This window comes from Strix aluco, chromosome 9 (assembly GCF_031877795.1).
Source record: "Strix aluco isolate bStrAlu1 chromosome 9, bStrAlu1.hap1, whole genome shotgun sequence".
NCBI classification, from domain to species: Eukaryota; Metazoa; Chordata; class Aves; order Strigiformes; family Strigidae; genus Strix; species Strix aluco.
The window spans coordinates 16344474-16416562 of NC_133939.1; positions in this window are offsets into that span (position 1 = coordinate 16344474).

Sequence of the window (72089 nt, forward strand, 5' to 3'; positions counted from 1 at the left end):
TAACACTGGACAGCAGAAAAAGAAACTGAGTTTATTGTTCAGCTTATTGAACAGAGTGAACTATATGGCAGTTGTCAAAGATCCTCTTGCAAAGTGGAGGGGTATACCTCTGACCATACAGGTCTTTGGATTATCTTTAAAACATGAAATAGGGAGACCCCAAAAACCCACATGCTTCCCAAGTCAAAAGTATTTCAGTGAAAAACTGAGGGACAGTACAAGTAGCCTTTAACTGGTAGGAAGAACTGCAGAAACCAAATACAGAAAATATGAAACCTCCTAAAGAGGGGTAAGATGAAACTGTAGTCTCTAAATCAGATCCTTTATTTATTAGCACAGTTGTATTTAAATGGATTAAGAGCTCCAATACAGGCATTCCCAAGTTGCAATCCACATACCACAAGTGGTACGCAAGTGTCTGTGACATGTGAGCCTGTGTAGAGCTGCAGGCTGAGGCTGCTGATGGCAGTACTTGGCAAGAAAAATTTGGAAAATCATAGTACTAAGAGATGAACAGTTTTCCCTTTCATGCAACGTATTCATTTTTAGGCAAGTAGAGTGTCTCATCTAAAGTACACACATTATTCCTCTGGTTTGAACAAAACCAAATGTTTTGATGTTTTCATACGATAAATGCAATCTAAATACCAATTTACCAGCAGTGCCAAGATTTAGAATTGATTACTTCTGCCTAAACAAAGATAGTGCTATTTCTCTTGATGTATTTCTCCAGCTAGCTATTAAATTAGTAGCAGATTGTAAATCAGGGTTCTGTAGAAGAAAAATCCAACAAATATTTGAAGCCAATATTGCGCACATTTTTAATGTGCACTTTTTCAAATATGCACATCTGAGCTGCTGTGTATTGAAAGAATTTATTTGTCTAAAAGCAGGGAAAAAGCATAAGCAGATAAAATTTTACACAGACTGTGATTCTACATTTTGGAAGTTTCCACAAAGTTTTATGGCATCTATTTCAAATTAATATTTCATTAAAGTACTTTCATGTGCAATCTTTAGGATGATTAGTTTGATACTTTTGTTCAGGTTTTACCATTTATCTACACAGCCCACATTAAGGCTTTAAAATTGTGCTACTGATGATTTTTCAACCTCCAGGTACATAAGAGGGTAGGATGGAAACAAAGAGCTTTCGATTTTCATCCAGTTCTAACAGATGTATTTGATATATAGTAGAAGCTGGTTTCATATTCTTAAAAATGTTGTAAACAATTTGCAGCTGCTTGATTTTTTGATGCCATCATAAATATTCATGATAATTTTCCAAGATCTACAAATATAAGGTGACCTTAGACAAAAAATTCAGACTTGGGTGGTATAGAGCGTTAAGTCATTGCTTTTTCACCTTTCTAAGAATTATAGAGACAGCTGCAAAGCCTGTGCTCAACATCACATGCAGGGCTTCTGGCAAATGTTTTTCCATGTATTTTAAACAGAACCAATGAAAAGCCATTGCACTAAAGATGTGCTAGCGGAGAGTCTGATAACAGTTTGGCACGAATATAGTGGCCCTGCAAGAAGTCACTGGGTGTGTAATCAATAGCTCTGAACATGACTTTTAATCACCTTAGTACACATTTGTCAGTGTGCAGTAGCACAGTTTTCTGGCCATAAGACTATAAAGGAAAGGGAATGTCAGCAGGAAAATGGATGGAAGAACAAAAAAAAAAAAGGCAAAACTGGCAAACCTATTCTGTTTGCATACCTATTAATTGTTCAGCAAATAAAACTGACACTAAAGCATACAAAAGATATGTTGTGTGATATTTTATTACATGATAGAATCCTGTATTATCATAACTGTATGCAACAAACAGGTACATTTTGCTCACCCTTCAGAAAAGTTATCTCTTTTTATTTTTCCCCCTGAGATTTTCTTCTTCGGTATTTCCACACACTATCTATAACAGGAATGTTTGTGTTTCAGGTGAAACTTTTAAGACTAATAATAGAGTGTATATGGAGACAGTAATTGCATCAGTGCCACAAGCCAGTCAGAAAATCCAGGGATGGGAAGGTAGGGGGTCCTGACTAATATGAGAAGATGTAAGAAAAGACTTGAGAAGGTGAAGTAATTCCACTCAGGAAGATGCAGGACTTTGAGGGGGTTGATCTTCAGTGGCATAAATTGCTTACAGTGATGCTGAATTACACCAGCTTGCCTTAAACATTTGGGTCATCTAATATGTAATTTAAACATGGCCTGTGTGACCCAGATTTCTAATGCTACAGCTCAGCAAGTAATGACTGAAACGACACATTAGTGATAAAAACCAGGATTTGTCCCAAAATTCATAGAACACATTTTCTAGTAAAAGCACTAGATCCACAACACACCTTTTCCCTGGGGTATTCACAAGGTTTAAACAAATTACAGTAATATTTTCATAAGTACACAACTGATTTAGAAATCCATGCCCCGTTTTTTAAATTGAAGGAAAATGTTTAAAGTGATTTCAAAGGGACTGAGATGATGAAACATATAAAAAAAATCCTACTAGGCTCCTCTTACATTCAGTATCTGACCATAAATGCTTCGATGTCCCTTTGAAGGTCAGTGAGATCTAATATACTAACATCCAAGCTGCTTTCATAACTGTGAATCAGACCCCGAAGTAACATAAGTGCTTTTGAAAATGAGATCTAGCAAAATCCTGTAGACATGTTGGTTTTAGTAAGGGTATCTGAAAGACTTACCTGTAAGTTTTAACATCTTTAGGAGTCCTTGACAAAATCCATATTCTTCATATATCAACATCAGAATGTAAACCGAGTATGGTCCTAAAACAGAAAGAGCAATGTAAGTTGATCTGGTTTTTAATGTTTATTCCCATGCAGCCTGAAAGAAAAGGTAAGAGAAATCCAAATATTTTCAGAATAAATCCCACATACTCAGCAATATCAATGTCATCTGGACAGCTTGAAACCAAGCAGCACAGTGAAGACTGCATGACCAACCAATGCCACAGACCTCATCACTACTTCCTCTACTTTCAAGGTTTTAGAAAACGGGTACTGAGACTAATGCCTAGCACTTTCAAAACTTTCACTCCAAATAAACAGATGAAGAATAACCTACTAAGAAGAACTGAAACAAAGTTATATTTTGATGCATTTCTATATTATTTTCTGTTGTGAAGTCTTTTAAGAGAAGACAGTGACATATGCATTATACAACCGATTATTCATCTTTATAGGATACAATACTCCAATACGAAAAGTCTAAATTTCCTTTTTTCTCCCCATGGCTTTAATACAATTTGTCTTATGCCTATAAATCCTGGAAAACTACTGCAGTAAATTAAGGAAACAAATTTGACCACTAGGTACGTATTTTCCAAGTCAATTTTTATATTATGGTTATGGGAATTCTTCATGACAGTGAACGCTATCTAGACAACAGAATGATCTAAAGAAAGTATTTGTTGTTGAAAGTAAGGGAATACACCTCTGCCTGATTTTCCATGAAAATATTAGTGGGGTCAGCCTTATGTAGTGTTGAGGGTGCTCTAGATGGATGGATGTATTATTTGTAATGCTTTCTTTACCATATGTAGGCAACATGAAATGCTTGGGTAGATATGCAGTTAATATGAAACCATGCCTGAGTACCTTTATGATTTTTTTCCCTTAAAGCACCTAAACGAAACTTTTAGGAAAACTATTTTTGGAAATGGACAAACTGCACAGAGAGTGATTTTATTTTAAAATTTAAAAAAGCATTTTCAAGCCCGATTCTTACCAAGTCACATCCCTTTTACATTTCACAGACATGACATGTCATTAGGAAATGGTGCTACTCTTGGTTACGTTGGCATGTCATGTTACAGTACATTAGAAAACATGATGTGCTGACATAACCATGCATGACCATTATCCAAATGACACGTTAAATCCTGGCAGTTCAGAAAGAGGCATATTTGGTTCTCAGTACGCATATTCTGCATATATTGTAATTTACATGTGCAAAGTGCAAAAGATTAGAAAAAACACAAAGGAAACTGTTCAATCATGAAGTCAAATCATGCTTTATTCAGTGTTCATCCAAATTCACATCTCAGTCTCCCCTTATATTGCACATGCAGAGTATTCAGCACAGTCCCTGATTGATCATTTATGCAAAACAAACCTCAAACAAATACAAATAATTATCTTTGAATACTAGAAGAAAACAGAATCACTTTTTATTACCTCCATAGCTGTTACAGTTAATCTTTATATTTTATTCTTTCTCAACTTTTGGTGTGTGTTAACATCTGGGACTCATCATGCTGTCCGGCATTTCAACAAAGATGATGTCACTGGTGCCAAATATTTCGACAAACATGGCTACTGCATAAATCTAAAGAACTGAAACACCAGACAAATTATGTTTACGATTAGAGACAAAATGAATCGTCTGTACTGTGAGTTTAAGTACAAAGTTAAATACAAACTTTCTTTCCAGAGGGAAGACATTGACTGAAAACTCTAAAAGCAAGCAATTCTTTTTTTTTTTTTTTTTTCTTTGAGAGTTTGGAGGAGCTTTTGATCTTCCAGTGTCTGTTACAACCTTGGGGAAGGTTAAGTTAACCCTTTGAACAAACATTCCTACCAGCATCCAATTCACTCGAACAAAGTAACTTAATCACCAGCTAAATTGAATTCAAGCTGCTCTAGAGAACACGAACTGACATAACTTAGCTATGATGACAAGGAAATGAAAAAGAGTGAATTTGCTGCTGACATGCACTGAGGGGCCCAAACTCTTGATTCCAATTTTGGAGGCACCAGGCAGTGTGACTTCATTGCACAGAAGTAGTCTTGGTGCATGGTTGGCCAAGGAGCAAGTTGTGTGCCAGTGGTGCAGAGACCCACAACGCTGACCTCCTCGTGCAGTGCTGTTCAGAGGGCAGTGTGGGGCAGGACAGTGGCAGAGGACAACACTGTGCAAGTCTGTCCCTTCCCACCCTGCTGAGGAAGCAGAAGTGGCAACCATGGGAAGTGCTTCAAGTACCGTCTCTTCTCCAGCCACGCATTGGAGGAGGAATTTTTTTCTTACCCTTTTCTTCCTGTGCACCCATCCGAAACCTAGCAGGCCTTTTCAAGGATTCGTTTGTTAAAAGATATAATTCAAAAGGGAATTATTCAATTCAGTATTGACCACTCCCACTAAGAATTCATAAAAGCAGCATGACTTTACCAGTCTGACAGGGAAGGGATGCAGGAGACTTCAAGGACACAGGTTTATCAAGTGGAATAGCACTACAAGCTCTGCATTTCTCTGCTGCCAGTATGTACCTACTGTTACAGGAATTGTGATCAGTGATTTCTCCAATAAGAGTGGATGATTAAAGGGGGCACAGAAGCACCAGATCTCGCTATCAGGCCTAAACCTGGCACTGCAGCAATTCCAACGGGTGATAATTGCATGGGGAATATCTGTGACGTAGACACTAATTCACATTACAGCCAGCTTAATCATGTAACCACCAAACAATTATAAGTGATATGGAATGTACTTACCAAGATATGCATAATACCTAAAAAGACAGATAATAATCTTAGCTGAGACTCTTCAATCTCTATTTACAATGTAAAATATTCAACAGAAAGATGTATTTCAGCTAACATACAAAAGGAAAAGTGAAATTCTAGATTACATATAAAACGGCACATAAGCAAACAAATCACAACACAGCAAAAGTGTCAGATAAAGATTTGAGTCCTTTAATCACACTGCTAATACAGTTTGAATAAAATTAAATCATCCATCATTTATTATACCACACAGAGTACAAGTTCAAATATTAAGCTAAAATATGATTAACTCAGCTTTCAGCTGGCTCCAAAAACATTCATCTGCACTTGATATTAGTGAATACTTTCACACCAGCAACTATAACTTTCAGCCCTCGGGTATAACATCTTGCACCCAGAAGTAGCAAGAACACACTGATATTTTTTCCCACACAGAGGAATATTAGCCTTGATACAAATACAATATCTCTTTACGCTTAGCTGTGTCAATATTTTCCTTTTGCTTACTACCACATGCCCTAGTGTAAAATCTCTCTGATAAAACTAAAAGGACAGGGAGTTTTATAAAACAGAATAATCCTACTGAACACGCAATCAATTAACTGAAACACAGAGATGGATATTTTCTGAAAGCTCCTTACAGGCTCTAGACAAACACAGTGAGATAACAATGGCAAATTGTTTGGCTTACTAATTGCAACCAAATGTATGCCATTCTATCAAAACATTCTCAGGAGGATGTCAAAGACTCTTTTTTAAGTAAACATCTTGTGTCATCCTTTTACTGAAGTGGAATGAGGGTCTCCAGTAAAAATAGTACATATCAAGGACCCTCAAAGAGGTTTATATATATATATATTACAGATCTTTGAAAATGCAGCCTGAGAGGTACATTAATAATTTCACCCAGCTGGGCAATAAACATTCCTGCCAAAAGAATTATGTAAAATTACATAAACCCTTTTTAAAGAGAATATGCTTCAAGGAGACATAAAGTATAGACTGAGTTACTTCACTTTTTTTTTTTTTTTTTCTCACAGCTGTGTTCTACGGAAAGCATTTTAGTGTGTAAAATCTCTCTCCTTGTAAAATACTGCAAAGAGAAGCCAAAGTTCAAACCTGACTGTAATGCATAATAGCAAAGTGGCATATGGTGCAACCTACAGAAAAGTTTAGCAGTGAGAAACAAACAAACCTCAACCAAATAAAAAAGCTTTTCACATCTGAAGCAATTGATAAAATAGCAATGAACAGCTAAAGCCAAATACTTTTTCATCAAGGCATACTTTAACCTTTAAATACAATAGATATCCAAGGGGAACTACCAAATTTTTAAAGCGTTTGATCATTCTTAAAATGTGGATTGCAGTGCTGGACTTCTCTGCTGAAAAAGGAAAAACAGTTAAAAACTCTCATTTTAAAAAAGACTCCATACTTTATAGCAATGGCTCCAATCCTGGAATTTACAATAACAAAACATTAAAGCATGTTCCTATCCAAACTTTGTGGGAGAGCACTGTGCTTAAGCAAGTAAATGAAAATTAAGAAAATTAAGGATAAACACAAGATTTGTCCTCAATAATAAATAAATCAGTTCTTCAAGTTTACCCAAGATGCCTAAAGATAAGTTAATTTCATTCAAATAAATAGTAAATTTTGCATTCATTTCAGTCACACAGCAAAAATATGCAAATAGAAAAGCATATGCTGCCATAGGGCCTTAACAAGTGCCAAGCATAGAGCTACAGGGAATTTCAGCCTTGTAGAATGCTGCAATAAGTCTTGGCTGGGATTTCTGAGAATTCCCAGTATAAATACAACTTAAGAAAAGACTGCTCCATTATAACTTCTTTTTCAGAATCATAAAGGAGGTCCCTCAAACAGATATTTAACAGAGATTCTTGTAATGAACCTGCAAAATGTTTTCCTTCTAAGCTGCTTAAAGAAACTGTCTTTATGGGAAACACAAAAAAATTTCAAAATTCTGGAAAAAATTATGAGAGATTTCTAGTTACCAACTCATTTCCGATAGTTCTCTATCAGCTCTGACATCTGAGAGCCAAGGCTGCAGGAAATACTCCTAAAACTACTGGGAAAACTGATCTATAAGGGGCTGAGACTGTGACTGGCTGGATTACCAGCCTCAGGAAGGCAGGGATGCCATAATATTTGTTCTCCTCTTCTTCATTTTCTTTCCTCCTTCCAGGCAGCGAACAGACTGTAAACTGAGAAGTACAGAAGCATGAAAAGAAATAGGGAACTTTATTCTGGTCCTTTTATCCTTTAGAAATCTAACTTCTGCAGAAAACAGAAGAAAAATCAAAGCACAACATAAAAGTTTTAGCATAAGACTAACCAGGCTGGATGAGACCAAAGGTCTCTCAAGCAGAGACCTGCCTCCAGCAGTGTCCAGTAGCAGAAGCACGGGGAAGAGCAGAGAAACGAGGCTTGTACTTAAGAGATCCCTCTGCTTGGTTGTACCTCTCCAACCGCCCTGCTGGCAGCATGCCTGTGACTTCCTTCAGTGGAGTTGCTGTAAGCGAGAATGTTTGGTAGATCATGGCCCTCTCTTTATGCTCACTAGTCTGTCACTATTGCCAAAGGACAGCATGGGACAAACCAGAGATGATTATCAATGAGAATAAAGAGTAGGAAGAAATTCTCTAAAAGAGCAGTCATTGTGCTGTGCTGGCTCAAGGACCAAACCAGAGGAGAGAAGTTCTTAACTCTACATAAGGAATTGCAAAGCCCCATGCAATTGTTCAGTCACTGAAGGCTGATCTAAAGGTCACATAGGTTTAGTTGCATGGTGCCAAAGCATAACTAATTGTAATGCAGTTCAAATAGCGATTTTTTTAAAAAGAACTATTATTTTTTTAATATTACTTTGTATCCAGAAGATTGTTGATCTTGCAGAAACACAGGCAGATGCAATTTCTATAGAAAACTGAGCAGATTGTACAATGGGCAATTCACAACATGGCACTAAAACATAGTAATGAGGAATTAAACTATAGTTAAGGGCATGACATTCCTAGATGAAAGGTAACAAATAGCATTTTTTAAATAGATTTCTTTAAAATTTCATAAAAGAAAATCAACAACAAATGCAAGTCAGCCCTAGAGTTGCTTTAGTTTCATCTGAGCTCTGGTATTAGTGATATGACCGAAAGAATGAAATAATATGAAATGGGTAGCTGAAATATCAGGGAGAAGAGAAGCATTTTTTGAAATTTCTGCTAGCAGTATCCACTAATAAACTTAATAATTGACTACCTAAAATAGCCTTTTGGTTCCTCACAGATATTTTTTTAAGATCTGCTATTTGCTCTTACTTCTTACAGGCCTGGTGTTTCCTTTCAGACTATCCATCTAGATCAGAGCTATACAAGACTCATAGGTTCAGAGGGACTATGCAAACACTGATCTAAGTTCCATCTAAGTGATTTTACAACCTGAGATTTCACTATGCATTTCAGCTTTGTAACCAACAGCAAAACTCTAAGCAAAACTTCATCAGAACACATAAAATTATTGAAGTTTCTGAAACAAAACACAACACAGCACAACACCCCCCTCCCCCAATGTTGTGAAACAACAGGTTACTTCTGCTGTACTTAAAGACTGAATTGGGAGCAATTCACTTTTCCACTATTTTTAGTGGATTTTTATTGTTGACATGGTAAACCTGTTTATAAACATAAAATCCATATACAGTTTTGTAGAAAATCAAACCCTTTTACTATAATACACTGAACTACACAGATTTACCAGAATTGTCTACAGAAAACAAGTATTTACAGCCACACAGATGCATACATGGATACACTCTCACACATTTCTATTTCCTACTGGCTCTAAACTTTATTCTGTCACAGGAATTACTGTAACAATTTTGCTATCAGACAAGACTTGATTACCAAGCAAGGGCAGAATTTATTGCCTCCTGATTTTATATTCCTACAATCTGAGCACATATATCAACTTTAGCTTAAAAAATGTTACTGGTTACCATCACATTGTATCTGTTAGCTAAGCTTTGCAGGAGACAGGGGAGAAAGTATATTAGAAAAAAAAAAAAAGTATTTCAGCTAGAAAGGGGGTCATAATAATGAACACCACGTCGATTTGCATAAAAATATACCCATTCTATAGATTCAAAAGGAATCCAGAATATGTAAGCACACCATATGTATATACTCACATACCAGTGAAACACAGACATGCTACAATTAGGACTTGCAGCTACTGAGACCAATACCAAAATTTATAAACTTTTAAGAGAGAGTTAAGATCAGTTTCTACAAAAGCTGAAATAAATACTTCTTGTGAAGTTGTTCTGGGCTGCTCCATGACGAAGAACATTCATGGCCTCCATCTCATACTCTATGGGAGGCATATCAACCTTCCAGCATTTCACAGGGTCCCACCAAGGCTTTGTGTTTCCAAACTTTCCATAGCTGAAGTAAGGCATGATACAATGCAACAGCCAGAATATTATTAGAAGCAGAATATTATCTAACCTGACATGGGGAGATGTTTCAGTGTGATCTTTTACTATAACTTTCTACATAAAACCTTTCAAGTCACTGTTTGGAAATTCAAGCTTCTGGTGCTAGATTCAAGCTGCTCTTTGGATGAGAAAAAACTTGGGAACTGCCTTGTGATAAAATAAAAAGTTTTGACAAGGGGAACTGATTACTTAAGAAGAAACTGTGTTTTCATGATATACTAATAAAAATCTAACTGCCAACAAGAAAATCTACTTTTTCTTAGGTGGGATTCTTACATGCCTCCACATCACCATAATGACAGTGTTGGAATTGCTCAGGTAGATAGCAAGCAATCTGAAATTATTCATTAAGACAAATGACTGCAGCATTCTGCCTAAATTCATTACAATTTTGCTCCTTACTACAGAACTTATTTGACTGTCTTCGTTGCAATTAATCAGTCAGTTATCAGCCAGTATGAGTGAAAATATCATAGTCAGGCCCCATGCAGCCTACAGGAGGTAGATTTTTAACAGTTGCTCTAAGCATACTTTTGTCCTCTTTGCCAAAGTTTGGCAGCAATCTTTCAGTGTATTTCCTTGAGATATTTTATATGAATGAGATACAGAATTTTCTGGCTCACAGTCTGGAATCTCCCCCACTAAATCTTGGAAGGAATTAACACAATGATCAATCAATGTTTTCCAGTTTTAGTTTATGTCATTAAAATAGCCTGCTATAATGAACCAATCTGTGGGTTCATTTTTAATTTTATCTGGATGACAAACTATGTTCTGACTTCAGCATTCCAGGGTATGCTTGGAAAATTGTGGTGGGTTGACCCTGTCTGGACGCCAGGTGCCAACCAAAGCTGCTCTACCAATCCCCTCTTCCTCAGCTGGACAGAGGAGAGAAAATATAATGAAAAGCTCATGGGTCAAGATAAGAACAGGGAGAGATAAATTACTGTCATGGGTAAAACGGACGTGACTTGGGGAAATTAGTTTAATTTATTACCAATCAAATCAGAGTAGGATAATGAGAAATAAAGCTAAATTTTTAAACACTTTCTCCCCACCCATCCCTTCTTCCTGGCCCTAACTTTACTCCCAATTTCTCCACCTCCTCCCCCCAAGCAGTGCAGTGTGACAGGCAATGAGGATTGTGGCCAGTCCATCATACACTGTTTTTGCTGCTCCTCCTCCCTGAAGGAGAGGACTCCTCACACTCTTCCCCTGCTCCAGCATGGATTCACTCCCACGGGAGACCGCCACAAACTTCTCCAGAGTGAGTCCTTCCCACCAGCTGCAGTTCTTCACAAACTGCTCCAGCATGGGTCCCTCTTATGGGGTGCAGCCCTTCAGGAACAGACTCCTCCATCATGGGTCCCTCCCATGTGGTCACAAGTTCTGCCAGCAAACCTGCTCCAGCCTGGGCTTCTCTCTCCACGGGGCCACAGGTCCTGCCAGGAGTCTGCTCCAGCGTGGGCTTCCAACAGGGTCACAGCCTCCTTTGGGCACCCACCTGCTCCACTGTTTACCTCCATGGTCTGCAGGGACACAGCTGCCTCACCATGGTCTTCACCACAGGCTGCAGGGGAATCTCTGCTCTGGCACCTGGAGCACCTCCTCCCTCTACTTCTTCACTGCTCTTGGTGTCTGCAGAGTTGTTTCTCTCACATATTCTCACTCCTCTCTCTGGCTGCAGTTGCACAGGGGTTTTTTTCCCCTTCTTAGATATGTTATCACAGAGGTGCTACCACCATTGCTGATGGGCTCGGCCTTGGCCAGCATTGGCTCTGTCAGACATAGGGAAAGCTTCTAGCAGCTTCTCATGGAAGCCAGCCCTGTAGCTCCCTGCTACTAAAACCTTGCCATGCAAACCCAATAAAGCTTAAGATCCAGACATAATTTTCTGCCTCTCCTGTCTTCTCCTCCTCCACACCCACTATATTTTGTTGTCCTTCTCAAAAGAGATTTTCTCCTTTTATTTGTTATTTTCCCTTTATGTGCAGTCCTTCACTCAGCCTGAAGTTCAGAATATAGTCCTCTCTTCATGGTGAAATTAAAATGCAATTGAATAAATTAAGCAAGAATGGAAATGCTTTAACAATGTCTTCAGATGTTTTTTTCTTTATTAAGGAAAAAAAAATAATAATTCTAGCCAGGAACTGCACTCTGCTGCCATTGTGAAGAACTCCATCCTCTCCCTGATTTGCTAGGCTGTGTGAGTGACTGCTACAGCAGCCTTTTGCTTCCTGTTGTATTTTGGAACAGGTGAAATATTTCAGTTACTCTGTATGGCCAGATTGAAGTCACCTGCCAAGACATGAAGGAGTTGCATAGCTTGGGGGCAGGTTTCCTTAGGCATGTAATGGGGTACCCAGTGCAGTTCTAAGTGGTCAATCTCTCTTAATAAACCAGTTGCGTGTTACATATGGGATTATGGATCTATTTTGCAGAGACTTCAGAAATGGCAAAAAGAAATGGTTTCAGCAGGAGATAATGGGCTTTATGACTTTTCCCAAATTATTCCCCTTTTTAGTAGCCATCATCTTGTCGTGTGACATCTGGAATGATTAGAGGATGATATTTTAGACTGACAACTGGGCTGTCATTCACACTGTCAGTCAGCAAACATCCAGGTTGCCCAGGGTTACAAAGCTAGTTTATGCCTTTGTCCTGTAGTATTTAGTGCTGCTGATTCTTTACCTTGATTTCAGAGGAAGCGGTTCTGACAGCTAGCACCAGAGGCAGGCAGAGAGCTCACGTTGATGGTGGGAGTCCCGTGGTGCCTTTGTGTGCGACAGTTTTAGTGTTTCTGTGGCAGCCCATCAGGCAGGACGTAACCCCGGAATATTAGGGTGGGTCTAGTAAGTTCATCTGCTTTCAGAAAATAGAAGACCAAAGTTTATCTATGCCCCAGGAACATCTAATTATTTTAGACTTATGTACCAGAATGGGAGCTTTCTTACAGAACCCAGTTGTCTGCAGAATTATTATCCTAAAGCAGACCAGAAAACAAACCAGCCCAAAGCAGCCTTGGGCTCCAAGGATGAGCAGTCCCTGTGCTTTCCTCAGCATGCAAGAGCAACCCCACCAAATTATTAACAAGAATAAATGTGCTCCACAGGAACAACTTTACATTGCTCAACAGTCCCTTGATAGGCAGTCTAAATTCCTTCCCACTCACTCACTGCCTGTGTGCATCCCTGATCAAAACAAAGGCCTCTGCCTTTAAATGTTTCAGTTTGGGAACCCAGCTCTGGGCACCAAAAGCCTAATTTTCAAAGGGAAAAATAACCTGCAGTTTCCAGAAAACCCAAAGCAGTGTTGTGAGCATGTACCACTCTGATACTCAAGACCTAGAACACAATAATCAGGAACACAAGAACTGAAGTACCAAAGACAGTTTGCCTGCAGCTTCCCTTCATTTCTCTTTGCCTCAATGTATTCTTCTTCTAACACAAGAATAACATTTCTTTCAGACAAACTGAGCAAATGGTATACTCACAAAACCTAATAATTTTTAACTAATAGCTGATATATAAAGTTAAAGAATGACTAACAACCAGTTTGATATCAGTAAGCAGGTAACTCGCTATTATTTTGTTTCCAGACAAGCCATCCTAGTGCATTGTGTTTCACAGACCAGTTTAAAACTCACAACATGTGTCTGTGACATCTGCCTTCTGCAAACAGGCTTGCAGCCTTGTCCTCAGAAAATGTAAAATGAAAGAGTGTGCTCAAAGCAAATTTGCTTAAAAATTCAATAAAAATGCCTTAAAACACTGGCAGAAGTTGCATAGCCTGAAGGCAAGGAACTCCTTCAGTAATGTTTCTAGCTAATGTTTCTGAAACATGCAAAAAAGTAATAAAATTTCATAAACAAGCTGGAGAAAAAGGATGACTATTTTTGCCTGTTGTATGCATCTGAGACCATAATGCCTCTACGCAGGTTTTCTGCCTCCTGTTACCTCATTCCTGGGGCTTCACCAGAAGATGCTTACCAATTACAGCAGCAGAGAAGCTGAAACTAGAGAGGAAGAGGCATCTAGATATGTGTGGCCATGGTGTTAAAACAAAAGGAGAAAAAAAGCAGCTTGAAGCATACTTTGGTAGCATTGTTCTGGAGCTCAAACCAACACCCTTCTAAAGAGCAACAGGAAAGCAAATAAATCAGTATAATTTATTTATAGTAACTTTTTAAATAGGTCACTCTGATTCTTTTTGAGTAGCATCTCACAAACCTGGTTGTTAAGTATAAATTAAAACTATTCAGGAGGTAATATTTGTAAAGCACTTTTGCATCCACAGATGAACACTGCCGTATAATATGAACATTGACATATTTGACAAGGCAACAGAGTTAAGTGTGATACAGAGTCAGACTAAAGATTTTTTTCTTGTCTGAAAAGCCCTTGTTTTGTTACTAATATTAGAGCTACAGAGGCCTATTTGACAAAAAGCACCTCCTAATTTGAGAGCTGTAGCTCTTAAGCTCCATAGTAGCAGCTATTTACCTGGTTGGCTCACTCTTCACAAAATGTGCCCATTAAGCTCAGGGTATAAAGCCAAAAAAAAAAATCTGAGCCACTCTACTGAGCATGACTGCACAAGTGACTGTGCTGGTATGTGTTTGATAAGAGACAGCAGAGGAAAAGGAGATAAACCTTGGGGTGTAAGACAGGAGTTTATATATTCCATTTAGAACAATAGGGAAAGCTATTACTGACTTTACTGGGAATAACTCATAGTAGCACAAATTCTCTCTGGTTGCAGGTGTTTGGAGGATTTTCCCCAAGGGAAGCTTAATGATATATATACATACATACATATACAACACCAGTTTATGTCAAGGGAATTTATGCATGCATTCTCAACCAAGAGTAAATTTTAGCCCTTTTCTTGTTCACTGATGTTATACAAGCATTTTCCCAGCTTGGCAGGGCTAAATTAAATTGGGCAACGTTCTGTGTGTGTTTGATGTCTGCTAAATGAAGTGAGCTTCCAATTCGTCATATTTACTCAAGCTCACTCAACTCTAGTAAAAATTAAAATGTTCCAGTTAATTTAACGAGATAATTTAGCTCTCAAATCTTTCTTGCTCAACATTTGTTGCTGTTTAGAAGTCGGGGGTATGTGCTGCCATGTAATTCTTTGGACAGCTCTGAGGACTTAATAGTGAACAGCAGACATTTTAGACACTGGACTGACACTGTGTTTAATCTCAAGCAAGTCCCTGAGCTGCCACTGTAGAGGGGAAGTCTAGGATCAGGCCCTTTAGATTCATTATTTAAAGAGAAGGGATCACACACACAAAAAGCCATAGAATATTTAGGAAAGAATCAGGGTGACTAAGGTAGCAGTTGGAAACCGAAAAGTAAAAAATTGTCATGTTGAGTAACTTGGATACAAACAGAAAGCAGGCAAGGGCTCCAAGAACCAAAATAATCAAAGTATCCACACATAAAGCTCTTCATGTTTGATACTTGGAAATAACAGCTCTGTCTTGAGATGAATGTCTGCCTTAATCTTGCAACTCTATATATGTCAATACAGACAAGGAAGCCAAAACATCATGCAATATTAGTGGTACAAACATGATAAAGTCCACTGAAATTAATACTTAATGAAATGAACCAAGACTGAGAATTTAAAATTGGCCATACCTGTAACACTGAGATTTACTCACATGAACTTGTAATATTATCTCTCTGCAAACTGGCATCATTAAACTTTGTCTGTGGGCTCAAGCACTAAAAGACAAAAAGGCATAGTAACTACCAATATCAGAAGTCCCCTCGTTATCAAAGGGCAGGTCACTCAGCATCCTGAGTGATGGATGGCAGCACTGAAACATCTGCTGTATAATAGGTCTGCAAAGATCCAATGTACCAGATTGCAGACAATACCAAAAAATCTCCTTTCCCATTCATTTGGGGCTACTCCAAGAATCAGGGGCAGAATGAGGGTTACTTTCACTGGCTGGTTGTACTGAATCACAGTCAGATACTGGTGATACCACTCTACAAATGACAAGGAATTCTACAAACATCTCAAAGGCCTTTGCAAAGATTTATAGGGGATGAAGTGATAGAGCAGGGGATTATACATAGCCTTTCTTCTCCCCAGAGGAGACAGGCTGTTTATAACCTGGATCACATCTCCCTCTGCAGAAGCTGGAAGACCAGGGATGCCACAGACACAAGACATTGGTGCATTTGATACTGCTTAGTGCTCAGTGCACTTAAAATACTAGTCTTTCTCTTCATGGAGGATATAAGAAACCTAGACAGATCAGCCTCCTAACAGAGTTGGATGCCTAAAGCTAAGCAAAACTATTCCAAGTTTTGTGCACAGTTGCCTTCAAACACTCTGCTTTTAGTCTTTCTGCAATTTCCTGTGAGACTGCAGGAGACACAGTCACATTTTGATAAGAATTCATCTTAGGAGCCTGGCAATATTCAGTGTACCCTGGAGAACATGCAGACAGGTGAACTGCAAAAACCTAGTACACAAATGCAGAGCAATTTAAGCAAAATGGTGCTGGGGACTTGAGTAAAATTACAGCTATGTGCCAGTCTTGCTGTAGAATCAAAAGCAATGCAGAGTGCACCTGGTTTCATTATACAAACCTTGGCATAAGTTTGTCAAAAGGTTTGCAGACCTGTCAAAAAAACTGGGAAGAGCTTAGGATTTTAAAATAAAACCAGGAGCTGCTAAATATCTCCAACAGCCAAGGATGGCTATGGTTCACCCTTGGAGAGATGTAAGCTAGATGGGTGAAGAAGTGCAAATATATCTGTGTTTTTCAGTGTTTCAACTTTTTTTTTTTCCTTCTAATGAACCTTAAAATGTTTTCACTTAACATCCATTCAGGATGACACAACACAAACATCGATAATGGTAGTATTGAATTACAGTGAAAAAAACAGCAAATATGATGCAAGAATATGATGGCAAAAAACCCCCATCATTAAATGACTTTACCAATGATAAAACCATTTCAAAAATACAGCATTATTTCTGATCACTTTCTATCAAAAGGGATAATGGAGAGACAAATGGGGAGCTGATAAAAAAGATAATTAAGAATAGCCAAGAACCTAGAAAAACCCCCAAACCCTCACCTGAAGAGATGTTGAAAGCACAGGGTTATTTACATTAGAAAGGAGACACATAAGAAGGGCATTATCCAAGTATGAAAATGGAATAGCTGGGAGAGGTTAGGAGCTTCACTTAAGAACAAGAGATTTACTGAAATGGAAAGATGGCAAATACAACAATGATAAAATAAACTTACTGTTTTAATTTCATAATTAAACTATGGTAGAGAGCTGAATAAATTTTTTTCAGTTTTCCATTATATAGTACAATCCATAAAAATGGAAGCATTATAAATAAAGTATCTATAACAATATCTACAAATGTTATAAATCTGACAAATATTTTTGATAGAAAGCAAAATATTTCATTTAAACTTTAATGTGTTGATTCAAATTTTTTTCATTGTCTATTAGATAAAAGTTAAGAAATAATCAAATGCTATCAAAGTGTTTCAGTGATCATGAATTAATATTTTCCACCAAAAAACCCAGGAACTGGGAATTCTTGAGAATTTTTTATTTTAATTTTTCTATTTAATTTCTTGCAGAATGGAAATTCTCATTTCTAACTACTTTGGAGCTCACCAACAGTGGATTTCTTTGAGAGCAAGAATTTACCACAATTAAACTTTCTACAAAGTAAAAACTATCCACAGTGAATAGATAAAATGAGAATTAATATTTTGTAAAGAATGTTAAATCTCCATGACTTTCCCTAGTCAGACACTCTGACTTGGTTCCTGGGGTGGTACATTGTATTTAGCTTCTACCAGGTTTTTCTACCCTCTTCTGTAGCATCTGGTACAGATCCCTGTAGGAAGAAGGGCACGGGACTGGAAGGAGCTCCAGGTGGTGGGGTTTCTGCATTAAGAGTGCCAAGAGCTCAAGGCCCAGCTAGACCAGCTCCTCAGCCATGCACTGCTGACGGGAATTCATGAGATCAGGATTTGAACCTGCCTTTTCTGTCAGCCACAGGGAAACGGCTTCCTGGGATGCCACTGAAGCCTTCCAGCTCTCTTGTGAGTGGAGGAGAGTACTGATATCAGAGAAATTTGGCAAAATGCTATCCTTTTGTACCCAGGAACTCAAATCTGGTAACAAAAATGAGAGAATGAAACTGGAGCCAGAAGTAGAGATAGCAGAATCAAATACATTTTCAATTCCTTTCAGGCTGAAAAAACCTATTGTTCAGCCCCTATACTGAAGACAGAAAAAGCACACATGTGCACTGAGTTCACAGACTGAGCATTACTTGCAGCTCTTTCAGATGATGAAAAATGCAGATGAGGTTGATAAGACGACTCAGAGGTTTCTGCTGGGTGCTGCAGCATGAAGAGGTTGTCTTTCATACAGGACAGAAAGTCAAATTAGGTCCATGTAACTGTTCAAAATTCATTAGAATGACCTTAGTTAAGCTTTGCTTCCATGCACGCTATGGTATATGATAATATAGCCTGGAGCAAGAGCAGTAGTGGTGGTGGCACTTTCTGAAATATTTCCACTACTTGAAAGCTGTTGGATTTGTTAAAATTTCTAAAAGGATTATAACAGGATGAACTGGGTTTTTTCCTTTTACTTTCTCCAAGCCAGTATAATAATATTACACAGAGCTTTTCATCTTCAAAGATCTTTACAAATCTTAGCAATTCACAGTAACTGAACAGTTATAAAAATATAATAAAACTCATTTTTACTGTCTTGCTAATTTTTTCTTATTATTTGTAAGAATTAACTTTATATAGCAGTAACTTCTTTAACTGGGCTGGTTCTGTAAATGTAACATTAAACTCATTACTAAGGGAATTTGAACAGTCACATGTCCCATACAACCCTCAGTCATTATAATAATAAAAATGAAGTATCTTCTGACTCCCTGCTATTCCAATAGAAGATGGCAGCACTTTTCTCCTTCCAGTGTAGATAGTTAATTCATTGCTCTCTTATTATTTAAACCACAAGCAGGAATAACATCAAAACAAGTATTACCAAAGAAATCATCTTACCAAATATAACCATATCTAATATCTGTGGCAGATAAGAATATGAAGAAGTAATTTTATTATTCCCTTTTTTGTTTCTGAGCAGTTGCTCTGATAACATATCAAATATTCCCACAACTTTCAAGTCCCTGCTGTACAACCAGGTAATTTCGCTACTTAACACTAAAGGTCTATGCTTGCCAACTGGGCGCAAATGCCCTCTGCTCTTGTTCACTTCAATGGATGATGAAGGCACCCACCAACCGACAGGACTGACTCTTCTGGGCTTCACTTCACATCAAAAAAATACATTACACAACACGAGGTGCTTCACAGTGCAAGGAAGGGTATCTGCATCCAGGCCTTGATGAAGCAGTTCTGTGCACCTGAAGACTCACAGGCACCTTTGCCCACTTATTCCCAACAGCACGTGGGAAGCTCAAAGGCTGCTAGTTTGCTCCTGGAGACCTTACCAATGCAAAATGCCTATTGAAGCTGGAGCACTTTCTGCTCCCGGCACTATTACGAGTGTCCCAGTTTGAACAGTCTAATAATACTTAGCAATAACTTCTTTGAAGCCAGAGAAGGGGTCAGGCTTTTGATGGCCCTAAAACATTTCCTAACTGAGGCCTAATTCTGCAGCCCTTTCTCACACTGAGTAGCACTTAGCTGTCCCAGTGACGCCAAGGTGACAGCTTGCACAGATTTTTCACTGCAGAGGCAGAGAAAGAAAATGTAAAAATTAAATTTACACTTAAAAATAGCTCAGTAAGGACCAAATACCTGAGTTTTAAACATCATTCGCTCGTTCTTCTGTCTTAGCTTGTTCCACAGTAAGAAGGCATTTCAATCATCAAACTGTCCTTTGCATAGGGTCCAAAAAGGGCCCATGAACATTTCATAAACACTAGAAGTCCTGCTCTAGAAAGAAGGAAACTGAGGCAACTCCTTCTCCAAAGCAAGTCGGGTTAGAGCAAGGAGGAGAGAGGAAGGACCTCCTGGCTTCTGGACCAAGACTGGTCTTTTAGATCAGTGCCGACTGTGGAGAGTAGCTGAATGAATAGCAGACTATCTACCTAAAATAATAGAAAACAGGAGAGTGGCAGGTCATAAAAAAGTCTGCAAAGAAAAAAACACTCAATTTTTTCTTACAACATCCTTGCAGTATAGGCTTTTTTTGCCAACTGATTCCAGTACTGAATACTAAAGCCTGGGTTCTGGCCTCCTGGTAATAAGTAATTTGCAAGAGCCTGGTCACAGAGAGGTCAGAAAACCATGTAAATTGCTTGGATGGGAAAGCCTCTTTCACAGGAGAGAGCTGTAGGTGGTAGAGAGGCTCCCTGCCACAATTTTGTATTTGCCGGACATAGTGATATAGAAAGAGACAAGAGAGCAATGCTGATCTTCTCCCATCGGGCACGCCTCGGCTGCCCTCTGTGGCAGAGATGGATGCCAGGCCTCCAGTAAATAGTGAGGTTGGTTTCTATCCTTTATAGCAACAACCTTAACAGAACTTTTTAGCAATTAGGCAAGCAATTTTTTGAAACAGGGTCCTAAAGCTGAAAATGTTATAGTGAGTTTTACTATACACCCAGTTGCACGTGTTTAACTTTTACTGTCACATATCCAGAGAAGGGATAAGACAATACACCTTCCAGGACTTGACCGTTTCCTTCTGCGGGGTTTACCATGGTGTTTGCACTTAATTTCACTATGAATGCAGCCTTGTGATATGGAGAAAACAGAACCTAACAGAACATGCTCCATGAGCTCTTCTTCAGCCAGTTACTCTCATCCACATGCAGAACCAAGCTGATGGGTTGATCTGGGGCAGATCATTAGAGAGAAAGGTCTAATTCACTGAGAAGCAGCATTATCTCATGTTTTCCGCTTCTGGTCTACCCAAGAAGACAAGGACTCCCTTCCCATGGGTCATCTCCCGTCTCCCGTGACACACTGTATGCCTCCACCATTTACTCTGCAGATTCCCAGGGAAAATGACTGGGTCAACATAAGGAGAAATACTTCACTAAGGAGCTGATACTGCCGCAATGCATACAACCCACCACCGAGTAAGTTATGCGGCTTCCTTCCACACGTCAAACAAACGTTTCACATTGAGCATATTGCAAAATGAGCACTTAGCTTTGCCAACTCCATTGTTCAGTTGCATCTCAAATCCTGCTTGTTTGGTGTTGGAAACATAGCAATCTTACCAAATGAAATTAAAATATTTTTACCTATCAAAATACAGGTCCTGAATATTCTACTATAGATCTTACTAAATACACAACAAGCCACAAAAGATTTCAGTCAGCATTATGCATCACGTTACTATCCAAACACAAATGTTAGAATTAAAGGTAGTTGTAGTGCACTAAGCACCGTCACTCATATCTCTCTTCTAGTGACGTTTTTCAACCAACCTTTGTGCTAAAATCAACATGGTTGGTCTGTGTTATTTAATTAATATCTAGGCTCAAAGATCACCCTTTGCTTTGCTTTAATTTGAAAAAAGAAAAGCCTTTTTTCTGGATTAACACAAATATTAAACGGAAAGACTGTGGAACATAAAGGCCATGGGTTGCATTTTGCACAGGATAGGTTCTGGTTGAATGAGATCTGGGATGTGTGCCAAATTAATAGAAAAAATCCTGTTCTTCCTCTCCAATAGCCACAATGTTCATTATTAAGAAAAGCATATGAACCGCAGGATTTGATTTTAATAACACCAATGTCTTCATTAATCTGTACTTTCCATTTAGCCTCATTATTGAGTAAATGCTGAGTTAATGCAGCACCTATTATTGTTGGATTTTTCATGAAAAACCTCCTTTCCCTCTCCTTTTTTTATTCATTCAAGGACTATCAGGTGTGTGTGTCATGTTTTTAAACAGACCGTCCGCTGTCAATGGCTGTTTTCTTACCTCAGGTCTACGCAGCTACTCCAGTAACGTGTGGTCTACAATGCAGATAGTAACAAAAAAAACCCCAACAAACCAAGAGAACAAATCTCCAATAAAACCACTCCTAACTCAAATCCATATTTGTTTTGGTGTTGTTTTAAATGCTGTCATGTTAAGCAGCCTCTTACCATCACCTGCAACTGAGCTGATATTTCCTGGATGCTCCATGCGGCCTCCTTCTAAATCAAGATTGCTGATGGCCAACACCGCTTTGTATCTGCCGAACAAATAGTGGCCTTTTGTCCAGCACAAGTTCCTAAACAAACTTAATCTCTCTAACACTGTGACAGATGACATTTAGATGTCCTTGTTACCCTTAAAATGAGTTTTATTGACAATCAGAGAACAAAAAGAAGGCCCAGATAAAGCCCAATGTTTTATAGGCCTGCTAACAACATCTTAGTTCTTAGTGCAGAGGGTGTAGAGAAAGCCCGGAGTTGCCCCCATTTTCCCCTGCTTTGCTATATCACCATGACAACAGATATAGAAATCACTTAGTGACTCCTAGAAAGAAAACACAGTGACACAGTACCCCTTGTATGGCGAATCAAACTAAAGCCTTCATTCAAATGGCTATTCAGCTTGGGCATTCATGTAGAGGATGGGGTGGATTTTACACAGGTAACAACAACAGAAAGGCCAGCAAGCACTCCAGCCACAGCATATGGTAAAGTCTCTGTTTAATTAATGCATCCTCAATAGAATTTATCCATTTTAAATTTGTTTTCTTTTACTTGAAACATCATTAATGTAAAGGGCAACATTAATCAACATCTTGCAACTTAAAAGGGCATTAAAAAGTGATCTTCCCCCCCCCCCCCCCCAACGCCACAGAACCTTTTCAAGTACTTTTGCTCGCTGGGACTGATTCTAGGCAGTCAGACTCCTTAATCATAAGGCAAATCTAGAGAGGCCTCTACTGGCCAGCCTCTCCACCTGCAATTCTTCTATTTTTAAGTGACTTGGAAAAGCAAGCAGTGGAGTAACTACAAGGTTTTATCTTAAAGTTGCACACAGAACGGATTACTGATAAATATATGGTGCAAAACATAGGATAATTGTGCTTTTTTGAAGCTATCATGTACGGTATAACTTCGCTTTTTTAAAAAAAGTAAGAAGACTAGAAAGATTTATCCTGGCTGTGATGTATTTGCTCTATGACATTTTGAGACATTTTAAGATTATAGGTCTAAAAATTAACGGGTAATCATTTTTCTTTGTGCACAGGGCTCCCCTTAAAGTTGGGGCTTAAATCCGTTTAAATTTGAAATTCTCATATGCATGTGGCATTTTATATATGCATTTCTCAAACTCGAGTAAAACATACATCAAAGCTCAGAAAAATTAAATGAAGAGCACAAGAAAAGGAAGTTATTGAATGATAGAGGAACCCTGCTTCTCTGAGCTTTCCACAGTGACAACATAAAGACAAAGAACTTCAAAATCCCCCATTTAGGTAAAATTTAACATATTAGGCAATGGTCAGTGTGCTCTGTGTTAATATCAGCAGTTCTGGCTGGAAAAAAAAAAAAGAGTTTCTTCTGTATTCTTTAAACAAAAATATGAAGTGTGAGTTTGAAGATACTTAAAACTACATTGACTTACTTTCTTTAATTCCTGTTATTCTACCTATGAACCATAAACCATGGAAATAAGTAGTATCTACTGGCAGAAAAGACAACTCACTAGACCTTATTGCTGTGTAGATAGGAAACTTCTTAACACCAAAACTCAGGGAAAATGGGCAAATGACAGATCTGGTGAAACAAATTCCAAAGTTGAAGGCTGAAATAAGACACTGATACTAGAAATAAAGTGCAAAATGTTGATGGTGAATATAATTAACCAGGGAAGCAACTTACCTCAGGCTGTGGTAGGCTGCTCCAAAACCTAAGCCTAAATTTACTAAGATCTTTTTTCTGTGTAGAATACACATCATGGCAACTCCTAATCTTAAAATTAAAAATTAATCCTTTATTTCTTTTTTCTTTTTTTTTTTTTTTTAAGTCTGCAGTCTCTAGTAAGTCCATAGGAAGTCACACAGATTATTTGCATTATACTTATGGTTAGAAAACTTTCAATCCTTGGGTGATCTATATTTTTTAATAGAAAAGGATTTAGTAAATATCAAATATCTTAAGAGCATTACTCAGTAATATCTTTACATTTACACAATAAATCTCATGTCACATAAATTCATCTGTCCTTCACCTCAAATAGTATTTTAATGAAAAAAATTTATATCATGACAATTTCTCCCTGACTCACTATAATTCACAAGCACTGCAAGAATATGAAAAAAATCTATTTTAACAAGCCTGGATTAGCTTGTATTTCTTAAGGTACCCAGCACCCAATGTCTCTTAAAAATTTTTTATTTGCCCATACCTCCCTATAAGCCACCAGTTAATTTTACCTGTGATTACCTTTCCCCAGAAGGGAAGGGGGCAGGGAAGGAGAGGTAATACAGGTCAATTCCTACCTCATGGTCAATGTAGCCTTTAAAAAATAAACAGCAGATCTGGAGCTCACCCTGCTAGTCCCAACAGTGACACCTCCTGGGGCAAGCAGGCTCCAGACAGCTGCAAGATTTTCTCTTCTTTGAAGTACAGTGAGAGCTCCACTCTGCAAAGCTGCACCAGTTCCAGTCTGAGAGTTTCTTTGAAGAAACTTTTCAGGACTGAAGCACTGCAGGGAGGAAAATGAACAATCCTGTTTAATTACATCAGTTTAGTGAGGAAAGCACAGGAGCCAGCAGCCATGTTGATGGACAATATGACACACTAATATTATCTTCAGGTATTTCATTAAAAAAAGGGGATTCAGTTTTGGAAGTGGTGTTCCAGAAATAGTTTAGGGGTATGTCCAACAACTGTGTCCACAGCAATAGTCACGAGGGTTTTCTTGCTTTAACGCGTTTTTTTGTTTGTTTTCGTTTGGTGGAGTTTGTTTGTTTGTTTGGGGTTTTTTGTGTGTAGTACAGGCTCACCTATGCAGAAAAGCCGGAAACACTTGAAATGACAACTTCCACTGGACTTACACCATTTCATACCAGATTTTTTTAAAACTATGGGCCAAATAGCTCATAATCTACAGGTCCAGTCCTGAACACCGTAGGTAACAGGCATAAATCTTCAAACAGCAGGAACCCAGTAAGGACTGGTCATCAGAATTAGATATTGTAACAAGCTGCAGTGTCCTGAAAGGAAATTGATAAAAATGGATTGGAGGAAAAACATATTCTAAATATGCCTAGATTTAGAATAGCCTTTACTGGTCATTTGTCATGTGTTTGATTTAAAACAGGAAAAACAATGGTTGCAAATTAAAAACCAGACCTCCTCTTTGCAAGAGGAGCGATTTCTTCCTATATTCTTATAGAACTAATGGTGAATAAAAATATTACCAATCCATTCACAACAGCCAAGAAATCCACAGTGGTCTTTAATGTCAGCCTAATAAAAATAAATTTTAAGAATCATACATGTTTAGGAATATGGACTGTCAGCATTTCATAGAAGAATCTCTGGCATGTGGCAATTTCCTGACAGAGATAGAATTACACAGATTTGGTGACATCAAAGTGTAAAAGAGCTCACACAAATTGGTTGAGAGGGTTTTTGTTTTCTTATTTCTAGTGAGTTCATTATTTCTATTTAAAAATCCAAACAGTGTATGAATAGTCAATTAATAAACATTTTCAGTGTAAGAATTTCCAGGAAATGATTCCATGGACAAAAGTAATCTCAAAATGATACACAATTCCACTTGAATCTAACAAGTGATCTCACAGCTTTCTGGAAACTAGCACACTAGATAGCACATAGAGCACTCAGAGGAAAAAAAAAAAAACCTCTAGAGATCTGTTTTTGCAGGTGAAGCTACAACAGAATTTTCTGCATTTTTATTGTAATCATTTGACAAATATGCAATTTACTGATTATAATGAAAAATCCAGAATTAATAAACTGGAAGTTAGAAAGCCACAAAGGAGAAGTTAATCACTACTGAAGAAATGTATTTTTTTCAATTCAGCTGCAAATGAAGTAGAACACACCGGGCAAAAACGGGAAACAGTACAAAAACATGTATAATATTACTCCCCAATTTATTAAAAAGCCCAACAGTCCTACTTATAAATCTATTTTATAAATATAATTCTTCCAATTTTGTTCAAGAAAATAATACATATGTAAATGAAATATTGTAGATTGGCTACATAGCAACGTATGTATCTAATAGATGGTAATGCTTAAAAACATTTTAAGGTAGTTGTATCCACATGTTCAAGATAGAATATGCAGAATGACTTACAAATAGCTCATTTTATGTAGTGTGGGGTTTTTTTTTTAAATTTTAAAGCATGATTGAGTTACAGGTAAGATGGGGGAAAATATCTGCCATTTCTGCCTGAAGTACAGAACTTGTCTTTTTTACTCTTATAGTCATATTTGAGATACTGTATTTACTTTCTGATGGTGTGGTGCTTCTAATATATCATAAATAGGATACAATTAAAAAGAGAATTTGCAGAAGACCACAGAATACAGTAGCAAAGATAAAATACAATAAAAAAAAAAAAGAGGGGGGAACAAGATAGGACTAACACCTGGGCTTGTACTTAGCTGTGCATTTGTGACCAATATTACAGCTCAGGGAAGCCAAAAATTGCAAAATAGACAAAGTTTCCCCTAGTACCTGAAGTAGTAATTCACCTAATGTCTACAACAGCCAGGAAACAGATTCCCTCTCCTGCCTTAGAAGAGCCCGTTTATGCATTTCACAGGGGATTTGCACAGTGTAAAGCCCCAGAAAGCCCATGGGCTGAGAGAGGGAAATGGCATCCAGCAGCACAGGGCAGCCCAGGCAGCCCATCAAGAGCAAAGCCACAAAACAGAGCCAGAGGCAGCTCCGAGGCTGCCAGCACAACTGCCTGCAAAAGCTGCCAACGAGTCAGAAACTGCTTGTGGGAAAATATCACTTACCCTTAGCATCTGGGTCCCGTGATTACTGTCCAAAGAAACACAGACTGGTAAGATAATGGCAGGATAAACAGCACTTCATTTCTCCTATTACACCCCCTTTACTCCCACAGATTTTTGATACATCACCCCCCACCTTGTGTACAATTTTTAAAAAATCTGTGGTTTTAATCTTTGTGTTACTCATGGAGTAAAATGAGTCCTCCTGCTTCATCTCTAAAAATAGCTTTTGCACACTTTCCCTGGTTCTCGATGTATGAGACATAGTGGGGCTATTTGTTACCATTATTGACATGTTTGCAGTGAACTGCAAGAGTGTTTACAGTAGAAATGAAGTCCCTGCTCTCTTGGAGGTAATACTGGGGTGTCTAAAAGACTCACGGGAGTCCTTGACATGGATTCTCTAAAACGAATTTCTGTTCCCATATAAATAAATTATCTTGGGGCCAAATATTTATATTTTCCTTCTATTTCAGGCAGGTAGCAGATGCAGAAGTTCCTGATATTTCCAGCAATAATGCCCTGCTCAAGCTTTCTGCTATTGGGGATGAGGAAGAACAGGAGAAAAAAAGGAAGAGAAGGGCTTTGCGTTTACCACTCACAGTGTAATAGAATGAGAAACGGGGCTTTTGCGACAAGTAAATAGGGCAAGGTGAGAATTGGCTCCCTGAGGTGATGGGTGTCAAAAATGCTAGGGAACCTAAAGGCCAGAGATGCCTTATGGCTAGTGAATTTGCCCGAACTTCCCCAAATTATACCAAAGGTTGCCTAGAAAATTTTACAGTCATTAGCTTTTGGTTGGAATTGATAGATTTCCAGTATCTATTCACTGAGGGGGGAAAATGGTTTCTGTTAAAAATATACAGCATCATCATCTTACCAGCATAGGCTGTGTGTTTTTTTCCTGCAGAAATTCATTAAAAGAAATAAACTTTAACCAGAATTGCAGTTTGTACATTTGCACCATACTGAAACAGACCCAGACAGTTGCTCGTTAAAACTGTCCAGTTATGTGTAACATATATGGGATTTTGCAACATGCCAGGTGTTAAACAAAACATGAAGTGACATCATTCGGTAGACTGTGCTATAGAAAATACAATCTCCTGGTGGTTTACAGGAGAAAACCCACCCTGCTTTTTGGTGAACTGCCTACAAAATAACGGAAGAATACAAGTTGTTATTGTCTCTGTATTTTGAAATTGGGCAAATCTCTGTCTCTGCGTGCTCAAATTCATGTTAATAAGCAGAAGGCCTACACTAAATCTTTCATTAAAAATATTCCTTCTAGTAAGGAATGAGGAGCTTAGAGTAAAATAAACAAAATTTATAGGAATATCTGTGGGCTGCAGATATATTTAAGTGTATAACCAGCAAGAAAATATCCAAGGGAGACTAACCAATAACATAAGAGGAAACTGTAAACTGAAGTTTCTGTATAATAAACAGAGCAATATGGATTCAATGCCACAATCTGGTTTTTGTTTTTTTAAATTCTCATAGACAAAAAGGTGTTTGATTCCAGCAATGGACTCTTTTTGATTGATGGATTATTTGATCAAATGTTGCTGAGAGATTATTATTTCTATTCCTGTGTAAACTAATGAATTCCAAAACCCATTCAAATTTATAGTATTATTTATATCTTCATTAAACAAATGGCAAACATTATTGCAGAACAGTTCCGTCTCCTCCTTATTCATTGGATGAGGTCTATATTCAAAACCAAATGTATCTCCAGTGTGAGGCTCAGCTCTTAAAGTACTGTACATATAATTAGTATTAGCCAGCCTTGTAATTGGAAACTAGAGAAAAAGAGTATGTGAAAATGCATTGCTTTCAGTGAAGAAAAGTACAGAAAACTAACAAGGTACCTGTGATGTGCTATGTGATCCTCGCTTTCAATATTGTGGGAAGATGAGCATTCGATAGCTCTGAGTATGGTCAAAAGGAAACATACCTTGGACAACATCGCATTTATGCCAAGAGATGCTATGCTAACCCTGCTTTACATTAAGCAGAAAAGTTAATAGCTGTGTAAAGACATATTAAAAGGTTATAGCTGAAGTCAGACTTTATATGCAGGCTTTCCATGCATTACCTTGCAGTATCAGTGCTGTTTCTAAAGTAATTTTAAAAAAAGCAAAGGAGGTTATTTATTCCTTTTAATAGGACATCGGTATGCAGAACATTTTGCTTGCTTTTTCTGTCCATATTCAGTTTGGTTACTGCTTTTTTTTCCCAGTTATCTTAGTGTCTTGAATATTTAGTGGCATACAGATCTTGCTTACATTCAACATTTTCATATTTCATTGTATTTTAATTACTACAAAACCTTATGCACAAGCCACATCATAATATTATTTGCTTCCACTCCACTGAGAATCATGTACATTTTCTTGAACATGGGAATATTTTTAATTTTTAATATGGACTTGTTTGAGAAGGCACGCAGTTTGAGCAGTTAGGCCCCATGTTTCAAATAAAACATGTCACCTACATTTCAGGACAAAAAGAGGCATTGTAGTTTACTGATTTTAAAAGAACGCCAGTGCCACTTCATCCTTCACAATCTTATAGTTCCCACATGACCAACAGAAAAATGTTGAAACTGTCACTAGTAAAGACATTGTCACTAGTATTCATCTATTTAAAATACACACACACCCCCTCCCCGTTTTTCCTAAAATACATGGGTTTTTTATATGGAAAGACACATGCTTTTATACAGGCATACATTTCTTTTCTCTTAAGACATCAGCTGAAACTACAGAGAACTAGTTAGCTGCACACACGCATTCCATGTTCATCCTGTATTCTTTGGAATAACTGTCCAAATTTTATTAGGATTTTCTTATAATGATGTTATATGATGTCCTTGTTGTGATACCTGCATATGTAGAGATCTTAATATTGATTTACTGTGTCTTTTGCCCATCCTTGAGCAGTGTAGATAGCAATTACAGCTGTTGGTGGTATCTATTTTGTCTTTTCATAATTGTCATTTCTGGTTCTACTTAAGATTAAAATATGAAAATTGCACCACGTGCACATGAACAGGGCATCAGCTAAGTTATCAGCAATATCATGGCAGCGTCATCATTTTAACCACCATCCTCTCCATCTTGTTTATGAAAACTGCATACTGTAACATAAACTTTTAGAAGGAATGTATCATTGCAAGAGCTCCCCTGACAAGAAGCCCTCATTCAGACCATTAATATCTTCCCCCCAAAAAATCATCAGGGACAGAGAAACACCTGTACAGCTGCACCAGATGTTTCTGAATAGTTTTGCTTGGGTTGCTATCTGAGATTGATCAGTTCAATGCTGATTCCTTAGCTAGACCTAAATCACTTACAAGATCCTTATTGTCAGGGTTTTGCTCAGCTGAAGTTGCAAAGGTGGTGGCACATGTACTATCTTAATTGCACAATGGATTTTTATAAAGCAGTAAAAGTAAACACTAGGATGATAGTAAATGACTGTTCATGCTCCCCAGTAATCAAAACAAAACAGATTCCAACTGTATACTTGGAAGAGAGGTTGGCAATTTATGCAAAGAAACAGCAGAAAATATTTTCGAACTGCCCAAGTTGCTGTTTTTAGAGCAGTGATTTTCTTTAGCACTAGAAAAAGAAATCCTTGTGCAGGTTTGACTTGGTGTTGGTTTCTTTATAATCTGTTCATGTACAACATATAGCTGAGATAATGGAGAGCAAACATTACATGCAACATCCTCTCAAGCATCAATGTTATCTAGCAGTTCTCCCAAGCAGGGTATTCTATCAATTGTCAATGAACGGAATCTTCTATTAAAAATGAAGTTGAACAAAGAAAAACAGTATGAGAAGGTATTTGGTTTTGTGCCTTTTTTTTTTTTTTTTTTAAACACACTCTGGCTGGCATTTTAAGAGATCTTTTGCACACATTTGGATACAGATGAGAACAATTAAATACACTCTAATAATTAATGTATATGCAATCTATAGCACACATTCTCCTCTTATTAGAGGCTGTGGGTTTTTTGTTGCAATCTAGCTAATAAAGGCTTTCTTTTCCACAAGAGAATTTTGACAGGGTTGACTCCAGACGGCTTTCCAGCTGAGGTCTGGGGCCTTGCTGAACCTTCAAAATTTTCCCATTTGAGCTGCATCAAAGTGAAGGAAATTCAAGGATCACTAACGTCTCAGATGGTAGCACTTGCCCTAACAACCAAGGTTCAGGAATTCTTTGGAGCAGGCTGAGGTCATTTTTCTCCCCTTTTCTCCTAATGCTTTTCTCTATTAATCAGAGCTCACAGCTCAGATTGGTCTTCAACTTCCTCCCAATCCTTGCTAAGCCTGTCATTTCTAGCTATTATTTACTTTAATGGACTTTGGCTGATCCCTTATGAAGCTTTGGATCTGAGAATAATAAGGCTGGAGAGTAACGGGCACAGACATGGGTGTGGGTTTGCCTGCAGATTAACCGTGGCAGATGGGCTTTATTGCGGTTTCCTGTGTGCCGAGTGTTGATTGAGAGGGTATAATGAGAGAGGTGGTGTCTGCACAATGGCTGCAGCCACTTCATTGCACCTCGCGTCTAAACAACCCCATTTTTCTAAATCTTTGGGTTGTGAAATTTTAGGAAGTCAGAGCACAAGAACAAGTACAAAAACAACTGTAAATAACCATGAATGTTAATCCAACCCTAATTGGTCCCTTCTTTCATTATGGGTACATTTTGCTGAGCTTTCTTCCCCCCCCCCCCCCCCCTTTTCTTTTAACAAATGAATGATATGGACAGCTATGCATACATTTGACTTTTATAACAGTTTAACACGAATATTATTTCATATTGATGTATATGATTATTAATATTAATGTCCCATTAGTTTTTGCATTATTAACATCAGCAGCAAAAGCTTACCTTGCAATCATTCTGTTATGCTTTAGGTTTTTGTCATCTTGAGGAAATTTGTTTGAATTAAATTATCTATTGTCTAGAGAATATCAAAAATAACAGTAGGAAAATTGCTTAGTATCTGGCAAAATGTGTCAAAATATGCTTTTCTAACTTCAAATGCCATTAACTTTCATCAGTAATCAGATGATAAATTATTTTCAGCCATAGGTGCTATCAAAAGATCTTTTACAAATTCCCCATTTTAAGGATTTTACTTAATTCCTCCCTTTCACTGATGGATTAAATCACAACTATTGATTCTTTTCTTCCTTTGGGGCTTTACCCATCTGTCCTAATGCTTTCATCCCAGCACCCCTTGGGCTGAGAGGAGTGTTCTACAAATGAACCAGTGAAAACCTGGAGAAGATTCCAGGTCAAGTTTGTGTACAAGAGTTTAAATTTTTAGTGACAGTCTTCCCTTACCGCAGACGAAAGTTTCCACACAGAGCTGCACAAGCTAGCCCCACCAATTATCCTCCTCCTTTGAAAACCATTATCAAGTTTTTCAAAACTTCTTTCATTTCACTGTTGTCACTCGATGAAAAGGAAACTAACCACCATGTCAAGACAACTCGGCTGCCTGGCAACCAAGGGCCACATTTTAATTCTGACTTGCTTCTGGTCTTGACTAATGGAAAGTGACTATGTTAAGCCAGTCAGAAGAGTTGTTTGTCACTTCTGAAATGCAAACAAAACTATATTGTTTCGAAAGTCCTGGGTGTGATTGATGTAAAGATTTACAGTAACATCATTCATTTGCCCTTGTGTTTTAGTGGGATTGATGTCATATCTTTTCATGCTTTATTAAATGCTTTCGGAGAACTCAAATACATGATGCTTTTTGTCCTGAAGAATCTAAAGAGATTTTTCTTATGCAAGAAAACTTGTGAGAGTTAATGATTCAACTCAACATGTGTCTGTAATTTAATAAGAAACATCAGCCGAGAAATGTGAATATATATCAAACTGACAAAAAAAAAAAGCCAAGATAGAAAAAAAAAAAAAATCTACAGTTTGGGGGAGGGGAAAGAAAGATACACTGCTAACTTGCTGGCAATAAAGCTTGTTTGGACAAACTTTCCCACAGCTGAGTTAATTTTTTAAACTTCTATTACCAAAAAGAGAAGTTCAAATTCTGCTCCCCACCTCTTTAACTGTAAATGTATGCAGTCACAAATATAAAACATGTGTCCATTTCTCTAAATTGTAACTGAAAACATTATAAGTAATATCAACATCAATTATCCTGAGTAACTATGACAGATTCAAATAGGTTTAAATTGTTTCTGAAGGCATCTAAAAAATCCCCTCTAAAACAATTATATTGAAAATGATTTTTGTAAAGGCCGGGTCAACTTTTCTATTGAATTAATCGTCAGGAGAGGAAGAATGAACCTACAGACAGTTTTCTCCTCTGGAACAGGGAGACAGACTCACACACTCTCCATGTATAGTTGCAAGATTTTGTCATTACACATGCAAAATATGTGTGGGGGTGTATGTGTATATATATATTTGAACAGAAAGGAAAACATAGCTGTTGCGGTAGTTTCCATTCTATTTCAATAATATAAATCGCTCTTCAAATATCTATTATTCATTAAGGCAATAATTTAATGAATAGTCAAGGATAGTGGGTTTAGGTTTTTGCAAGTATACTTATATAGGCATCAATGGTGAGCTGGAGCTGTTTTCCAGAATCAATACATTTCCTTTTTGCTGTTCTGGCAATACCTGTTAATAAGCAGACCCTTGTCATTAATTTTTTTAAAATAGATATTAAAATTTAAGCACTGTAATAACATATGCTGTAATTACAGTTGCCATCTGGGATTCTTAGGGATGGTCCATGAGGCATCCACCATGTCAGTTCTCTGGCTAGAAATTTAGAAGTTTTGATGGATGGAAGGTATATATGGAGAAAAGAGAAACAATCCAGACTACTTTGAGTCCTGATCCTTCTTGGTCCATGGTGTATGGTGATCCTATTCCAAGCCTTCCTACAAACCAAGCTGTCCTATACTTACCTCATGCAATACAAAACCTCTGCCTACAATCCTGAGCTAATGAGATGTGGGACATTTTCCCCCATGTTATCTAACCTTACCAGCCAAACAGTCCAAAATATGAGTGGTCAGCTCAGCACCAGCACTGTGCCCTACAAGGTAAGAGGATAATGGATATTGATTGCAGGTGGCTGCAAGGAGCTATCTTGTGGATCCTGTCCCCAGAGTGGGACAATATTGATATCAGAGGTGTAAGCAGCTGCTAGAGCCATATAATCAGGCTTTCAGCTAAGGGCCATGCTGCCAGAGGTCAGAGCACCCAGCAGAGGACAAGCAGAGATCGTCCAAGTGCTGATAATGCTATAGCTCCTCCCATACAGCCAGGCTCAGCAGGGCAGGGTGTGGGACCTGGTTTATTCGCACTGAATCAGTTGATGCAAGGCAGTGCCTGAAGCCTCCCTTCCACAGTGAAAAATCACCAGGCTTCGAGCTCCTCTGGGAAAGGCTAAATCCCATCTTGGAGGCCATGAAGCCACAGCATTTCCTCATTTGAGTCCAGGCCTCAGCAGAGACCAGTACAGAACTTTGAAGGAGTCCTAAATAATTGCACTAGATCAAAGCAGTGAGGCCTCAGTGCTTTGCTAACTATGTGAATTCCACTTTGTGCTGGTAGTACGGAAAAAGGGTAAATTAGATGTATAGATTTGTTATATAAGAGAACTCCGCTGGACAGATGAAACAGAGAAATAAGGATGTGTGCTTGTCCACCTTCCAGAAAATAATTAAGATCTCTGCCAAGGCCTGCTACTTCAGTATCTCTCAATGCATGATTAAGTTGAACCATTAGTGATCTCAAGGAAGGAGAAGGAGGACGAGAAGGAAGGGAAGCAGCTGCCCAATCTTTCCACTGAGTGGAAGTCAGGACTGGCTCAGACACAATAACTCCATTGACTCAGGAAAATAAATATGCATGCATTCATTCAGAAGATTATCTAATCAGTCTAGGTCTAGATATTAGGTCAGTGGATTACCTCAGCCTACCACCAGTCTCAGCAAGCCCTGCATCTCCAAGAAGAAACAAATTAAGAACATGCACATTCCAGGATCACAGCATTTTTACAGTCCTCATCACAGCCAAAAAGCAAAAACTGGGTGTAAAACTGTCTCTCTATAGCCAAATTACACACAAAGCATGTTGTAAATCAGCTTCACCCCAGGGAAGGCAAGCTGTGAACTACCTATCATTTTACACAGCTACGTATAACCATCATGGTGGAGGAAGCCTGAAAAGGTCAAGAGATTTTTCTAAACTACCTACATCTCCGGAGCAGCTCAAGAAGCCACATAATCTAAAGTCCTCAGATAGTATTGCTGTCTGCTGTTTTTTTCCTTATGGAAACGAACGTGTAGCTTTCTAACTGCCTTCAGCTTCTGCTGAATTAAACACATTCCAATGTCTCTAGAGCAGCATTTAGGCAGTTGCACTCTCCCTTGCACTCTCCTGGGTAATCCTTCTGAGGGAAAGAATACATAACGAAGCCCTCAGCTGACAATTTGGGAGGCCTGCCACTGGTTATTGCCATCAGTTATTTTTCAACTGATTCAAAGATAACACAAGGGCTGAAAGCTTGTAGCTACTTCTTTTAAGAAAACGGAGCACAAACAGTTCCTCTTAATCCTGAGGATTACCCAAAAGTTTCCAGTAATCTACTTTACACCAACTCAAAATTCAAAAAAAAAGAAAAAAATTATTTTTTTGCAGTATTTGAAGGCCCATGTTCCTTCCCAAAAATAAATATGCAAATGAAATTGCAGTGCAACTGACTGAAACTTTATACAATTGTTCCAGGTTCATAAACATTTCATGAACTCAGATTAAATTTCAATTACAATACAAGTACTTCCATGAGCGGCAGAGTGAAAGATGCCTGTTCTACCCTGGCTTTGTGCTCATAGTTAGATTCCCTGGGACCTCAGGAGGTGCAAAGCTCCAGCGGAAAGTGCTGCCCCAGGTGGGACATTCTCTCTCCTGCAAGTACTCCTGGTATCTAAGAAGCCTTTCTCGCAGTGGGAACAATAGCACATCTTCCCTTGCAACCAATTTCCACAAAGCTTATAGGAAATGGCCAGCAGATTCATTACCTATAGGGCACAACCTGACACAGGCATAAAGTATACACAGAGATGTGTGATCATATAAAACATATTTACAAACAGGATAAAAACTAGATTCTCTTGGGTCTAGACAGAACCAACAATAGGGAAAGGCCAAGGCTACATAAGCAAGGATTAATATGACTCAGTGGTAAACCATTTGTGTCCCTGTCTCTTTGTCACAGAAAAGGCTTTTTCCTCCGGCTCCTGGCTAAACCGCCCTCTATAGCAGTTGCCTGCCTTTCCATCTGGTTTAGCCAAAACTGTTTCATCTTTTACCTTGTATACTGATGCTTTCTCTCTTTCAGCTGCTGCTGAGCTCACCTTCTCCCCGCACCGCAGGCACATCGCCTGTTCTGATCCCCTTGCTAATTCTCATCAGCGACGGTGTCGCTCATGCCATTGCTCCCGGGAGGGTAGCAGACCCTCCCCAGCCTCTGGTTTCAATTCCCTAGGCTGTTCCCAAGCCCTTCACCAAGCTGCTGGCAGATGAAGACTCTTCAGCTGTGCTCACACTGCCCCCTGTCCCAGGACAGGTCTTTTGCCCTTCGAGCCTTTTAAAATCCTTCTCTCTGGGAAGTGGATCACGATTTCTTGTTACTCCAGATGATGCGCCAGTGCCTCACATTGTGCTTGTTTGTCATCTTTTCATTGTATGTTCTTTTCAGCAATGAATACAGCTTATTTGTGTTGCACACAGTGCCATGCAAATTTAGGGCACTATTTTAATGCATGATAAATAATTACTATAATTAACAGAAAAACAAAATGCCTCCTGGCAATTTGTCAGGACTAGACACCTCTTTCCCTGCCAGATATTTTCATATGTATGACATGTACATATAAGATCCCTCTTGCCTCTGTGTAGGGACATGCATCTCCCATTAGCAGTAATGGGAATTATGTGTGTTCACTGAGGGGAGACTGTAGTCTACCCTGGCTGGTGTGCTATGCTAGTTGTGCTTTATTGGATCATATGGAGCATGCCAAATAAAAAAAGCAAAAACACCTTTCCATCTTCATTGTTCAGAGGGAAATATATAGGAAGCCCCTGTACACAATTATGCTTTTAATTAAGTGCTATTTGCAGGTGCTATTTCTCTCCAATTTCCTATAGCCCTTTCTAAAAGAGCAATAACAAAAATAATCTGCAAAATAAAGTGATTAGGGATAAAAATTAGCTAGAGTTACTAGACTGATGAGAAATTTAAAAAAATGAGCAATTTTAATAAACCACATTTTGAAACTATAAACATCCTTGTATGGGTAGATGCTGCACTGCAAAATACTAAACTTCATTTCACTATCAATTTTCTGATTCATCTGAAGAAGTTCATTATCTGTTAAATTGAAGGCAAGCCTCCCACAGAGGAATGCTATCTAAAGATGGATGTGTTTGTGTGTGAAAGGATAGCCTTTCTTAGCTGTTTATCAAAAAAGACATTCATGGACTAGTTACTATACTTCACTACTTTGTAAATATAAAGTACAATACATACATACAATCGTATGACAGTGGTTCTTTTTTGTCATCTGGTTGTGACACATTAATACAAATTTAGTCCAAACATCCAAAGTTATGCTGCTAGGAATGTTGCCATCTGGTTTTAATGAATATCTGGGGTCCATTTTTCAGTTAAGCTTTTCTTATTGTGTTTGTGTGTTGCTTTTTCCAAGCTATCTGCATAATTGCTTAAAGATTTTACTGCAAAATTAATATCCTCACTGTGAATGAGGGAGAAGGGCAAAAACCAGGATGACAAAGGCTGAAATGAGGTGAAAGGCAAATTCAATTTTTCCTTGCACCATAGAAACCTCGTCAGGACTAGCTTTATCTGGTAATCCACATTTAAACTTTAACCTGTAGGGGGGCTCTTTGTGTTAGTTAATGTAAGCATAAAAAGAGTCTGAACCACTAATCAGATTAATCATATTTTGTGAGACTCAAAAGCTTCATTAAAAGGACCTCGTTTCCAAGCTACACATTTCAGAAAGGGAAAAAAAGTTGGCTATGAAAAGGAAAGAGTAACACTGAAATTCAAAAAGACACAGACTGTGTGTCTCCTGGAATTAAACCAAACAGAGTTAAGAACTGGAACAACATCCACCTTCATAAAATACACCTTGACGATGCCAAAATAATTAGGACATTTTACTATTGAAATTATGCATTCCCTACATTTACAAAGCTTTATCTTATGCACAAGAGAGAACTATTTATTAGATAAATACAATAAATGTCTTCCCATTAGTCATATTTATGGAAGTTTCCCTCTCCGCTGAAGCAATCATATTTCCTAAGTACTTCAGGTGACCCCTCAGAGACAAGAAAATGTGAACTTCAGAAGCATAAGAACTGGAATCTGTCATCTGTAGTCAGGTTATTTACATTCGTGCAAGAAACACCCCAGTTCCCTAATGAGCATGAAAGAGCAAGCTACTCTCCCATGTTGGCACAGCATTGTGCTCTCTTTCAAAAACAACAGAATAACTCTATTTTTAATAAATGAATGGTTTGCCACAAATGAAGCCTCAGTGAGTTCATGCCTACAGAGCAAAACATGGTTTAAGATCATAATCCCAACCTCGAGATTTTTGTCATTTTCAACAGGAACCATTTGCACTTAGGACAGTGTGAAACCTGTTCAGATCTCAGCTCACCCTATAGTGTTCTGGAGTTAGTGGGCCTCTGAAATCAGGAGATACTTTGAGAAAACAATGATGCACGTGAATAACAAAGCTGAAAGTCTTACATTTGGAAGATTATTCAATACTGAGCAAATGAAAGAGTTTAGAGCAGTTACATTTTCCCTAAAACGTCCTGTATTTCAGAGGTGGGACAGAAATCAAGACATGACATTACTGGGATGATCACTTGAAATACAGACTCACCCATTTTCTAACCATGGGACTGGGGAAGTGGAGTTAGCCTCACCTTTGTTTTCCAAGTGAGAAGGAGCATCCTCATGCTGCATCACAGCCAAGCTGTTTGCTCATATTTCACCATTCTGTTTCTGTTTTTCTTTCCCCAGGACTTGCCAAGATCTATTCTTGTTCCTGCAAGCTGCACAACTCTCTGCGTGACCTGTATTCAACAGGTAAGTTCACTCTTGACCATTAAGGTAACCTAAAAGACATTTTTTACACACACATTGAATTCTCCACTCTACTAAGGTTATACACAAATGAATAACTTTCTATGTGTCGATTTACAAGTTTTGTTCATAACTGTACTGAGACTGTACTCCTTGGCATAGTCAGTTATACCTAAAGGCAATGCTCGTACCCTGGGTAAGGTGACAGCAGGTAGGGAACCTTCTGCAGTAAATGACCAGTCACCAAGGAATTGTCACACTGCAAAGCTCAGAAGGGAAGGACAGAGCTTCAGTGAGCTAATTTGCTCTCCCACCTTCACTCTTTCATAGAGCTGAAGTTGTCCAGTTGCTGCATGTGCTACAGAGGCTTTAAATAAAACACAATGGCCAAGCTTTCTACACTTCATAGACCTTACACTTCACACAAAGTTTTACCACAAGCTTTCATTTTATGGCTGCATTTCTGAGTGTGTGCCATTGTGTGCCATCCTGTGCCCTGAGGTCTTCACTGTTTCTTCATCAAACCAAGCAGCTGTCAAAATGTGCCTCAGCTCCATCCAGCACACACTCCCCAGCTTTCCCTTCCAAGGAAAAGGAGGGGAGAAAGGCCGGTGAATGCCAAGGTCTTGCTCCAGTGAGGAGCTGGGAGGTGGCCAAGGACAGGCTCTCAGGTTCCTAGTGTAGATGTAGACCATGATACCATTGAATTCTTCAGAAAATATCACACAAATCTAAGTTATTTATGAGCTGACTTCAGCACATGTTTGCACCAGTATAAATCTGGAGCAACTGCACTGGCTTCGGCAGAATCCTTCTAAGTCTAAGCCAATGCAATTTAAAGCAGAATCTGGCCTTTAGTTTGGGTAATAAGCAAGAAATGCTGCCCTAAAAATACAGACACAAAGAATTTTGCCTGAACACAAAGAGAACGATTCACAGGTCTGACCCAAAGCTATAAATTTAAATGATCCAAATTTAATTCAAAAAATGAGATCTTTGAATTAGGAAAATTAAGAAAAGGGATGCATTAGTACTATTTACCACTATTTTGTATTGGGTCAGGTTTTCCCAGCCTCCCTGATACTGTCTCACCTTGTTTTATGACAAATTCCAGTGGCATCCATATAAACACTCCCAGAATGTATTTCCATGCAGCACAAACAGATATAGCAAAAAATATCCCCTATCAACTTGTCACCTGAGCTATGGTACTTCCCAGTCCATTGCAGGGCAGAGTCAAATGGATTAGCTTTCAGCACTGCTGTCAGTCTGCTAAAACTGCTGGAGATGGTTTAAGCAGCCTGCTTGCCTTTGCCCTGAGCTGAATTGGGGCTGTTCCCATGCCAGATACACATTTTAGCTGAGGTTAATGAATAGCTGAGAGGAAGAAAACTAGTGCAGCTGTTCTCAATATGCCCTGGGTATGTTTCTTATTTTATAGATTGGGAAACTGAGTCTCAGACATGTAAAAATCACACACGTGTGCTCACAGACGTTTGTGGTGGTGACCCTCACAGAACCAGAGTCTTTGACCTCCCTGTCTGCAGTCCCTCCTCCTGCCTGTATGTCACTTGCACTCCAGCCACAGTGGCGCAGAGCAGGGAGCACTGGATGTCCCTGCAAGCACCACTACTGGGGTGGCAGCACACTAGGCTCAAATTATATAGGATTCAAATTATACTCATCATCTTGCACAAAACATATTCAATAATTCCCCCCCCCCCCCCCCATTTTAATTCTAGGCTCAGGTAATGGGATCTCTCTTGAAACCATGTAGAAAACCAGCCAACTCCATAGCAAGCTAAAACATCAGCATTTGTTCAGCCAGGATGATAAGTGTCTAGTGAATGCACATTTCATGATGATTTTTTCACAAAGATCTTGAGAATCTCCGTGAAAATTTGATAATAATCATTTATGAATGTCTGACCCTGCCTTGCTTTAAATTTGTGGGTCTGTCAAAACCCAAGCAACTGTTGAAATGGTTGCCTGCGTTGGATGAGGTCCACATTCCTTAAGATGGATAATGTCCCTTGTCACTGCTCATTCCTGAACAGATTTTTCCTTTTCCATTTTTTTTTTTTTAAAACCCACACCAAAACCACCCAAAAGAAACATCACCACACCACCCCCATGTTTTATTTCCATAACTGGTAGAGAAATTATTTTAAAAAGTAGTACAAACCTTATAAATTCCGAAGAATGACAACATTGGGAGGCCCACCAGTGATGCCCACAGGAAAGCAGCAGATCCAGAGCTTTTACCACTTCAAATAAAAATTTCTGTTCTGCAAAGAGAAAATCCCCTCTCTTGTGTAGTTCCAGAGTCTACAGATCATTAGGTAGGTAAAGCAAACTTCTGATCTTTTGATCATTCAGAACTCTTTGGAAAGAAGTTTCCCACAAGGCTCATGATGCTCTAAGTCACTTTTGTTTCTATTCTGCAGCCTCCCTCTCTCCAAGTTAAAACTCATGCAGAACAAAACAGCACTGCTGAGCTCAGCAGCATTGTGAAGGAGGAATCTGTGGCACCCTAAGGCCTGATTGTATAAAAATGTGTAATGTTACCAAGAAAGTGGAGTGGGAAAACATTCCCATGACTGCTTAGTAGGGCTTCACGCCTATGAGGCATGTGTGAAGATAGCTTCACACCTATGAATATCGCATACAGTTTGACCCTCTTCTCTGAGATCTTAAATAATGTTCCAGCTGGGGACCCAACTATAAACATTTTTGCACTTAGAGAGCAATAAAAAGAGAACACATGGGATAGGAAATATTTGGTTAAATTTGCAGCTTTTCTTTACGTTATAAATAATGAGGATGCATTTTTCCCTTCCTCCTCCTGTCAGCCACCTTCTGTTTCCTTGTCCATGCTGCACTACCATCTAAACACTCCTATCTCCAATCTTTTAAGTACCTGGATCAAGTTACAGCATCTAGTATCCTTTGGGACACAAAATGTCATATGGCAAACTCCTACAGGGGAAGAGTAAAATTAGCTCCCTTCTCTGTCTGGGCTGTCCCAAACACAGTGAGGATCCCACCCTTTAAAACTCCTGATATGTGTGGCTCTGCACAGGAAACTGCAAAATTCTTCCATATCGCTCAGTGAGGTTTTACAGAGAAACTCTAAACCTACACGCTTGCCTAGATTGGGTTTGAGTGCATGTAACAGACAAAAATATAGAAAGTGATTGTTCCTTGAGCATCATAAAAGATTTGGAGGGCAAGAGAGTACAAAAGATCAGGACAGGTCCCTAAATTGTCTGGATGCAATACAAGCCAACCTCCAATTGTTTGGATTTCTGTTTACCCTTGCAAATCAGAGGAGGCAATCCAGACAATCTGTTGGTTTGCTATATTTCAGAATGTTATTTCAGCTGGACAAACTATGAGCAGTTTTGCAGCTGCAAACATGTATAATGTCTTAAGTTTTTAGTGACAAAGTGGCATTGTATCCTTAAGACATTATACTGCTATGGTGTAGTGTTATATTCAGATGATCAGAGTAATAAAAGAATAGTTTTCTACTGCCAGAATTGCTGTTGAACCAAACAGCTCATTTCTCTACCTCTAAATGAAGAGAAATAAGGTATTTTTCCAGTGTTTGGCACCAACAGAGTATTTTTACAATGTTTCCAGTTATGGACCCATCTGCATCCTTTTCCACTGTTACTGCACAAAGCAAAGAGAAGCGGAACTGCACAGAGGAGGGACAAAGAAATTACTCCTAGTATTTCTCCCTCTCTTAACATGAAACCAGAGTTCTAAATATTATCACCTACCATCTTGTTTGAGAGGCTGCACTTCACCAGTGACGAGAGAATTTGCTCTATCGAAATCATAGTATGGGCACATTGCTAACTCATATTTGTGAGCTAGTATCACCTAAATTACAATTTTATGACATCGTATTAGAAAAAGAAGGTTAGGCACAGTGAAACCTGATTTTAACTGGGAATGCAGTAGTCAATTTAGTAGGGAAATTCAGTCACTGAAGGAAACATGCTTTTAAAAGCCATATTATCTAGAGGAACAGATACAGCGCTATCTTTGAGACTATCTTCTCATGGGCCTTAATAATAGTACTTTACAAACAGCTTTTTGTAATGAAATAAGCATTAATGCACATGCATAAATTGCACGCAGGCCTCAGTCACTACAGCACAATCCCACTCCGCTTCTCACTCATCTCGTGTTGCAACTTCCCTGTTTTTAAATGGTTAAGCTTCCCCATAACAGATTAGCGTGTGAATATATTAAACATTTTATAATGCCATGCTTCTCCTGTAGGTTGTATCTTCAACCCTCTGCACGCATGCAGAACTGAGGCCCCAAAAGGCTGAATGAGTTGCCTGAGTTTATACAGTAAGTTAGCATGAGAACTGAAAAATGAGTTTTATTCCTTTCAGTTCTACACTTAGGCCACAGTTTCTGCAATAGCATAAACAGAAACTATGCAGAGCTTAGATAAACAGTCCACTGCGTTTGCCTGAAAATTCCTCTTAAATGGACTGCAATTATTTGCATCTCCTCTCCAAAGGGTACAGTTTGAGATCACCTTCACAAGGCTCAAACTAGGAGCTTAAGATCAGTGACATTTTTTTAAAACTTTCCCTAAAACTGTCCTCATTTTCAGTTTGAAAATAAATGGTAGCTTCACTGTACATCTGGTGAGCCCTGATGCTAGTGGCTGAGCCGCCTCTCCTCCCTGCACCACCAATGCGTTTCTCTACCCTTCGGCGAGAGAACTGCCAAGAGTTGTGCTCTGGCCTTCACACACCAGCAGAGGAACAACTCCTTCTGCTAGGAAAATGTGCGCTTTAAAACTTAACAGGCCCATACAGAGTAAGCCAAAGACAATATCAATACTGATGGTTATGTGACCTGGGTGAAAACGTGCTTAGTACAGCACTAAATATACAAAGTGCTGCCTGAATATTGAGTGTTAATTTAATATAAGGGAGAAACATAGTCTGGGATCTAAAGGACCCTTCTCTTACTCTTCCACTAGTAACTCCCTCAGCTCTCCACACAGATGGATCTTCTGTCTTCTTGAAAGAACAATAACATGGGTGAAGTTTCCAGTAGCTTTCTGAATGACTGCAAAACTATTTTGCAAAGTGATCCTGTGGAAAATGTATAAATGGTCTTCAATGCAACATAACCTTTAACACCTAGCGGAAAAAAAAATGCATTCTGGTGAAAAGCAACAATTTTACAGTCAGATATGAGCATTGATTTGCTCAGCTGGCTGGTGGTGGATCACCCACAAAAGAGTTTGGAGGGTCTCTGTGTAAGAACTGGGAAGTTAGGATTAGAAATGTGTCTGACTTAAGAGGGAATTTTAAGCAATTAACTCTGCAAGCACACAAAAGTGAAGCACAAAGAAACACTAATGGGAAGAGATCATTAATGCAATCCATCCACATTCTCCATCTATACACTCATTACCTGCTGACAACACCAGTAGGATTTGCCTATATGAGGAAATGGACCAAAATAGCTATTGCAGAATAAGCCATTCTTCAATAGCTTTCTGTTTGTCCCTGTGTGGACACTGTAGGAATAATTAGTGCACTTATTCTGTTCTAGAATAATCAGTGCACTAATTATTCCAGACTAAAGTATCTTTTATTCCAAAACACTTTGTCCACAAGGGGAGCTATTGTGAAATAGCTTGTGCTCCTCTGCTCAATTTCCATCTGTAAAAAGGACATAATCCATGCTGTTGGAATAGCTGTACCCCCAGACTCCAGGAATAAATCAAATTATAGACAAGTTCCGATTCTCCCACCATTCATGCTGGTTTGTTAAAGTAACTGAATACACAGAGTTGTTGTGAAAACAGGATTGAGCTGTACAGCAAAGAATAAGCTCTTCTTTTAGGAGCTTTTTCCTGATAAAATTATTTTAGTCACATTTGCATCCAAGCTTATTACTGGATTTAATGATTCCAGTGTATAGAGGCTGACATGGTAGATGAGACTTTGCTCACTCTTTTGCAAAATGTGAAATGCTGAAATTGGATGAGCATATAGTGTAATTAGCTAATTTGATGGGATAGCTTTATCCAGTCTATGTGTTTAGAAACACCACTAATCTAGCATTTTTTTGTGATGCAATGCAACTAAACTGAAGACCAATATAACTAGACAGTGACCCCACAACACTGTTAAAAACTTTTAAATAAAGAATGGAAATGGTAGTGTCAGATCTTACTAAACTGGGAGGAGAGTCCCAATACCCAGGACCCTAGTCTACCTACTGCTCATCTTTCAGCAGACCGGCATATCAACTTTGCAGAGTAAATTGCAGAAGCAGACTATTTCTGTCTGGATTGTTTTTCTTTTTTTGGTATGTTTGAGGTTTTTTTAAATCTTTCCATTTTATCAAGGGAAGTATAACCATACCTGAGGAATCAGTCCCCCCCTTTCCACTCAGCGAATGGCGGAATCACACACTGGAACAAGGGGATAAACCCCTTTTTCTCTCACAGCACACATGATTTGGCCCCATATTTGAGAACTATAATGCTCAGATAGCAAGGCTGTGTAACGTCATGCTTTGTGAAACTGGATACAGATATTTACATGCAATAAATAATACTCTTTTCCACTTTCATGTTTCATACAGGTTGCACTGTCTTACCATCCATCCTCTGCCTTTGTCTCACTAGAGGGAAATCAAATGCAGTTTGGGATATATTTCAAAATAAGTGGCATCATTGCTTAGCATGTATTTTCAAAAACATTTGCAGTGGTCATGTGATATGACTTGCTAAGCTTTTACCAATCTCTCCAGTGTCTCGCTAGGATCTAGGAAGTCATCCGACATTTCTCAAAAGACATTCATCATCTTGAAGTGTTCAGCCCCTTCTCACAGTATCATTTTGCTATCAATTCCTGAGCCTTTGATCTTGAAGTTTATTTAACCCAAATATACTGTTAAACAATAACTGCTCCAAATTTACTACAAATAAATTTTTCTGTAATATGTTGAAAATGGACTAAATTACATTGATTTTTATTACATCATAAACCCAGAAATATGCATAGAAAAATTTTTATTAAATAGCTCCTTACCAGAAGAAAATATTTACATACACATCTGTAGCTCTAAAAAGCTCTGCTGATGGATTTATTTTCACTTTGCGAAACTAATAGAACAAATCTGATTTGTGACAAATAACATTTGTCTATTTAAGGCTCATAAGACAGCTTTTTGTTGCTAGTGATTCCCATAATAAGTTTTTCCTCAATTAAAGTTTCTGTTCATTTACAAGATGGATGCAATTAGAACTACAAGATGTTCAGTATTCTCAGCTCAGACTCTGTTATTATCTTGTGTTTCTCATGTGCTACCATAGCTGTTCTACCCTGAATTGAACTAGATTATGATTACTAGTTAAGAACTGAAAACACTGCCACTTTTACTTCTTTCTGTGAGTTACTTTATAAATAAATACTTTCAATTACAAAATTGTTCCCAAAGAAATAGGAATTATGTTGAAAGTACCCCACTGCTGCTGTAACAGTTTCAGATTTATTGAATCCTTCTCACTGTATTACAATAGCTCCTGCTGTTTTACCTGGACTGCAGCAATGCCAGACTCCAGCCTTGTATTTTGTAATGTTTCAGACCATCTGGGACCAAAAAAACCCCTCAACATTCTTCTATCTTCAAGCTTTTAATTAGAATCAGAATGGAAATACTAAGAAGAAATTTTAAAATGTCCCTTTCTTATTTCCAATAGGTTGGGTAAAAGCCATGCAGCTACATTTCAGTTTTACAGTTCTCAGATTTTACAGGCAAGGGTCTAATTTTACTTTGTATTTATTAAGTTCAACTCTAGCATAGTGGCACAGATGATACAGCTGAGTGAGGCAGACAAGAGAAGAAACATGTTTAGCATTAAAACAATGCTGAACTTGGAGAGACATACTTCCCCATCTGCAGCTATCCTACAGCTAGTGCAGTGCTCTTAAAGACATTGTTATGAGGAAGCTTCATATCAGATTTCTTGATCTTATTGTCATAATCATTAAAGTGAGAATACAGGCTCCGGATATGGGCTTTTCCACTGTATGAAGGCATGCTGGAAATTCAAATGTTTGGATAATTTCACTATCTTGTTGCTTTAGTACTGGATCATTCTCATTTATTTTTCAACACAACAATAATTTCAAAATGAAATCTATGCGATGATAGTCTTCCTTCCTTATATCTATTCAGACCTTCGTACTCAAACCTTGCCTCAGTGTTTTAAATTGCTGCTTCTTTCCTTTCTGTATACATTTATGTACATTTACCCATTTTAAGTGTACATCAGAACATTTAGATCACAGAAATTACAAGCTACAGCTGGTTTACTGACCATTGCATCACAAACAGCAAAGACAAAAATACAAAGTAGTAAAAGTTCCAGAGTGAAGAAAAGTATTGACTTTGGTTTTATGATATAACAACTCCAGTGGACACTTCTGGTGCACCAAGAGTAAGCCATGGCATTTTTTATTTTTACTTTGTTTTGTTTTGTTAAGCGCTCCATGTATGTATGCATGGAAGAGAGGGAGAACCTGCTACTGCTTAGTTCTTAGTCATTCCAGCACCTAGTAATCTAAGCCAAATACTACCCACCCATTTTAATTGTCTCATTGAGGTCAAAGGGATTATTTACTTGTCTAAACTGGTCCTAAATAATAAGTAAGAGAACTAAATGATACTTAGCAATTGTTCCAAAACAATATAAACAAAACCAGATCAGCTGTCTCGCCAGTTGCTCACATAGAGATTCCAGAAAAGCTATCCATAACACATCAAATTCTTTCTTTTTATTTTCATTCTTGACAAACTATTCTTTCATGAACACAAGGGCAGAAAAATCAGCTGCCAGATGGTGAGCTAGGGTATCAGCTATTGGATCCAATGGTACACTGAAAGCAGCCAACATTCTCAAGGAAAGACATTTAATGGCATCTGAAAAAGAAAGCCCCCAATTTCTGGGGAAAAGTAAAACAGAATCAATGAAGTGGACAACTGAAAGGTGTATCCACAAAGAGGATGACTGTATAAGCTCAGAACAAAGTTAAATAGATCCAGAAGAGCCATTTAGACAGTGACTTTTGTTATAAATTACATATACAGAGCAAGTCCTGCAAATTACCAGCTTTTAATGGCAGGAGGAAAGAGAGTCTGTATATAAATTTATGATGAATTTGTCAGAAGTAGATGACATCTTTGGCTTTTCTGACATTCTTGTCCCTGTTCTTCACTAGTATTCCCTTTCCAAAGTATTACAGAGTGCTTTCTGTGTTCTACCCCTTGCCACCTTTGCAGATGCATTTAGAGTGTTACACATCACTGAAATTAGCCCTCCATGAGATCCTGGCAGTTTAGAACAGCCTCAAGCAGAGAAAGAGATAAACACATATTTGTATAACTATGAAATGCCTCAGTTGAAGGTAAGCAAAGAAATTAGAATTTGAGAGTTCATAAGGGGAATGCACATCATAAAATCAACAGACTCCCTGAGATAAAAATAATGACCAAGCACTTTAAGCCTGTAACACACTGAAGATCATACAAAATAAGCTTGGCAAAGCACAATACACAGAACAGTCATTTGCAAACAGCATACCATGCTCAGATCAGGGAACCATTCCATATAACCTCACTGATTTCAGGATTTGTTTTATGATACGCTACATAGTGAATTTCCAAACACACTTTCAAATCAGACCCTAATGTAATATCTATTTACAAGCTGGACTCCTTTCCTTTTTGAGTTTCTTACCAAAACCCAGCTCCCTGCCTAAGATTTAAAAGGGATTTAGATTTCCCTATTGCAATTAGGGGCTTTTAAAATTTTTGTTCCCGCCACTCAAGAGTAAGCAATGTCTTTGGACACCAGTTTTCCTCCACACCATTACTGTTAAACAAGAGTAACAGAAGTGACTGCAATAGCATGACTCCAGACATTCACTAGTCTAACCAAGACAAACATTTGACCTTTAGAAAACTGTGTGGTTCAAGTCACCCTCTAACAATCTGTTTTGAAATATTTGTTGAACATGACAGATGCAACATGAAGATACCTCTAGACTGTGACAATAAGAAGTTTGAGAAAGATACAAACTTCATACAGAAATCCCAGTTCTGTCTCCTGAATGTTAGAGAAAAACAGTCTCTGAGGAAAGATTACGCTGTAACTATTGATGGTGGAGTTATTTTACTTTCCTCTGAAGGAAGTGCTTCTGGTTCCTCCCAATCATTGGACTAAATGGACCACATGTGAAATAAAAAGGAAATAAAATGGATACTTGTATGCACCGCCATTTAAATTTATGGACCTAACAGGAAAATGACCTTGTAAAATTACGTTCTTCCAATTGACATCTAATACTTTTCACTATTCTTTGCACAGTCCAAATTGAAGACCAGCTGATGTCCAGATGTCCCACAGATTTTTACCATTAGAGAATACAGAGGGAACAAGGTCCATTGTTAGGCCCTTTTACTACTGCACACAAATGCAGAAGAACAGAAGAAGCAAGGTAAAAGCAGGACCATGGCTGAAATTCACCCAGTGTTTTGGCTACCAGAGAGCTACTAACAGAAACCTACCAACAGAAAGATTTTTCATCCCCTGAAGTGGAGCAGCAAAGGGACAATTTCTTTGGGCTGCCAGGACACCTAGTAGAGTTTCTGCATTTTGAGACATGATTCCTTGAGGCAATATGACTGAAGGGATCCGGCTCCCTCCAGTGCAGGATTCTGCTTAAATGCAACACTGAGCCCTGGAAAAAGATATTAACTCATTCTTCATTTGAGCTGCCAAACGTACCAGGAATACCTGGCAGCAGCTCCCTGCCATGCTGCCAACCATTCTAGGTACACAGCCGGCTATTTCACTGATTTCAGAAGAACTCAGAGGATTTGCAGCACAGCAGCAACAGCAGCAGAGGAACGAAAACATTTGATTTCTATGCACAAACATCTATCCCGGACTGGAGTTAAACCCATTCAGGCACAAACCTCCAGAATTAACTAATGTCCTGCATGACCCAAACCCAGGCTCAACTCCCTCTCTATAGATCAGACAATTAAACAGCTGATACCAAGCAATTGCCTCTCCTATTCTCAGAATGTTTTATGTTCACGTCACAAGCAATCCTGCAAAGCCTTGATAGGTATATTCATTATTTATGGTCTGCCATAATCATACTGGGTACTTATAGCTTAGCCTGCAGGAGGCAGTGTCATGTGTGGAAAGCAGAACTTATCAATGCTAATGAACTTTTGCAGTGGATTTTGAAAAACTATGATTTATCTTAAAAACAAGAAATGGAAAATGGCAAGAAGTTTAGTAAGAACATGTGGTTCAGAGTAAAACGGGAAGGGTGCCATCGGTTTTGAAACATGAGTTTTTACCCTCAAAATTTTCCCCTCCAAATAAGAACTGCAGCTCATCTTTTAGCTTCTACTCAAATTATGCCATGCTCTCAGTTCTTTGCACAAACTTGCACAGACTGCACTGGCATTTCTTCATAGCAAAGTACTTAAGTAGAAGCAAGTGCTCACCTTGAGGCTGGAGCTAGCTATCACCCACTGGTAGCATATAAACAGCCTGCTTTTTAATAGTTTAAAAAACCAAAAAGAAGTGATAAATCTGGATGGAGATATCTCTTTGCATTTTTACTAATATAATTTCAGTGAGTAAAAATCAGGAAAGTGGCTGGTATACAAACAAATGCATTGTTCTTATTGATGTATATAGGCCCAGTGACATCTCTAGGATTATAGATAGTAACAAATGTTAAGGTCCATCAGTGTCAAGAAGGCAGACAACATAATACCCTATTGGCTATGGTAGAAATGGTGCACATCAAGAAACTGGCAATACCAGTAAGGTTTCAGATATAAACACTCAGCTTTGAACTGAATTAGTGGAGAGAGATGATAAAACAGACACTCAGCAAAGGCTCTTCACAAAATGCCAGACAAAGTTTCAGCTTTTTTTTTTTTTTTTTAAGTCTGCTAATTTGTGTTTATCAGCACAATGAAAGGTTAGGTATGGAAAGATAGTCAGAACTTAAAAGCTAAAACTGGACTGTCTACATTTCATTCTCTTTTTATTAACCATCAGTGAGTACTCTTCACAGACACAGTCCATGAAAGTAATAATAGAAATTAATTAGATGACTGTATTTCAATCATGGGGTTTTCTTGACATTTTATACCAAAGGAATGCAGCTCAAGCAGTCTGTAACTGACAGCAATGCCATGAAATTGCACTACAGCCTTGATAATTATCCTCTTCATTATTTTTATAATATATAAAGAGATAAAGTACAACATTCCCCTTTCATTTTATAATAGTATGCAGTATAATGGAAGCAGCTGAACGAAGATGTTTGTCTTACAATGCTACAGTTTAAATCTAGTGACAAGAAAAGAAGTATCACATTAATGATACACAGAGAAGAGCACTACAAGTAGCCATCCTTTATATAATTATTCTATGCAAACTGTAAACATATGGGATAAATAACATACCCCAAACTTTTTTCCCTTCCTCTTTCCTTAATATTCAAGAAATGTCAATGATAACTCACTAGAAGGAAAAATATATTAATCTTATTTACATAAATTTCCTTCTTTGTTAAAAGCTAGTATCATCAAATCTTACAAAAGATTGATGACACAGAAAGGTTTGGTCATTTCTTTCACACAGCAGTACCTACACAAGCCCAGAAAATTAATAGAGGTGGGAAGGGTCCTTTTGGCTCCAGATGGAGACATGAAAGGAGTAAAGGTCTTACTAAGTATTATGGATATTTTAATTAGGGAGAGTAGCAGTAAAGCAGTTACAATTCCATAATTTGGCAAACTATTTTAGACAATATTCAGAAAACGTAGGTAGGGAAGTCTCAGCTGGAATATGACAAACATGTACAAGGAGATGAGAAGTTATCATTTCCCTGTCTACCACAGTGTCAGCTCAACGTGGTATATGAACAATAGAAGTCAGCCCCAGATGGCTACAAAAGAAGTCAGTCTGTTACCTAAGTAAAGCAGAGTTTGAAATCAAGATAACTTCAGGAACAGAAACTTTGCAGGTAGTTTCAGCAGAAGCTGCCAAATTAAGCTTGTAGAGATATGAAGCACTTAGCAGCTCTGGAGAACAGTAACCTCCTGCCTCTGAGCATGAACTCAGGATATTCTTTTGGTGTGACCCCTATAAAAGGCAAAATATATTTAGTCTAGGCAACATCAGCTTTTTAGTCTGAATTAATTTATCCTAATAACATGATCATATATGCTTCCTTCTGTAGATTGCCTGGCTCCAGCAGAGGAGCTGGATTTTAAATTTACCAACAAACTTTTAGAATTTCTTTCTTCAGTCATTGTAAGTAACACTCAAAAAGGAAGATAGCTTGTGCATAAACTGAAAACCCATCAGTAACTTTATGATTTTTTCATATCACAAGAGGAATGTGAGACTGTGATATTACGATCTAAATAGGAGTGTTGCAATCATGGAATGCAGACTGGATCATATTTGCCGCAGTATAAGGATATTAACTTCAGGGTGTTTGACAGGGGATCATTTCTGATTACATTTAAGACATGCATGTATGTGGGTACTCCATGCCATTTATCATATCAGTCAGTTTGCCACAGGTTTTGCCATACTCAAGCTTTAAACAGATCTGTTAAAACTTTGTGTGAAAAAAGCGCCAGAAATATTTGGCTGTTTGCCCAACTGTTGTATGAATGATAAAACATATCTTTCTGTATATTCAAAGCCATGTATTCTTTTACATATACCTGGCAGCTCTTTTTAGCAACACATATACTTTTACAATGAGTTTTGGGCAAATCCACAAATTCAGCCATTCACTCACCAGTTCCTGTGTCAAGCAGCCCAGCTGACCCAGTAGTTTCCTGGAAACATGGGCTTTTTGTGCAATGCCCACTCTGCCTTGCTGGCCTCTACAGCACAGGAATACTGAACATGGGGTAGACAGGATGAGCACGCAAAACATAAACATCTCATCTGTGCATCCACTGCACTGGCGGTGCATTCTCTGCATATACCCCACACGCGTGACAGATCTGATGCTTCCTCATTGCAAAAGATTCACCGTGTATGTGATGTAGGGCCAGTCCACATGTGTGCTGTGAGTACTGAATTGTCAGACATCTTGTGCACACAGAGATCAGCTCCATGTTAACAGCACACCTCTCAGACACAAGGAACCATTGCAATCTTTCCCAGTGACACAGTGGAAAAGAGCCTTTAACTGTATCTGAAGTCAACCTTATCACTAGGTGAAAATACTTTTCTGTTCTAAACCACACTATGGTTATTCAAGAATGTTCTATTCAGTCACATACATACCCCAGGCAGTTATTTTCATTGTCTTTCAATGGATCAGAGCAGACTATGATATTTTAGGGCATACAAAGAATAAGGCAATACTAGCTTTTGATCCCAAAGAACAAAAGGCCTGCATTAACCTATGTGCAAAGACAGGGGAGCTGACAAAATGGGAGGGGGGAGGGAGGAAGGGAGAGAATCTGTCAGATCTTTGAAGTAATCCAAGGTCAAAAGTTTCCTCCTAAGAATATATGAGCAATGGGAACTTACCCTACCCAGGAAGCCACCTCACAAGGTAAACATTTTCAGAAGACAAGTCCTTGAAACTCTTCATAGTGTCAAAGGTTGAAATGAGCAAAGTGGCGGCTGGTCTAAGGAATCTCTCCTTTGAAATGTCCAAACTTCCTTAATTTTCAGAGACGTTTTGCAGATAACACCAACAAAAGCCTCCTTGGTATACACAAAAAGAGCCGGCACCCTTGGAATAAATGAAGGGATTCAAGTTAAGCCTTAAGGAAAAGAAAAAGCAACACAAACCACTCCTCCACCCCCCTCCCCCCCAAAAAGGTCAGATACTTCTAAAAAATTAATGTGACTTGAGTATCCAAAAATGTGAGCTATCAAAATTGCCCATTAGAACAGAATCAGAGAGTACTTCAGAAATAGCTGAAGCATTGAAGATCTTTCCACCCATCAGGTGTTCATTACTTGCCTCAGCTGAATTGCCAGAGCTGCTTTCATGAACTTGCCAGTGCTAAGCCTGCTCACATTGCTCTCCAAGCAGTTTATGCTGAGAGACCAAGTTTGCACTGCGGCTGACAGCCGGTGCTCACAGAAATCCTTTTAGCAATTTAGCAAAGAGTTAATAATAGTCACCTGGAAGTATCCGAGACTTCCTCCTATTTAAAATTGTAGAATTTTGTTGCCTTTATGTATAAACTTAAAAGAATCTAGAATTATGGGAACAACAGTATAACAACACTTCCAAATGGTTGTCACCTAAATACACATACATTTTTGTCATTTGTACAAAATAAGTTATGTTCACTTTTTCACTGCTAATTCAATAGGATATTAAGCACATGAAAAGTTTTAAGTACACGGATAGGACCATTAAATTAGGCTTATTCACATATGTAATACAGCTTCACACTGATTTAACTACCTAAAATAGTACCTACGATTAGAAAAGAAACAAAGAGAGGAAGTTTCTGAGAGCTTGAAGGGACATAAAGCATACAGCAGATACACTATCAGATCTCTTCATATGGAGGCACTGCTGCAACAGTGTTGTTTCTTCAAAGAGGTAGCCCCTCAACAACATAAAAATATACAGATTTTCAAACACGGTGAAATATTTTCTAATATGAACATCCTAAAAAGGGGAAATCAATAAATGGCATGAAAAACTTCAAAGACGGACCTCCTGTCAATGACAGAGGTTCTTCAGCGATGTAAAGTCTTTGAAGAAGGACTCCCAGTGCTGGGAAACCTTTGAAGTGACAGAAAGCAGACATTTATAATTACAGAAAGGTGCGGTGTCCAGCAGAGATAGTAAAAAGATATAACTGGGGTATGTGTGGGGGAGGTTGAGCGGTGGCTTGGGCCCTGAGTGACCCTGTTCACTTGAAGCCTAAAAGCCTGCAAGGTCAACTCTATATCCATATGAAAGAGACAATTTGTGAAATGGAGATGTGGGTAGGGCTTAGAAACCAAATTACTGCAGCTTTCACACTTCTAGCATATGTTTATTAAACAAGGCATCTCTCTCTTTTCTCACTACCCCAGATTCCAGCACAGACATAACCACACAGCCCGTTTTCACTTTGCAGCCTATAGTTCCCCTGAGGGGATAGCGGGGCTTGTTATGTCCGTTGGCTCGGAAGCTGGCTTGTACTATGAAGTGGGTAGTCCAGTTTTACAGGTATTTATCTACATGTTTTTCATGAGTATATCACTCCTTTCTGAAATTCTTACTTCCCTCTTCTCCCCTGCTCCCTGGCTATTTTTTTTTATAAAGTGATATAGAAATCCAGAGAAGTGAAAAATTATATTCCGGGAAAAAAAATGTGAACTGTCTGCATTCTGAAGTTCTTTGAATTCTTGGCTACTTGAAAGGAAAAATGTGGAAGTTTAATTTACAGGAATAGATTTTTGGTTTCCCCTCAGACTACAAGGCAAGTCTCTGCTGTGTTTTTGGAGCAGAGCAGGGTCTGCCTATGCTCTGAGCAGTCTGAAAGTAGGTCATTTTAGCATGGTAGTGAGCTCACACTAGTGTGCCCAGTTGAGAGACAGTTAACAGCTCACACTTGTCCCTGCCTTTCATATCTCCACAGTTCCTGGTTGTCCTAAAGCACAGGCCCAGGCCTCTTGCTTCTGCCTCAAAGATCACATAGCTACATCCAAAATATTAATTTTTAGCTTCTTCCCTGTGACATGTTAGAAATATAACATTTACAGAAAAACATTAGCATCTGATGCCAGCCAAGATTTTGTGAGAAGTTGAAATGAAAGACAAGCAAGCAAATGAGCAGATGCTGCCACCTCATTTGATCTTTCACTTGGTCTTTCTCGTATAGCTGGACCAGGATCTGGAGGCAGGACTGCTCACAGTGGGCTGAAATGGGTCCTCCAGTCATGAAGTCTGTATTCTTCTGCCCTGGTGTGAGGACACTAAAGCATCCTGTTCCTCACTTGCCTATAGTTCCAGCTGTGAGCCTCAAAGCCATGCAGTCCCTAAGCAGGAGGAAAATGAACTACCAAAAAAGCAAACCAGATCCTTTTTCCTTGTGCTTCCCTGCAGGCTTGCATAGCTAAGTACTTGCAAGAAAAAGTTGGTAGAAGATGGCATCCTTTTAACATTGAAATAAACACATGGACAATGATGCTTGGTAATTTTTACATGGCACATGGCATCCACAAATCTCAAATCCAGTGTCTAACCCAGTTTATGAATGGGAAAACTGAGGTCCTGCATAGAAATTCAGGCTGACTCTGTAGAAAACTTTAAAGTCTTAGCACAAGCATACCAACATTTATTATTGCAGGAAATTCAGAGTAGACAGCATTGAGTCTATTTTTGTCTTTAGATAACCTTCAGTCCCAGGTTAAGGTCAGAACTAGAGAAAATAATACCAAAGTCCAATGCAGCCTTTAGAGAATTGCTGAAGCTTATTTTGTTGAACTCTTCTTTTGCTGGCCAGACAGCAACCATGTAATTAGGATAACTATGCAATAGTGTTTTTAAGGGAGTGCTATAGAGAAAAAAAAAATCAAACTACAGTACATATAAAAGCACTGTATTTGTTTTCTCATGCATCAACAATTTAGTTTTTATTCTGTTCAGGAGGTTGGCCTGAAGGGAATAAGAGAAAGGAAATCACAAAGATTATTACCTTTTTATAACTATCTTTCTAAAAGTTATGGCATTGGCTACATGAGGTGCGTAGTAAAAAGGAAAAAAAAATCCTAAATACCAATGGAGAGACCGTATGGAAACTCAGAAGCAATTAACATGCAGACAAAATTTTTAAGAGTAGTGATGAAATTAAGTATTGTTGCCAGAAGATGTTTACTACTTAAAATATCTTTCAGGTCTTTCAAAATATTGCTTGGAGGATTTGGCATGACAAAGAAAGCAGATGTCAGATAACACAGAACACATCAGGAAAACAATAATATATTCTGAGCTTAAGAGTCCTGCTGGTGATATGGGACAAAAATATGCCTGGGCAATCTGAAATAGCTTTTAAATAAAACAAAATCAAAACAAATTTCGATGTTATTTTTGAAATGCCTACACATCATGTAAATTTTGTGCTACAAAAAGTTAGGGAACAGACAGGATGAACTCAGCAAAAACTAAGATTACCCTAAATGCAACAGATTGTTTTCTGACGTGTAGTATTTGCTAGCTGCATAACATGTACTGATAGGATTCGGAACATCTGAAGTATGGTACATGATGTTGTTTATACCACAGCTGTTTAATGCCAACACTAAGCACCCTAAATCCACAGCTGGACATCATTACAAAAAGGAGGGTGCAGATGTAAAGACCTTTCCAAACTGAGAAGCAAGGATACCTTTTCCATGGCTGCTGCATGATAATCCTTTTGCATGGTTAGCAATATCACACTCGGTGTGTTCTGACATGTGATATGACATGAGAAGATCTATACCATTAAGATACCTGTCTTTTCTCCTATTCACCCCTGTTACTGGGATCTCTTAGAAGTCACATACCAGTTGTTCCTCACTCTCAGATTCTGGATTCTAGGCTACTTCTGTAGTCAGTTCAGCAGAGCACAGACTAAGAGCAGTGGCTTTCCCCTGGGTAGAATGAGGACACGCTCTCTGCTGATGATTTGAATTGCAGCAGCAGTACACCTTGGACAACAGCACAAGACCAGAGGTCATTGTACCATCACAGCCATTTGGGTAATGCCTTACCTACAAATGAGACCAGAGGAAAACAAAATTATGCTAGTGTACTAATTAAAGCACAAGAGCATCCTCATGACATAGTAAGAAAGGGATCTAAGTGACCATCCACAGAGGAACCAAAACACCCTGAATTTAATAACATAAAATAAACCATGAGCAGACAGTACTATGATTCAGAAGAGGGAGGCTGGAATAGCAGTACCAGTATTTCTGGTAATTGGAAAGACTTCAGGGCTCATTTCAGGGGCAGTCAAGTGCTATCGCTTGTCTTACAGGTAACTGGAACTTGAACAACAGGCTCAGCTGACAGATAGGATGGGCTGCCTTATTCATGCATTTAAAAGAAAAAAATTGTCACATTTGGCCATAGTTTAAGGATAAAAAAAAAAAGTAGTACAGAATGTACAGAATGACCCAAAGTTACATGCCTAGTTGATATTCCAGGTTTTTACTGTAGATGATAATAAGTACAGTGAGTTTGCCAAGATGTCATCTTTGTCATACTCCTTTTTGCTGTTCTTTTCTTATATTCTGCCTGAGAACACAAGAATCAGATTTATGAAAAATGTATGCTGTTGTCAAGTACATACAAGTAATTTCTGTGAAGTGTTAACTAAGAAGGACTTATCTGCCAAAATTTAAGTATATGTTTGTTTTTAAGCACTTTTTATTTTCATTCTTCTGTGGGAATCATCAAAATATGATAATGTATTGTTTAAATTCTAAACTTCAAATATAATAAACTAACCTGAGACAGGACTAATGCTGAGAACTCAGTAATTCTTCTTATAGCCATTGGATTTCAGGCACCTCTCAAGCTCCCAAATGCCTTTCAGATCCTAGAGATGTCTCACAAATAAACTGAACAACCAAACCCAAAACCCAGACTTCTAATTTTTTTCAAATATCAATCAGAATACAGTGGTTGCTTCATTAAATAGCCTCTTCCAAACATCCAGGAGCTGCATATAATGAAAACTTGAAATGCTGTATTAGCAGCTGACAGCATAAACCTATAAAAAACCAGACATTATGAAAGTTCTCCAAAACAGATTCAACCATTGTATTCAATTCTATTGGGTAACATCTACATACAGTTTCCATAATATGTTTGTGGTTTTTTTAATATCGATAAGAAAAAAGGGCATGGATCAGACCTCTAAGTGCAAACAGGAGAGAATCCCTTGCTCTGACAAGTGCACTGTATTACAGCCTTACCCTGCAAATGGTGATGCATGTCAGTAATCAAAAGTCAGTAATTGTGAAACTAATTTTATCAATATTAGTAAGATTAAACCTCTTTTGAATATTAACTGCTTAGCAGGATTGACCTGATGCATGAAATATAACAGAAAGGAGAGGATAAAATTCTCCATGGAACAGAAAACATTAATCAGTTTAGTTGCATCTTAGGTCTTTTATTGTTTCTGGCTACAGTCTGCATGTCCTTTGTGAAAGACAACTGAGTGTTTGAAATGAAAAGCAGTGGACAAGAGTAAGACTTCAAAGATCACAGCATCAAGATTTCTAGGGCTTTTCAGGCATCAAGTATGAAACGGATATTCAGCTATTTAGCAGTGAAAAGACAGCAAAATAACAGCCTCACACTTGCACAAGAAACTCTGGGCAAGGAGCAAAACACAAGGTGATTACTGGTTGGTGTATGGACTAAGTTAGGCTTTAGAGAAAGTATGTTTGAGGCTTGTCTCCCGCATGTAGATTTTTGCACACACCTTCAGTAGGTTACTTAGGGCTCAGTTCCACTGCCTAAACATGGCTCTGTCTATAACACATGGAGATGGCACATACTATATAGGACATGCAGATACCAGAACTTTTGTGGAATAGCAGCTTGAGGCCAGCAGAATGTAGTAAGGATTCTTAAATGGTACTAGACTGCTATATGGAGGCAACTGAATGCTCCTACACCTCGTGGTATGTGGGGACCCAGCTCCGAAATGCAACCCAGAAAACCCCTCCCAGTCGCTGTAAGCACTGATGTGTTTTGTCTGCAAGTTTCCTAGGCATACCTTAAAACTTGCCCCTGAACCCTGGGCAGGTCAGTGCTTTGATTTAGGATCCACAGGTTAGAGGATGCATTACAGGAGCAATCCAACATGCAACTGTACATAAGAAATTCTTACTAAACATAGTAGCAGCTAAAAGTTCCCTCAAAAACTTGGGGAATGGGGATCACTGTCAGTCTTATTTCCTTAAGATGAGAGATCAGCAGCCACTGTGTTTATGCAGGGTCTGGAGGACAGTAACATTGCTTTCTGCAGTAAAGCAATGCCCAGGCAAGTACCCTAGCTACTGGGATTGTTTAGAATTAAGTGATTATCCACCCACAGATGTCTAGGTCTTCTTATGTGCTTTTACAGAAAGCACAGGGACATCAGTCTCTGGTGATGCCTGACCTCCAGGTCACCTAATGCTGTGCTGCTCCCTCAGCTCCCAGTCTACTGATCAGCCAGACCTGCTTCACCCTGGCTGAAGGGTCACCCTTCCCTCCAAAACCAGGGTGCAGCCACCACATGACAAAAGCCTGAATCCCACATCACACATCAGACCAAGCCCAGGTATGCACTTACATCCCACAGTTCAGATAACTTCTTACGGTCATACCGTGCCTCAGCGATGGCAATGACTGCCCTTCCTCAGGCATGTTGGGATGGGTACAGACCCTAACAATTAGGAGGTTTTAGCTACTCTGATGAGAAGGGCTGTCTATGACTCAAGGCAAAATGAATTCAATTCCCACAGCTGCTAAATGACAAAGACTTCAGAGATACCACTCCTTCACTTTGAAGGATAGCAGGATACAGAACAGGAGGGGAAGAGGTGAGCCTCATCCTAAAGTAAGGATGGCTACTTAGAATCTCCCCTCTGCTATTTTTTTTTCTAAAGGAAAACCATGTGGTCCAAAAAGCCACAGGGAAAAAGGAAAGCAACAAGGGAGCAGAAGACTGTTCTTACTTCTGTATGTTCAGTTTTCCTTGCAAATAACAGGGATTTGTTATGTTGCAGGAAAACTGGGCATCTAGCTGGAGCCCTCCTGCAGAAATCAAGGCCTGAAGTGTGTAGGTCTTTGACCTTACCTGATTTTCAAGGGCACTTTTCTTATCTCTTCTGCAAACTGTGTTATCTCAACTTCAGTGGCAGTATAAGTCTGTTCAAATCATTATTGTTTGGAGAGCATGCATTTTTCTAAGAATCACCTACCTCTTGTATCGATAAACTATGCACAGTATGGTGGGTTGGATAACATCAAAGGAAGCAGATCTTTTTCAGTAATATATTGTATTCCGTAATTCAGCTTGAAAGATATTTTTCAGCTCATTTTGACTTTTATGCTTTCTTTTTCCTGCTGCTTGATATAAAACTGACAAAGTAAAACCGACAATAAGCTGCAGAGAGGTGCAAGCTTCCTAGTACAGAAGAGTAAACATTTCTCTTAACAGATGGAGTAATTTTCACTTTTATTGTCATTAACAAACTTCAAAACTCTATGCAAATGGAGGAGACAACAAGCTACCAGTGTACTCCTGGATGTTGTTTTACTGCTATATTTTTACAGATACTTGTATATTATCTTTAGAAGATCATGTAAGTTAAGACAGTATCAGCTACATGTATAAGGCATCCTTGAGGTCTGCGGTAGAAAACTTTAAGCAGGACCGCAGCAATTGGACTGTGAAGGATAAGACAGACTACTCTCTGAGTCACTAAGCTGTTATCACTCAAAAGCCAGTATTTTCCACTCCACAGAAACACTGGACTGCAGTTATTGCCTGCTCTCTAGCACATAACAGATGCATTTTCTATGTAGAACGCAGATGACATTAAGAAAGCAAATATATAGGTTGAAAATGGGGCACTAATGCAAATAAGGTGGAGTAAGGAAATCCTTGAGAAATCAAATCCTTGGGGGAGACCTGATGCCCGAGCTGGCCAAGCTGTACAGCCAAACTTTATTTGCAGAGAAGGACAAGCACCCAAATATCCACAGGATCAATTCTTTGTCTCAGTCTTTATGAATGTTCCCCATGTAAACAATTCCTGTGCTTTTCACAGCATAATCAAAGAGAAGGTTGTTATTCTCAGACCACAATCTATTGCTAGTAACGCATATCTTACTGAAAGCAGTGTCACACAGTGAGGGAATCATTCTTTCAATTAGGAAAATTACTGTAAATAATTTTTTTCCTGTCCAGTCTTTTTCTGTTTACAATATGCTTATTTTTTTCCTACTGTATAAAGACATCTAGCATTTGGAGGTGTTTTACATAAATTATTTTTGAGAGGAACACACTTTATGAACCACAAGGGTTTTAAACTACAGCTGCATTTCCAGACTCATTGAAACTAGCCCAAATTTAGATATAAAAGCTCCTTGTACAATTTTTCCTTTACATTTTCTCTCTATTATTTTATGTACTCAAGTAGCTGGTGGTAAATTGTAAACAAGGCTAAAACCTGCAGAGATCCTTTTATAAAGAGTTTAAAAAGCCATTTAAAATTTAAGCCACTGGATTATTAATTTACTTCAGCATTTGTGAATTATAAAACTGTAGCTATAGCATTTTGTTTTCATGTGTAGTCTGTAGACTTTACTCATCATAAAAAGGATTTTTTTTTGTTTTCACAATAACTTTTTGCTCCACATCTTTTAGCTACAGACTAATTTGTAAGAGCATTTTGTTTGCCTGAAATGGGCAGCAATTTAATTTTCTTTTTACTTCTTTAATGTATCAGCAGAATCAGCTAGATGCTGAAAATGAGTAAGGAATAATAATATCCAGAGAAAATTACAGAAATAAAGAGTAAATAACTCAGAGTTAAAGAAGAATTAATATAATGGGATCACTCAGAAACTATCAGGATCATTAATGAAATTAAAATATAACCCATGCTAATTTAAAAATTCAGTTAAAGGCTACATTTAAAATTACTAAATGTCAAGGGAAAATATTTAAATTATGAAAATAATTATTATAAAGCTCTGACTGGAAAGTACCCATTTACACAAGCCTAAAGTCACCCATTGAGTTTATATGCATTGATACTCACACTCTGCTATTGAGCAGAAAATTATTAAGGGAAATGGCTTAGTTCAATTTACTTTTAAATACACTTATGGTACAAATAAATATACAAACACTTTTACTGTATTTCTTGTATTAGCTCCATCTGACTTTTATGATAATTACTTTTAAATTAATTTGATTTTCTGAAATATATACACTAGTACATGTACTTAAGGGATAGATTTACTGACTTGTAGGGTGGTGAGGAGGTGATAGCAGAATATGAGGGATGGGACTGAATTGCTGGTGGGTTCTTTGAGTTCCTGTCTATCATACACTTATATCCAACACACACACTCCCACATATATATACACCTACAAAGCATGTGCAAACATGACTATCTCCGATTCACTGACCAAGTTTTCTGTGCAAATACCAGAAAAATTTTCAAACGTAGTGTTTAACAACTAACAAAGATTAAAAAGGAGGTTGGCAAATAGTTAAACTCTGAGAAGGGGGCCTGAAAAAATCTGCTGCCAGTGAGAGACTAAAGCAGCTGAGAGATTAATATATGTCAGGATCACAGGGTGACATCTCAAATCCATGGATGCCTTGACTGATCTTCAGTGGAGAGGAGACAGGATTTTGCCCACAGTTTATGGGAGGAAAAAAAGTTCGTAGGCAGCAGTAGCACCAGTTATTTGATATGAGTCATCGATTAGCTGAAGCTACAAAAGCCTTCTTTACCTAATAACTGGAGGATTTCCTAGCCACTTGAAGTCTATCAGTAAGTTTAGGTATCTTCACTAAACTCATACAGTTCAACCAAAACCAGTGTATCTCATGGAGGAAGCAGGCCAAATTCTAGGGCATGGTTATGCAGAAAGTCTGAACTATTTTTTTGAGTCCTTTCTGTAGATATAGTGTCCAATTCTGATAATTAATTCATATTGTGGGTATCTGTTGTGCTTCACTGATGCAGCACTGCCAAATTTTAAATCTTGGAAATGCTACTGGTAGATGTACTTTCTTCTCTACTGGCCCCATGTCTTCCCTATTTATGTTTATGTTATTGCCCCATGTATGTCCTGAGCACAAGGGCAAGTGTGGGAGAACTGAAGTTGGTGGAAAAGGCATTGAAAAGACAATACCCTCTAGAGTTTTTTTATAAAGTCAGTCCAATGAGGACAATAAGGTAAATAAACCCTTTGTGTACTATACATCAATTACAAACAGTATTTGCTGTCAACGACAACCTTCTGGCCATCTCCAGAGTCCTTCCACAATTACAATGAATTGCAAAGACACCAAAACCCAGTGATAGTCACTTAACATGTAGAATTTTGAAGTAGCTTGTTGACCTCAATGGAATTATTCCAAAGTTGGAACAGAGAAACTACAGCCAAAATCCAGATATACATGACAAATTGCTGTAAATAATATCTTTCAGATGTCTGGATAGACTCTCTAAAGCCTCTTCAAATATAATCAAATAAATACTCCTGGTCAATCACAGCACTATTAAAACATACAATCAGAATGGTCATGGTCTCTCAAATATAATTGATTTTGTCCAGTTTGTGAAAAAAAAATGAGAAAGAAAGAACCGAGAGTTGAGAGGGGGTTTGTTTCGTCTTTTTTTTGTTTTGTTTTTTCAGGTGACCTCATGATTTATTTCCAAATCTGGAACAGTCTGTTCTTTTCCTTTAAAAACAAACTGAAAAAAATGTGGCTTTAAAACCAAAAACAAATCTGCAGAAAGGCTTTGCTGAGGGTGTTTCTCTTTCATTCTATTTGAGATGATCAAACAGTGGGTTTTCTTTTAAAGTATTCATTGGCTCTCTTATAGCTACTATATTCAATTATATTTAATGTACTTTAAAGCTACATAAAAAGTGGAACAGAAGAAAGAAAGGAAGAGAAAGGGCATTACCGCATTACAGGTCATCTTCTGTCCAAAAACATTTTGCTGTCCAGTGAAGTTTACAACTTCAATTCTTTGATGACAGTTTAAATAAAATAAAAGTAGTTATTAACACAAACACACAAATATATATACATGAGATGAATCGTGTATATATATATATATATCATATGTATGTATGAGATGAATAATTAATTTCCCCATGTAATTTAATGATATCAATTACTGAGTTATTTTTTCTGCCTTTTTGTCAGGATGTGACCCTAGCCCAGTTCCTTTAGAGTTTCCATTAGAAGCAGAGGAGGCAAAAAGGGAGAGAAAGAAGGGGAAACAATAACACATATTTTCTCTGCAAAGTGCAAACTTAGCTAGAAAAAAACCAGCAGAACACCTCACTTAAAGCCAATTTTTCAAAATGTAAACTGTGCAAAACACCAAATGCAAACCCAAGACTGTTAGGTAAATCACATCGCCTCCAGACCCTGACACAATCAGAGAGCGAGCAGAGCAGGAATCAAACAGCAAGTGGTTTCTTTGTTCACAGATCCAAGCTCTTCCTTGCCAGTGCTCAGCTCAACATCACTCTCGCTTTCTCCCTTGCTCTCTTTGCTCTGTCCCAGAGCAACACTAGCAGTGATTCTGCAGGTAACACTCTGGTTTTTCATACTGGTGTCTCACTGCCCATGGCCCAGCTACTCACAGGCTTGCCCCTGTCAAACCGCCCAGCAAAATCCTTCCATACACATAACTAAGCTTCCCTCTGACCTGCCATATGGCTTATCTTTTGCACTGTCAATTCCCAAACTATTTAATTTTTTTACTCTAAATGTGAATTTTCCTATATCTTCCATTCACCCTTCACTGTCAGGTAGTTGTCAGAGGCTGCTAGCTTTGAAATCTCTGTCCTAACAATGATGCATGAGAAGAGTATAACCCCTGGCAGGTGTGTTTAGTAACAGACTGAAAGCAGACCTTAGAACAGAAAAATATGTAAAGGGACAGAATTTATGAAACCTAATAACAAAACAGATACTGGATTTTAAAATATTTTAAGTCATATGGGCCTCAGAAAGAATCAAGAGCTAACATTTTCAAAAGCTCCAGGTTAATTTTTAAAAAAACTATTGGAAGCCTACATGATTTTGATCTCATTAACCAGAAATGTATGAAGCATGGTTTAACTTGTTTAAAATGCAGCAGTGGCAACATTGCACAGAACTGTTCTTTTAGCCAAGCACCAGGAAGGACTGTGACTTAGTTCCTGAACTTCTCCTGAGCTCTGTGGTTACTTCACTAGTTCCTGCCTGGCTTTGCATTGGACCTCACATAATTTCTTGACTTCACAAAGCTTCCACTGGATCAGGGTTCAAGGGCTTGCAAAGGTCAAGGCAGCATTTTATCCAAAGAGTTAGCCTATAAGTAGTTGACATGCATAAATACCTGATGGGGGTTGTATAATTTCAGCATGGGTAGGGGATAAAATAAGTTGGAATAACAGGACTAAATGAAGAGAAACAAAATTCAGTCAAAAGATCACAGGTGAACAAGTGTGACCATTTAGTGCCAGTTTAGTGCCAAAACCAAATGTATCAGCAAGCAAGTCATCTGAAGCAAAAAGTGCCTGAGTAAAAAGTAAAGCAGCAAAGTATAAAATAGCAGCTGCAAAAATTACTAAAATGTGAGCTCCTTCATGAAGATTAACACTACCATAACACTAATAGATATATAAAACACAGAAACAATTTGTGCATTTGCAGTAGAACAACACAGACAAGAACTCTCTTCTCCCTGCTTTAGCAACATTACTTATAATAATCCTGTTTACCAACCTTAATGCATGTACAGTACACCCAATACTGCTCTGCCTCATCATGAAACTGTCTACCTGCTTCCTTGCCTGCGTCTCATCCAGCCCAGACTTTCTTCTCTGCCCCAGCCCACAACTACTGCTGCTTTACTACCAGCAAGACTCCAGCACATTCTGACCCCAGGATTTTACTATGGAAATTTTTCTCATTCCTATATGTCTGCCCTTTTCTTGTCTCTTTGAGCTCATCTTTATCATAGTCCCACTGTGACAGTCCCCTATCTACAGGAAGTCCTATTTCTACAACTACACCAACTTGTTAGTGATTACTGACCTGAACCACACGAGATCTGCCATTTGTGAAGTTTCCCTCAATGTTTCTGTTCTGTCAGCAGACGTTTCCTCCACTGATTTCACTGTTCATTTGGCTTTCTGTGCCACTGCCCTCATGCAAGGAACACCTTGACAGCTTACAAAAAGAGGCCTTTTTTCCACACCACTGTAACTTGCAGACTCTCCTACTGCCTTATTCCTCTAGGGAGTTCCAAACATAGCAGGCATCTGACTTCTCTAATTGCCCTGTCATAAAAAAATAGAAAAAAGTAAGCACCTTTCAAACTGCTCGGAACATTACCATCCAAGGGAAGTAGTCAGGTTCCTATTGGCTGAATTGTTTAAAAACAGACAGTGCAAAGAATCACACAGTACACATGGGGAAAACCCAATATTGGCAAGGGACTAAACTTGGCAACTTAAAATGTGTTTTCTGTCTCCGCTTTTTGTGATATCCTGAAGTGCTTTCCTGTATTAAGGTAGAAATTGGCACGTTGAGATGAACCTTTCTTCCAATATAAATAATGGCTCTAGGTTACATCATGTGACTTTACTTCCTTACCTTAGGTATCTATCTGCAAGTGTCAGTTCAATTATCCTTAGTGGTTTTATTAGTAATTCCTCTGGTACCTGGGGAGGATCTACCTTTTTTTTTTTTCCTGCTCACTGAACTGGAGAGATTCAACAGAGGTCATGGGAGCAAAAACACAACTCTGCAGCCACCTCAAGTCTTAATTTCTTTTAAGAACTGGGTCTCTCAAAAACTATATGCTAACTGCCACAGTACTGGTCACCTCTTAAATTCTGTTCTGCCTTCTTTGCCAAATGCAGATAAAGTGGTATACTTCCATGAGAGGAGACAGGAGAGCACTGCTGGGGAAGGCATGCGGAGCATGCACATTTGTGTACCACATGGGAATGCAGATGCCTAGCGAAGCAGAGAGGAGGAGAATAAGTGGAGAAGTCAGGATCCATAACCAAGCAGTACATTTTTCCCCACAGAGAAGGAGTGGAGGAAGAATGCCTTCAGGGTCTCTTGGCTCCACAGTCCCTCTGTGACCAGAGGGTGCTTTCTTCACACATGTAGACCTTCAGGGTTTAGTCAAAGGACTCACCCTGTGACCAGAGATGGGTTAGTCTTAGTCTTGAACCCTACACCTACAATTAGTACTCACAGCCTTCATTTTACTGTTTTAAATCCTAGTATTTACATTAATAAATACCTGACTCAACCACTTTCCAGGTTCCTCTGTTCATTTGTGTACTAGTGTTAGTATTTCTCCCTCAGATAGTTGAAGAGTTTCAGCTGCTGAAAAAAACCCAAACAAACCAAAAAGCCAGTCAACATGCCAAGAGGAGAGCAGGGCTAGTATCTTGTAGCCTTTATACATCTTCTGAGGCTCTGTGTAAATTGTAAGGCCTCTTTCTTGTTTTATTGCACACTGTTGGCATAGCTGGAGCAGGAATCATGTAATGTCAGTTGAGAGGACCCACGGACAGTCACTGAAGCCCCAGGAAGAAAAGAATTAACAGCCTTCAAAAATGGAAAAGTTTTAAAAAGAGGTATTTAAAAGGTTTGAGTTGCAGCCAAGTGTTAAACAGTAAATACAAGTTTTAAGTGTCTTAACGATTGAGATGAAGTATCATAATTCAGCAGCATGGAATGGGACCTCTTACTGGGAGAGGCTAAAGAAGAAAACTGAACCAGTACAAAAGGAACCCCCTCTAGGGAAGATCTCACACATTTGGGTCTGGAGTCTAGTTAGAGTAGGCCAAAACCTGATACTTTTATCTCCAACCTTTGACCCTGACATCTGGAAACTTAGTTTGAGTCAAACAGAAGGAAGTTTTCTTTTCTATTTCAAATACTTTATAGAAGAAAAACTTCAAGTATCTACAGTCAAGTCTGTTAGTACAAACTACTTTTATTTGTGCACTTGTAGTGAACTCTGAAATATGGAACATTTGTGCAGGAAATGCATGCGTCAGAACTTTTGGGAAAAGAGAGTAACTTGGTGAGACTGGCACATTGTTCGATGCTTGTATGGGATCCAGATAACAGCCCAGATAAACATCTCCAAGGGGGTGCTGAAGAGTATAAAAGGTCCAGTTCCTTTGATGTTCTTAGATGTTCTCATTTAATAGCTATCAGCCCTGGTGCCAGAAATAACAACATGTTTAAACATTCTGTATCAAAATACAAATTAAATTCATTTAGCGTAACCTGTGTTTCCAAAGTTCATTTTCATCTTTAGCTGGAACGCTAAGTGTGATGTAACTCATGTTCTTCCTGGCAGTTATTTTCATTATTATGTTTATTACTCATTTAAGAGACTTTTTTTTTTTTTTTTTTTAACAGAGGGATTAATGAATTTAGACTGCACATTATAACATCAAAAGCTTTGGTTTCAAATAAGCCCATCTGAGCTACAGGAGATTTTCTCCCCTTATATGAAGCTAAACAGCAACTTCAAAAACATATCTCAGTTATAGTATTATTTTCTAGTTGACTGAAGTCATGGGTTTATGTCAACCTGTTATATTTGCATATAATAAATGACTACTTATTTGTATTGTCCAAGTGTCTTCTTTAACCCGCAATCTGTTTGGAAGTCAGATGCTTTCCATGGATACCAGCTCTCTCCTCAGGATTTCTGATCATGGGAAAGAACAAAAATAATAATAAAGAGACCTCTTGTTCAGCATTCAAATGATTGTTCGAGATCAGTTCATCAATAGTGAGGAAGACACATGCAAGCATTTTAACACCATGTTGCTCAGGCCATTATTAAAATATTATAGCAAACAATAAAACAGTAAACAAAGAGTGCAATACATAACATTTAGCAAAAAAAATTCTAACTGGATATGTTGCTTTTGATCACTAAGCCTTCTGTTTACAAGTAAAATAATTTTTTTCACCCACTATTGATTAATGGCAAATGTGCAAATTCTCATTGGAGGTGCATACAGGTGTCTCCAAAATCAGCCTGACTTTGTAACTGAAGGCAGAAATCTTCAGGATTTTCTGTTTAATAGAGCTTTTTAGGATATATGAAGTCCCTCATCGGTTATTTTACTAGAAATATTAGAATATTGCTTAGCATGCTGGCCAAAATATCAGATTACTCCAGGTAAAATATTTTACTGGTTATTTTCAGTGACTCTAGACAGCTTTACAGCACTGCTTTTAAAATAGTGTAATGTTAAAAGTCCTGCCTCTGCATTTCCCCATGCAGACAGAACACCTCGCACATCAGTGGAAGATACAGGCCTCAGCTAAGGAAATTATGTCAAAAGCTTCACCTTTTACTGTCCTGAGAATTTTATTGTGTTTGAACAAATTCAGTCAGTAGAAAGCATCTACACACATCTGCAGTCAAAACCAAAGACCCATCCCTGAAACTGTTAAAAATTCACTTATCTAGCTTGAAATTGCTGTGGATAAACACTATCAAAGACCAAAATTTTTAGAAAAGATCAGCAAGTTCCTCTCTGGAAGCAGGTACCTGCTTAATTGTCTCTGGTCTAGAAAACATGCACCTTTGCAGGAGATGTAAGCAAATGTCAACCCCAGTTGCTGGCTGGGGTTAAACCAGAACAGAAGCATATACTCATAGTACCTAGGCCCATTATCAAACTTCATGATTATTTCTAAGTTTTACATTAGCATGCTCCAAGCACACAGTGCACTAGAAGATAAAAGGTTAGGTGTCTTTTGGTCAGTGATCCATCTCTCAACTCTGTTACATAAGCAATGTAAACAACTGAGTTGGAGAAGTACTGACCTGTTTTATTCTACATATCAGTGTTGGGAGGAGAAGGAAAAGTTGATACAGAAATTAAAGGCAACCAAGGAAAAAAACACAGAAATAATTTGACTTACTCATCTGTATTTTAGTATGCAGAAAAACTACGTGAAATTATATAGATGGAAGAGATTTAATTCTCTCTTCTAGTCACAGCTCCAAAAACAAATAAATAGCAGGAGTGCTGAGCCAGATGGGTTTTTACATTTCCTAAATTTTCTTATGTCTTAGCTCTACAGTACAGCAAGGGGCATATTCTCCTTTTGAAGCCCAGACCTAGCATTAACATTTATTGGAGTTATGCACACATCAAAAGAAAAACCTACTTTAAGCAATTTATAAATCTGAATATTTTTTCTCTGACCAGTGCAATTGCAGGATTATCTACAGGAAAGTGCCAAAATTTCTCATGTTATTTCTCCTGCTAAATACCTGTACAGGGGGGAAAAGTGGGAGAGAGAGAGTATAAGAGAGAGAGAGATGTGGGCAGAAGGGGGGTGGGAATGGGGAGAGGGAAAGAGAGAGAAACACCCCACCAGATGTGAAAACTCTTTAAAACAGTTTTTATTCTTCTTGGTATGTTTTCATTAGCATTTTGGGGGCCAGAAGCATATTTGTTTATATTTAGAGCTGTTTGTAGAAGTGTTTCCCTTCCTGACAAGACCTTTTCATTGCTTTTTGTCCACTTAAGGAATGTGTACATGGCACAAGTTCAAGATGTTTAAGCCCTCTGTACATAACGCCACTAAGTACTTGTACTCCCTTCCATTTTTTCAGTGCCTTCTGATCCTACAAATTAATGCATGCTCCCATCATTATTTTGTGATTAAAACCCCTTGATCTTTCATACATGCAAAAAAAGGATTCCTTGGTCATACGTTCCCATTAGAGAGCGGACTGATTAAAGAAGTCCCTTATTCAGTTCCATTCTATTCCTTTCCAGCTTAATCTCTTGGAGAAATAACTCCACTTCCTTTTCCTTGCTTCTCCCTTGACTATTTTTAATAGATTTTGCCCATACATATTCTCTTTTATCTGATGTGTAAATTTAAATGCAGAAAAAAAAAAGTAAACTTAAGCTC